General features: G+C 40.1%; 1 protein-coding gene across 2 annotated transcripts; it reads left to right on the forward strand.

Moving 5' to 3' along the window:
* Positions 1 to 43,674: 43,674 nt before the first annotated feature.
* On the forward strand, positions 43,675 to 49,031 carry LOC143219179 (uncharacterized). 2 transcript variants are annotated; one of them, XM_076445077.1, is made up of 4 exons: positions 43,675 to 44,616; positions 44,698 to 44,870; positions 44,955 to 46,294; positions 46,368 to 49,031. In XM_076445077.1, the coding sequence occupies exon 4, from the start codon at positions 48,335 to 48,337 to the stop codon at positions 48,815 to 48,817; it is 483 nt and encodes a 160-aa protein (XP_076301192.1). In that variant the 5' UTR covers positions 43,675 to 44,616; positions 44,698 to 44,870; positions 44,955 to 46,294; positions 46,368 to 48,334; the 3' UTR covers positions 48,818 to 49,031. The 2 variants fall into 2 exon arrangements, with proteins under 2 accessions (XP_076301192.1, XP_076301191.1); XM_076445076.1 differs by having other exon boundaries at positions 44,698 to 46,294.
* The last annotated feature ends 16,346 nt before the right edge of the window (positions 49,032 to 65,377 follow it).

The following is a 65,377-nucleotide window of genomic DNA, read 5'->3' on the forward strand; positions in this document are numbered from 1 at the left end:
AAACCGTCGCCGCGCCGGGGACCGTTTAATTGCAACAAATCGCCGATTAATCATCATAGTTTGCTAGCTCACGGTCCCGGTTCACTGATTTCCACCAGCGGTCTATTCCTTTTCTCCGACACCGAGTGTTAACTGGCATTGCTACGGCCATTACCCAGCCATTTATCGGCCTTCCCTTCCGCTTTCCCCTTGGACTCGCCGTCAAAATATTATTCGGCTACCTCGCTTACGCGCTGGAAACTTTTATATTTACACGTTCGATCGGTGTGTGCCTCGTGCACAGCTGTTTTAGAGCTACACATTTTTCACTGCGTGGGAACATTCGTTTCAGTTCTTTCATGTACAACAAGTTTCAAGTGGCCAATGCGGTAGCTCTTAATTTCCTTTTGATCTAAAAACAATATCAATAATAATCAAATCTAATATCGAAAATTTTAGGCCTATAAACATCAGTAGCGTTATGCCTAAGATCTTCGAAGATATTGTCACAAATAAGTTATACAGTACTGTTTCTCTCTCGATATGTGAACAACACAGAGTTGGGAAAAATGTAATTTCAATTACAGTTACAATTACTTGCCAATTACTGTAATTTGGAATTGCAGAAATACAATTACAATTACATGTAATTGTTTAAAAACAGACAAGAATTTGTAAAATTTGTAATTTGTAATTTGATTAATTTGTAAAATTGCTTTAGTTGTTTAATTGATCGAACCGTTGCGCCGAGATTATAATTCTTGTCTGTTTTTAAACATCATTACGATCGATAACTTTAATAACATTTACATGTAATTGTAATTGGAATTGCAATTACTTGACGAATCACTGTAATTGTAATTGTGGTCCGCAATTACAATTACTGGTTGAGCGAAAGTAATTGCAATTCCAATTCCAATTACATGTAATTGTAACTGTAATTGTTAGTAGCAGTTACAAGACTTACAAGTAATTGTAGCTGGTAGCTGCAATTACTTGTAACTGCTACTAACAATTACAGTTACAATTACATGTCATTGGAATTGGAATTGCAGAAATACAATTACAATTACATGTAATTGGAATTGGAATTGCAATTACTTTCGCTGAACCAGTAATTGTAATTGTGGTCCGCAATTACTTTCTTGAAAATGATCTGAATGAAGATCGAAACGTTGAAAGTTCCAAACTAACGTGCAAATTTTGCTTTTTTCCTATAAACTGATCGAACCGTTGCGCCGAGAACATTTGAATATTATACTGAACATTCCGTTTGGACTTTTCGTAATTAAATTGAATTTAAAAGATTGCATTCTATTAACAAATTTCGGGATCATATCACGAATGTACTTAAAAAATAATACTTTGCAAACCAAATTTTAATGAATTTTATTAAATTCGGCGAAATCGGATATCGCGGACTAAATGAAAAGAAAGCAAGACAGGCTTGGCGCTTGACAAAACTCGCGTATTCAGTAAAAGGCTGTAACTTTTCTTCGAATGTCGAAGATTTCAAAGCTTCGAAATCTTCGACCTTCGAAGGAAAGTTACAGCCCTAATTTCGAATAATGGTTGCCGAATTTCTCGGTGCATAGGGTTAATGTTGCATCAAGATGTAAATCGTTTTAGAAGCAAGGTACAAAAAGTTTGTTTTCGAATCAAAGAGAATAGTGAAATGATGAAGAGGGAGAATTGTTCGCTGCCAATGAGATGCAGTGGAACGCGTTCGAACTGCGTGGCTACGTAATTCGCAACTGCGGAATAGCCTCGTTGGTGCGTGGGATCTTTGAATTCCCGATCGATCGACGGCTCGCATGAGACCGGAAGATCGATCGTATTTAGAACAACGTAATTTGTAAGCGGCGTATCCGGCGTGTCCTTTCCAGTCGTGTAATAAAGTACCGAAAGTCGGTCTCTCGGCGCGCGCTTATCGCGCTGATTCCTTTGGCCGACGACGCAGCGCGGCGCGGCGTCGCGCTGCACTTTCGCCGCCCCCGAAAAAATACAATAAGTTATAGATCTACGAATGACAGACGAGTGGTAGTCGCGTGTAGTGGCTGGCAATGTGGCAATGGCCGCTTGGTGTTCGCCGGCTACTTCGTTAGCGCTCGAGGATGTTAACTGCAAACTGTCGGGCCCCTTGGAAAGTTCGCGCGCGTCCTTTACTATAATACCATAAACATCCTGGTCTTTGTACGCTTAAAGCCCACAAAAAACTAGAAACATTCGCAAACCAAGCACTCTGGAAACGGTTAAAGCAAACGATTTTCGTTAGCCTAAACATGGAACCGTAACTTGCACTTCTCGGATTTTCATGAAACTGAAATACGTTGTGAAGGTCATCATTCTAAACAACGTTTTCCTGTATGTACATATAATAGGACGGTCTCTTTTAGTTTTTAAAATCAACGTAAAAAAGACGTCTTTCATACGTTGCGTTCTGCAGTGGTCGAAATTTCTATAAAGTCATCTTCTTTTTCATAGATATTTTAAAAATATCACCATTTTTGTTGATTTATCGTATCTGGTCTTGTGCCTTGTAGACACTCGGATAGAGGGACTGCGTACTCTAGACCGCTATGTTTACTATTTGCGTTTTTAAAAATTTTTTTCTGTGTGGTGCAGAAGTGTGCGAAGTTTCTATAAAGTCACTTAGTGTTTCTCTGTATTCTGAGCAGAGAACCGCGGAAAACTGCGAATATTCTAAAAGTATTAGTTTTAGAACTCACAGAAATCCTGTTTGTTATAATTTGATTCACGTGTATGAGAATGCCGAGAGGAAAAGTACTAACAAGTGAAGAAAAAGCATCAATCGATGCTTATAAAGATATGGGCTGCTCTAATCGCGCAATTGCTAAGAAAACTTATCGGTCATATACTGTCATTAATAATTATATCAATTTACGTGAAAATTTCGGTAAAAATCATCTTAAAGGTAGTAATAAAAAATAGTCAAAGAGACAACATTCAATATTAACGAGGTCTGCAGCTAAGGAAAGGAAAAATGCAGCAGAATTTCGAGCTGAATTGGAGCTCCCAGTAACAACAAGACGTATGCAACAACTTTGAAATTCTTCTGGACAAAAATACAACGTAAAACAGGCCTTAAAGAAGTACATAAACCGGCCCGTATTGATTTCGCACGGGCACCAAACACAGCGACTTTATAGAAATTTCGGCCACTGTATCTGGGTTCTGACCTAGAGTAATTCCATTCTATACACAATACTTAAATGTACAGTAATTGGTTAGATCCCAACATATAGATCCCAGCAATTTAAAGAATGAATCGTAGCGCAGGGGTTAATAAAAAGAAAATGTTTATCGTAAAACTCGTGTTTGCACGCGTCCAATGAAGGGTACGGTAACTGTACATCGGAATTTGCGACAAAAGTCGAAAGTCTCCGTCTCTCATGCCTTGGCGCGACGCGGCGCGGCGTCCAGCAATGCGAGAGAACCGGACGGAATCATAGCGACACGGAAACGTCGTAAATCAAAGGATTGCAAAGCACGTTTGCCGTTCCCGTTTCGCTCGCGCCTAAAAGCACCCCGTGTGTAACACCATCAATCGTATTTTATTAACACCGACGCGACGCGTCTCTCTTATTGTCGCTCGCGATGTCCTGGAGAAAGTGCGCAGGATATTCTCAACCGCGCTCTCGCGTATTAAGGCACAGTCGACGAAATCGAATGAAATGAAACGAAACGGAAAGAAGAAGAAAAAAAGCACAGCGAAACAGATATACCCGACACAGTGAAATGAAAATGGGAGAGAAGAGGCAACGGAAGAGAGAAAGAGAGAAAACGAGATAACCCCGAAGGTGAGACAACGGCGGCCATTGCACCGTGAAAAGAGGAAGCGAAACAGCACATAAATTAACAAGTTAGACACGTCCGAGGGACGAAAAGTTGAACCATCGCTCGGTTATCGTGATTTTGTTGATACCTCCACCGTTGATTACTGCTTCAACAAATCGACTGTGCGCGCGCGAATGCGCTTTCCACGTATCTTCGCAGCCGCGTGGGAAAATCAAGCAATTATCGGACCGTTTCTATAGCTGGTCTCCTTTAACGAGAGAGATAAGCTGCCCGATATGGAATGCGCGAATTCAAACGATACTCGGTGAAAATTGCGCATTCACACCCGCAGGATGTAGGTTTGTAACGTTTCGATCAGTATCGGATTAGTTACGGGCGCGTTTTTACTTTTCGTTATTTTTTTTTTATGGGACTTTCGCCAATTTATTTGTGGCGTTTGAATCTGATTCAAAATGATAGGTTCTACGTCATCGACTCTCGGCCGCCCTGTACGTTTCAATTATTTCCAGATTGTCGATTCTCGTGGAAAATAAAAATTGTATCAGCTGTATAACAGAAGTAAGGAAGCCTAGACAGCTAGCATTGAAAATATATACATATAAAATTCGATCGTTCGAACGCGAAAGGTGATCGACGACGCGATTCGATGAAATAAAATTTTCACGAAGAAACGGGGAACGATCTCCTCGGCCATAAATTGCGGAATTCACGTTTTCAATCAGGACCACGGTTAAAAACCCACGTTCTCCTGAACAGGGTCAGACAAAACGAAAAAGAAACAATGAATGATTTACAAAGAAGTCGGTTCGACGTGTTCAAGGCTCAAGGCGACCGAACGTTCCGCGCGCAGTATGGAGGAGAAGAATAAAAAGAATAAGAAGGAAGGGGGCACGTTTTAAAAGGTGTTAAATTATAGCGACTCACCCGGTATTTGACGAGGCGTGTACCACCTACGTAAGCGGGACGGAAGGTCAAACACGGCAGCCGGAAAAATCCCGCGAGTCATCGATCCATGCATGACATACGCGACTCCTGGGCTGCCTTTATATTTCTCTCTGCGGGTGATATTCCCCGGCCTTCCATTTGGCAGGATCGGCAGCAAACGATTGCTTCCTGATGAACGGCGCCGAGAGCCGGACAGGCGTCGTGAGGCGTCGCGGAATCGCGTGTCCCAAGCGATGGCTCGTTAATGTGTTTTCCGATTTTTTTTTTCTCTCCACCGGTGGAAACGCGCGAATAAATTCTGCGTTACGTGTTTCGTATCGCTGATACTTGGTTAGGCATGTCCGTCACTTCCTAGAATAATAGAGAAACATTGTTCGAAACGTTCCAACGTCTTCACGTGGAAGCGAAGAACCTCGGTAATTGAATTTATTAATTATATCTGCTACCTTCTTTGAAAACGTGGTTAAACTTCACCTTCGGTAACCAGACATTTGTCCCTTTTCCTTATGCAATCCTGCAGATTTTGACGTGAATCGAAGTTTCGATCCTAGGAGATCTGTGGTTCAAGAGTTATGCGTGTTTAAACTCGCAATTGCTCGCATATTTAGACACATACAGTCTCAAAAGTTGAAATTCGGGGTCGACAAAGGTGTCGACTACACTAGAAAATATCTCTTTTGCATCGAAGTAGTTATTTTATTCGCTAGAAATCTGTAACCTTCGAAACTAAACCATTCGTAACGTTTGAACCACTGATCTCCTAGGATTGAAACTCGGATTTACGCATTTTCTCGGCGAAGTCGACAGAATCGCGTAAGAAACAGGGGGCAAATGTCTGATTACTCGACTGCGGATCTTTATGCAAAATAAAATATGTTTGCACTGATTGCCAGACAAAGGAGCAATTAAAGAATTTAATTCTTCTTTTAATTATCTTATTAAGGTGAAACTAATGCACTGGTGGCCTTAAATCGTTATAATTCCTCCACTGTTTTAAATTGTACGTGCCCATTTTTCCCATAAATGCATAAAATCCGCAGTCTACCGATTACTCAAGGTACAGTCCAGCCAATACAATTATTATCCCACAGAAAGTAAGAAGAGTAAAAATCGAATAGCGCAAGAAGGCCCATCTGAAATTCATGAGTTTTATTTCAATAAAATGCAAATTCTCGGCCATCAGTTCCGAGGTGTACGTTGTTCCAGACTCCAGACCAGGCGTTTAACGATTAATCATGAATGGCGAAGCTTTATTTCAAGATTATATTCGACAATTTGTCGTTCAATGTTTCATGCGCATTTAAATGACAATGTGTCGTCGGACAATGCGCTGGGGAAGGGGATCCACATTCCAGGGAAGGCAAAACGAAAACGAAAAAGAACGAAGGCAAGGCGCACCGGAAATGGGAGTCGCCAATGTGCACGGTTACATAAATTCGTCCGCGGCGTTGCATGCTCGCTCGCGAGAATGCAGACGAGAATGTATCGCTGGCCACACAATCGTGTGGGTGAACCTGTTGAACATAATTGGCGCCCCCGTTATTATTAGCTAATATTATTTTTCGTGGGGTATTATTTATAACCCGGGCTCCGTGAATTTACACGATACGCGCGACAACAGTTTAACTACTAATACAATTCTACGGTCTACATCGACGCGCGCGCTCGCCTTATTACGTGCAAACTGAACTGTAAAACACAGTTGGATCTCGATAAACTTAATAGGAATAACCCTGTTCCACCGTTACGGTCAATTTCACGCGAAGCAGACCTTCCTTTTCAATTATGTTTTCTTACGCCAATGTATCAATTCGTTTAATACAGTTAGCTCGTACACTTAGGATACAGATATACAGTAAGGAGCGAAACTGAACCAATAACCACAAGTTTTGTATAAATCATTATTTATTGCTAGGAATATAGAAGAATAACAAAAAATCAACATTATAATTATTTTTATCATTGTTAGAAGTAGCTTAAGAAATTTTTTTTCAATAATTAATGTCTCCTCGTTTAGCAATGACGACAAAAATAGATTGACTCGGTTTTGCACCACGTTCAATACTTGGCAATATTTAATATATTATTTATTTTTAATATTTCGTCCATAACCCTTGTGCTTGTAAAACTGCACTAATTCGCTTTGGCATACTTTCTACTAATTTTTTGCAATAATCCGGAGATATTTGTTCCCATTGTTCCTGAATTCTATCATACGAATCTGTGATTGAAGTTGGTTGGGAGTCATATGAATCCCCCGAAGTCGTCTTTTTTAGTAAACCCCATAGATTCTCTATGGGGTTGAGGTCGGGGCTTTGTGCAGGCCAATCCAGAACAGAAAATTTTTTAGTACTGAGCCAATTTTTTACACTTTTAGCAGTGTGCTTAGGGTCTCGGTCATGTATGAAAATTACATCTTTTTCTTCAAAAGGCATATTTTCAACAGCATCTATGAGATGATCTTGTAAAATATCCTTGTACATGTACTGATTCATGATGCCATTAATTCGGTACAGTGATCCAACACCAAATGCTGTTAGGCACCCCCAGGACATTAGGGATCCGCCTCCATGCTTTAACGTTTGTTTCACATGTCGTGGTTTAAGCCTTTCATTTTTACGAATCCAGCACCAACACATGCCATCCGAACAAATTCTGTTAATTTTGGTCTCGTCTGACCAAATAACCCGTTCCCAGTCAGTATTTGTCCAGTTTTGATATTTTGTAGCAAATTCCAAACGACGTTTAATATTTTTTTTCCATAACATTGGCTTCTTTATTTTCTTAATGCTTCTAAACTCAGCTCCTTTGAGGGTTCTTCGTGCTGTCCACTGACTTATTTGTATATTCGTATCTTCTTTTAATAATTTTGCAGCCATAATGGAACTTGCTTCACCAGATGTGACAAACCGTATAATCCTTCGTTCATCCTGCGGTGATAATATTTTTGGTCTTCCTCCAACATTTAATAATATACTTGCACAGTATTTTTTTCTTATTCTCTGCACTGTCTCTGCACTGATTGACTAACACTGCAAGTTTTCGCTATCTTACGCGCTGACAAGCCGTCGTTCAAAAGAGAAATGACTTTTTTTACACAATTTGGAGCAATTGACTTCATATTTATTCTTACTTCACTTGCGTGCTTTTCCGTTCGACTGATTGCGAAGAACTGAGTGTTAAGACGTAGACTAATAGTTTGTAAACATACCAAAGTGCTAGATGTAAACATACTACTAGAACATGCCACGTAAACATTTCTTGTAGGGACCGGTGCAAAACCGAGTCAATCTATTTTTGTTGTCATTGCTAAACGAGCAGACATTAATTATTGAAAAAAATTTCTTAAGTTACTTCTAACTATGATAAAAATAATTATAATTTTGATTTTTTGTTATTCTTCTATACTCCTAGCAATAAATAATGATTTATACAAAACTTGTGGTTGTTGGCTCAGTTTCGCTCCTTACTGTGCCTAGATGTCACGATTATTTATACTGTCTGTGAAATCTTGATGATCGATCAAAGGCGATCGTGGATGCTGATGTTATTCGAGATCAATTGGAAACAGATCCGTATTTACCAGCGTGCACGTTGCAACAATGGATATTTACATTGAGCATCAATTATTGAACAGTTCAACGGAAATTGATTTCACGTCGTAACAAAACGAAGACGAGTAATTTGCAACGGATTGAATATATTCCGACGCCGAGCAACAATGTCTTTGCAATCTATACTCGGACATAATTGTATGTACATGCGACTCGTTAAAAGTAGAAATGATTTATCTTGTTTTTTCCAGATACAATATTCTGCATTTCTCGAATAATTACGAGCGATGTCTCGTCGAAAAACAAGAGACAAATTGATTTCTCCAAGTAAAATATTCCTCTCGACGAAAAGAAAGTACATATGTACATCATAAACGTCTGCTCGTATCCTTATTATCTTGTCCTCCCGAACGTTCAACCGCATATAAACTCATCAAGATCTAGTTATTACAATTACATGACCGAAATAACGCCCACGCGCGACAGCCGACACCTCGTACATCGCGATTAAAAAAGAATTAACTGAAAATTATGCAACGTCCCGCCGAGAGAGAGAGACAGAGAGAAAGAGAGGGAGAAGGATAAAGAGAGAAAAAATGCGAGAACACGAGCGCGCACGGCTCTCTCGTTAAAAGAGGAAAGCTGGAAACCCGCGAAAGTGTCGGGGGGACGGCAGTTGGATTTATATTTTGAAGAAGTTCGTGTAACTGTCCGCGAGCAGGGATCGTATAGAAATCGACGGGCACGGCGAAAATGCACGAGTGAGAAATAACGGGAAAACACGTGCGTGAAACACGGCCACGGTATCGATCCGGGCGATCGCAGAGACCGCTACCTTGCCAATTACTTAATCGTGATTCGTACAAAAGCGGCGTCGAAAGGATGGGGCCGATAACGAACGGTTTAGAGTCGCTCGAACGGTAACAAGCGCGACCCCTTATCCTAAATTCGCGGTTCCTGCGCCCCTGATTTTATCCCAAAACCGGCTAACACTGCACCGGCCAAGAATGCACCAATGACAGCCATCCATTCGATGCCACATTACTCGTTTATATCATGATGTACGATTAATTCCTTTGGCGAAGCTGCGCATCAGCAGGAAATCTATATTGTTATGCATAAATATTGTTAATTTTTGTACGCGAAATACAAACTTTTTCCGGGTTCCTATAATCGTTTTACGAACGCTACAATTTTATCGCAACTCCTAATACTTTTTCACTGCATCAACAATCTCTTTCATTGGACTTGAAATTTCCTGTACGACCCCTGCAATTTTTTCGTGAGTTTTAACGGGTTTTTATGTATCCTAATTTTTGACAAGACGGGTAGACGCTGTATTCAAGATGCCTATCGTAAGCCGTCGAAGTGTGAAACCGAAGCCGGCAATTCCCGATCGGTCTGACCGAATACTTTCTGGCCGCCCGAAACTCTAACATTATTATAATGTAGCCGGACACTGGCCACGCGACTTGCGCAAGCCGACACTTCTCTGAAAAAGGAACACGGACGAACCGGCCCCGAGAGAGTTTAATGGGGCCTCATTTTCCTAATCATACGCCTTCGACCGCTTCCGGCGTAATCGTTTCAACCCCCTTTGTTCGCGATGTGTCGCCTCGCCGCGCGTTGCGAAATATGATTTACGCCGTGGTGCCGGCCCGCCATTAGTCCGCGATTTAACCGTGAACCATTAATCTCGTTTCCCGCTCGGTGTGGCCGCTTTAATCTCGCTGCTCGAGAGCTAATATTTGATTATCGGCTTGCACCCGACCGCCGCCGCCGCCGCACCGCGCCGCGCCGTAGCCATTTTCGACGGACCAGCCCCGCGGACACCAAGAGCGAGGACGTCGAGCTTTCCTTTGAGCATGCACGAGCTTTTCATCGTTGTCATCGAAGCGAGTTCTTCACACCGCCTTCGTCGTCGTCTCTGCAACTCAATTAGCCACCGAAGTGCTTCTTGTGAAGTGCTACAGTCTGTTAAAAAAAATCGGACCTGAGGATCCGGCGTAGAACAAGACTTACAGTGGGTGTACAAAGTATTCGTACACCTTTCAAAATCTAACAACTTTTTTATAACTGTACCAAACGACCTGAATTTTTAATAATCAATTAGAAGCATTGGTTGTTTACGAAATGATATGCAAAAAAGATTTTCCAAAAATTATAATTTACAAGGTTACATGCAGAAATAGAAAAGGGAATTTTTAAAACTTTTTTAATTGGGCCGTTAATGAAATTTTAAAATATATGTTTTGTAGATCTATGTTAGTTACACACATGCTTTAAATTTCATCAACATCGATTAACATACACACGAGCCACAAGCGATTACAAATCGTAAAAATCGAAGTTTTACACGAGTTTTGATCAGTTTCTGCTTAAAAATCCACAGAACCGTTCGTCTTTCCATGCGTGTCGTTTTTTCCTGCGTCAACCGATTTCCATAAAATTTTCAGTAGAGGTCTTAAGTAAGCACTTAAATTTTTATTAAGGGCCCAAAGAAAAATGTTTTAAAAAATGCCTTTTTTACTTTTGCATTTATCCTTGTAAATTACAAATTATTTGGACAATCTTTTTCACATAGCATTTCGTAAACCAATGCTTCTAATTGACTATAAAAAATCAGGTCGTTTGGTACAATTATAAAAAAGTTATTAGTTTTTAAAAGGTGTACGAATACTTTGTACATCCGCTGTATGTACTAAAACTAAAGCACGCGAACCTGGCGGAACTTTAAACTCGATTTTCTCAAAAACCAAGCCTCAAAAGAAAAAATGTCATTCCATTTTTTCGACCTATTTTTGCATGTAGTATCACCGCCTGCTCGGTTGTACAACCCGTCCGGCCACGCCCTGCATATTTAATAAAGAGACAAATTTTACGTGAATATATAGAAAATTGGCATCACGAAAGTAGCGCAAATGAGTCAGAGAGAATGAATGTGCAGACCGAATCTCCGTGTATCCCATTACACAACAGATTGTTGCTATTTGCAATTAATAGTACACCGCGCTTGCACAATTGCTAACGCTAGTTCACAGCAGAAATATTTACGATTGCAGAGGTTACTCGCAGGAAAATCTAGACCTCTCGTTGCGAGATTCCCCGAATGAGATGATGCTCTAAATATTTCACGAACACAAATTAGAAAATTCAAGCTAGATCTGCAGAGGGGAATCTTGGTAACTCCCCTCCACAATACAATATAAACAAATGCATATATAATTTAATCTAAATAAGGAAATAATTAATTTTATGTATTCTTAATGGGTGAGATTGATGTGCATAAGGTTTCACTCCAATTTGTTGCAATTCAGGCCGGTTTTGTCCAGTATATCAAAGATACTAATATGTACAAAATATTGTAACAAAATGTACCGTGTTGCTAATGACTAGACTGCGGAAGTTTATGCACGATAAATATGCAGAATGCATATGACATTTATGCACGAACATCATGTAAATGTGCACGAAAAATATGACATTTATGCACGAAAAACATGCAAATATGCACGAAAAATATGCAAATATGCTCGAAACATATGCAAATTTTTCCGATATTAATTATATATTACATTAAGTGTTAGGTACAATATTGAGTATTAACAGACATTTCACAGTCATACTGGAGTATTTCGATTTATTTTCGACAATAAATCGTGAAACTCTGCAATTTTTACCATCTTTAAACGTTTGTTGCTCGTTGCAACGTCGAGAATTTTGACGAAATTTTCAGAATATATTTAATTGACACAGATCCACAACGTATTTTTTAAATTTTCAATATAGGCCCACATAAAAAAGTTAAAAAATCAACTTTTAGTATTTTTTCAACAATTCCGATCAGTTGCAATTTTTCAAAAAATTTCTTTTCACATGCTTTAGTAAACTAATTGCTCTAGCTTCCCAAAAAAGTTCAAATCGTATAGTACAATATTAAAAAAGTTATCGTCTTCTTTATAGAGCGGTCTTAAACTTTTGTCCGCTGCTGTATATTCCTATTGGTTCATTTAATGATAAACCTATATCGTAATATTTGCTTGATCACTATTTTTTCTGTGCATGGAAGTATTAATATGTTGAATTAATTGCGATTTTCTATCGCACTTTAGACTTTTATTGCACACATTTCACAGTAAATACTACTTTCATTATTTTCGTCAATAATGAAATTGGGATCGTCCTCGATCCAGCATTTCATCAGTGAAACCCTACTTTTCCGAACTTTCGGCATTTTAATAATGATCGTACGCACTCTCACAAAATTCGCCTTAGCACTTCGAGTATCAAACTGAACTGTTCGAATTCTAAATACCAACAGCTACATGTGTTCTTACAGCTGATTCAGCAAGCAATATAAGGTCGTAATATCATAACTTGTTGAGGCTTCTTCAGTATTATATCGGCGTATCACTATTATCGACGCTATTCGGTTATGATACGAGTGCTTAATAATAGATTAAATAAATTTAACAAGATAAATGATCCATATGAGCATGAGATATGCATATACACGGTAAATAATATGTTTTGCATATTTCTCTTTGAAAAACATATGCAACAATATATTGCATATGTTTTTCAAGAGAAATATGCAAAACATATGCATTATGCAAAAAGTGCAAAATAAAAAACATATTTTTGAAATCCTCTAATCGCAAAACATATTTCTGTTTAAGTCCCATTGCTTCATCAGATTTCTATATAAATATGCATTTGCATAAACATCCGCAGTCTACAATGACCATTAATGTTGAAGCAACGTTAAATAAACAAATGTATGTATGTATGTTTTTATTTTGCATAAAGATCCGCTGTCTAGTAATGCGTTGATGCTAGAACTGCTGAAAGGTTAAAAATGGTTTGCTCATTCAAACTATTGATCTGACGGAAAAGTTTTCACGAGGAATAAAGAAACCTGAATAATATATTATATATTGAATTGTGTGTGATGCGCAACTAGCAACAATATCTGAACTATTTCTAGATTAGAATTGCACGTCCAGTCTGAGCCGTCAACGCATGTATTTCAGCACGCGTTACCATTTCGTTGAAGTATCCGCCGCGTCGCGCTGTCGAGTCATCGCATTTTCGCTTCTGCCAGTTGACAAACGAATATCCGAGCGTCTCGGAGCCTGTCAAAACTCTCAGGTGGCCAGAACGTATTTCATCCGTCGTCAGCGGATGATTCACGGAGTCTCTGATATGTATACCGGTGAACGATGATTCGCATCCGTTGAACGGCGCGAGCCCAGACACGCGACACCGTTTCGCGAATAATTTTACGGTGATTCCCTTGTTACCCTCTCGCGACGCTGACCCAGAAAACCGACGTCTTCTTGGCGTTAGCTTTTTTCGGATTTATGTCGCTCCAATTTCCAACGATCCGACCGTGTGTCGTTTCTCAATGGCCACTTTGCTCTCCATACGATCACACAGCCACGCATCGTCGGCCTAACACGAGCGTATACCTCCGGTGTCCTTCTGCCAACCACGTGGCGATGTTGGCAGCGAGCGGACGCGACCTTCGCACCACTGACAATGGCAACAAAAATCTCTGAATAATAGCGAGAGCCATCAGAAAAATCAGCGCAACTTTTAAATTGCCCCTACTTGAAATACTACTTCAGAGATGACTTGAAATTTTCATACTTTGCAAACGTATTGTGGTCTCTGATATCGTAACTGGTTACATCGCTACAACGTAAATAAATTTTTATCCAATGAAATGAAATATTTGCTCGGGCCGAGTAATTAAAAGCTAAACACAGTCACTTTTCAATGAAATATTAGAACAATTTCGTATTCAAGAATCTTCGCCGTGATGAGCGAAGAAAATATTTGTCGATCGATCTACTTTCCGAGATGTTACTTTCAAACCGCATCAACGGGATATTAATTCAATTTTCCAGGCCGACCGAACAATCTATAATTCTCCTATATAATAACAATAATTTTTCGCGATCGCTTTCAAGGTGAAATTGATTAAACTCCCCGAGTACATCAAAGTCGAGCTCGGCTCTCGCACGCAATATTAAATTTCTCCTAGCAAACACGCGAAAGGTTAAAATTGCATTGGATAGCGACGCTTGTAAGCGTGTCTGGAAAAATTCGAATCTGCATAAACACCGTCCACCGACACAATACCGAAGCCTGCCGTGGCAGCACGTGATCGGTTAAAAGGGGTTAAAAATTCGATCGAAGAAGAAAGTATCGATCACACGGACGCGTCCCGAATGTCGGGTTTAATTCGCGCACGACCGGCCCCGAGAAGATAAAAATATTAATTACCAAGATTAACTAAGTGGACGGAACACCTGCAGAAAGTAGGGGACCGAGTCTCGTATTCCCCGTGATCGTTTCGCGACTTGCGCTCCGCAGTTCATTAGCACGCCACGCCGCGCTCGTTGCACGCTTGAAATTGATATGCAACGCGGTGCAACGACACCGCCGATGACCAATCGCTTTTGCGGGGAATCGTTCCGCGTCTTCGTACTCGGCCTCCATATTTCCCGATTAATTCCACCCCGACGACATTATAGTCCAGTCGCCAGGTACTTTTACCTGGAAAGTATTCCGAACTTAATGAAATTTTGACACGTCATTTAGGGGTACTCTGGGGTGTCGAATCTCAGTTTTCGACCTCGAGGACTCTGTGCTAACTTGGGAAGGGGGGAAAAAACCACGATTTTTATTACCTTGTTTTGGTTTTTCACCTATTACTCAAAAACTGTGGGTCCTATGAACTTTTGTTTTCCATTTTTGGAAAGAGCATTAAATTTCCTTCAAAAATCTTTTTTTTGACCTAATAGGCACCGAGAGACAGGCGTTCAAAATTTAGGAAATTAAGTGGCAACTGACGAATATAGGGAAAGACAGAGCAAATTACACTGCAAAAATGTTTCCATATAACCGTTGGGTGTATCTTATACAGTTTTTAGCGCTGATTCCGAATCTGGCCTTAATTTTTCTCCTACAATCAGTTTTTGAGAAATTTTAGTTTGAAAAAAAAACACGTTTTTCGACTTCGAACAGATATTATGATGTTATTATAAAAGATATTGTATTATTCTTTACAGCAAAAGATTCTCTAGACTTTCCCGAATCCAGTGATGTGCAATAGTAATACATTATGATTGTTTAAACATGTTTAAACAGTCATTAAAGACGAAGAGGCATCACTTTTCTATACATTTTTGAGGATATTTTTCAATTTATATAAAAAAAATAAGGGTCTAAGGGTCCAGCGGAAAGTCGAATTGCACCACGCGATAGAGCAGACTTTTATCTTGAGAAACCACTCTTTCGACTTTCCAACGTCGACGTTTTTTTCGATCCTGAAAGTCCAGTCGCCAGGTCGAAAAAAGGGCGTCTACCTGGAAAATATTCCGAACTTAATGTAATTTTGACACGTCATTTAGGGGTACTCTGGGGTGTCGAATCTGAATTTCCAACCTCGAGGACCCTGTGCTAACTTGAGGAGCGAGAAAAAACCACGATTCTTATTACCTTCTTTTGGTTTTTCGCCTATTACTCAAAAACTGAAAAAAGAACGACGGCGGGGCCCGATCGGGGATGTTTTTTTTTATTATTAATATCTATATTGCTATTAAACATGACACCAACAAAAATATAAAAAGGCTTGAATCCACTCGGTTGAAGTAAATAAATTGTGCTGTCCTCCCCAGTTAAAAGTGAAAATGTAAGGGGTATCCGTAGTATGAAGATTATATATAGATATGTTGAAAAACTAAAGTTATGAGCCAAAAACTTGCAATTTCCTGCTAAATGTCACAATGCGTGGCTCAAAATGTCATTTTGAGAAACATTTCCTAGTTTTGAACGTCTGTCTCTCGGTGCCTATTGGGTCAAAAAAAAAAAGATTGACCAGTGAAGTTTGAAGGAAATTTAATGCTCTTTCCAAAAATGGGAAACAAAAGTTCATAGGACCCATAGTTTTTGAGTAATAGGCGAAAAACCAAAACAAGGTAATAAAAATCGTGGTTTTTTCCCCCTCCCCAAGTTAGCACAGGGTCCTCGAGGTCGAAAATTAAGATTTGACACCCCAGAGTACCTCTAAATGACGTGTCAAAATTTCGCCGACTGGACTATTATGGAAGGACACAGATTTTTCTACGATTCGTTCGTCGCGATTGGCGAAACCTATACCAAGAAAATAAATATCTCGTTGGAATTCATCTTTCAGAATTGTTACAAAACTTTGTCGTTCCTCGATCATTTCAGAAAATCCAAAGTAAAATGGGATACACTTTGATTTGACTTGAAGCACCAGCACACAAAACAAAATTCCGTCGACTCTCCAGTTCCAGGACGAGCCAAAATCCGCCAACAAATATTTATCTCGGAAAAAAATGGGCGAACAGGTGATCCACTAAATCACAAAAGCTTTCGATCCTGTCCTGACTCTGCCCCGTTAGAAGAGGGGATAAAATCGGATAATTTATCGAAAGATCCACATGGTCGTGTGACGGGGTCAAGATCAGCCAGACAGCTACCGATATTTATTAGGTGAACGCGGTTTTGATATCCTCGTTTGTCATTCAGGCGGGGCCGATCTCGACGCAGGTGCAACCGCGTTGCGGCGTTGTTGAAAAAGGTGCAGCGCCGGTGCAGTCCTAGGCGTTGTGCACATTGCTTCTCTTCTCGGTCGGTATGTGTACTCTCTTACGGTGTCGCGGTCTCGCCATAGATTCAAGGTCAACGCTGATGTATACGAGGATCAGGAGTAGCTCTCGGGAAGAGGTCGTCGCCTCGATCCTGATTAATGGCTTTCACGATCGAGCCTGCGAAACGCTCCGAGGCTTAGTTACGTATCGTCGTCTAAGCTTAAGTGCATTGACTTGAGCGAATAAACTGCTCCGGGTGAACACAGAGTGACAAACAGGCATCTTTTCGAAGAAAAAGCATACGTGTAAGGTTGGTAACAGCGAACGGTGCCGATGCCGCCACCAGAAATAAACGTATCGACAAGTTTCACATTTTATTCCCGGGTATCTTATTCTCTTATTCCCAATCCGGTCTTAAATATTAGGTTGTTCTACAAGTTGTTACGGATAGAGAATATATTCCGTTCGTTTTCTCACAGGAATCTCTTCCAGATCGTCTCTGGCAGGAAGCGTCCTAGATAACCTTTCATATCATAGTTGAACCTTTTGATTTAGGAGCGAGTTCTGGCTTCGATTTCATTAGAAGTGACAAAAATGAGACTCTGGCCCTAAGCCCTAATCTCTAAGCGCGATTAGATTATGAACAGAGTATTCCATTCATTGTATAGGGGTATATAAACCCTTAGATTCTTACTCTCGTGGGTTAGTACTTCGGTAGACACGTATCGCGTCACGTCGTGCTGCATTTCGGAAAGTTAACTTCTAGTGAGATCGGGCTGAAGTACCTTTCAGATCAAAGTTCAACCACATAGATTCCGCTAGTTCGGTTTATAATCTATTAGACAGTGTTGAAGTTGCTTCCGAGTCCCCCGCATTGCCAGTGCGTCAAAACCGAGCATCGTAGTTTAGGTAAATTCCTTCTTTTACATTCTATATCTTTTATTTTCATTCCAATCGCGACACGTACACACTTGTATCACAGAACTTTATAATTAGAATATATTTGTGTTCTTTGGTAATTAGAGCAAATTTATTGAACCTATAATTATTGTCCAAAATCCTTATATAGTAATTGAACGTTCCCACACGATACAACCTTACCGCTCGGGTTGTATCAAGTAGATTATATTAGTTACGAGGCCTACTAACTATCCTAGCGACTTCCTGATTTCGCATCAGGTTCGTTCGCGATTTACCAATTATCCAAATAGAGATTTTTCCTACCTAGTGGCTCCCCAATTTCGCATTGGGTTCGTCCACGAAAACTATACCATCCTAGCGGCTCCCTGATTTCGCATCAGGTTCGTCCGCATCCTAACAGCTTCCTGATTTCGCATCAGGTTCGTTCGCGATTTACCAATTATCCAAATAGAGATTTTTCCTACCTAGTGGCTCCCCAATTTCGCATTGGGTTCGTCCACGAAAACTATACCATCCTAGCGGCTCCCTGATTTCGCATCAGGTTCGTCCGCATCCTAACAGCTTCCTGATTTCGCATCAGGTTCGTCTGTGCTTTTATTCAACCTCCCAGCGGCTCCCCAATTTCGCAATAGGTTCGTCTGCGCTGTTCTACAACCCCCTAGCAGCTCCACGGTTTCGCATCGCGTTCGTCTGCGCGTCCTTCCTAGTGACTCCCCAATTTCGCATTGGGTTCGTTCACGAAGTTTTACCTTCCCAGCAGCTCCCTGATTTCGCATCAGGTTCGTCTGCGTTTGACTCCATTCCTAGAGGCTCCCTGACTTCGCGTCAGGTTCGTCCTCGCTGTCTATATTCCCAGCAGCTCCCTGATTTCGCATCAGGTTCATCCGCATCCTAACAGCTTCCTGATTTCGCATCAGGTTCGTCTGTGCTTTTATCCAACCTCCCAGCGGCTCCCCAATTTCGCAATAGGTTCGTCCGCGCTGTTCTACAACCCCCTAGCAGCTCCCCGGTTTCGCATCGGGTTCGTCTGCGCGTCGTTCCTAGTGACTCCCCAATTTCGCATTGGGTTCGTTCACGAAGTTTCACCTTCCCAGCAGCTCCCTGATTTCGCATCAGGTTCATCCGCATCCTAACAGCTCCCTGATTTCGCATCAGATTCGTCTGTGCTTTTATCCAACCTCCCAGCGGCTCCCCAATTTCGCAATAGGTTCGTCCGCGCTGTTCTACAACCTCCTAGCAGCTCCCCGGTTTCGCATCGGGTTCGTCTGCGCGTCGTTCCTAGTGACTCCCCAATTTCGCATTGGGTTCGTTCACGAAGTTTCACCTTCCCAGCAGCTCCCTGATTTCGCATCAGGTTCATCCGCATCCTAACAGCTCCCTGATTTCGCATCAGGTTCATCCGCATCCTAACAGCTCCCTGATTTCGCATCAGGTTCGTCTGTGCTTTTATCCAACCTCCCAGCGGCTCCCCAATTTCGCAATAGGTTCGTCCGCGCTGTTCTACAACCCCCTAGCAGCTCCACGGTTTCGCATCGCGTTCGTCTGCGCGTCGTTCCTAGTGACTCCCCAATTTCGCATTAGGTTCGTTCACGAAGTTTCACCTTTCTAGCAGCTCCCTGATTTCGCATCAGGTTCGTCTGCGTTTGACTCCATTCCTAGAGGCTCCCTGACTTCGCGTCAGGTTCGTCCTCGCTGTCTATATTCCTAGCGGCTCCCTGACTTCGCATTGGGTTCGTCCGCGTACCTTAACTAACAAATTGATTCGTGCTACTCGCGGCCCTGGCTCGTAACAAAGTTTAACTGCAAACAGCACAATCTTCTATTATACCGTTTATAATATTAAGCCTTATAATTATAATATTAATTCCATATGATTTTTATCTATGAAATTTATCCGAAAATAATATCCGTTAATATTTTATTATTCCTTAAGCTTCCCCTTTCTTAACCATGTAATTGGTTTTCTTAACAACTACTCTGAATCAGCACTGAGCATATTAATCGAGAACCAGCGACAACCTAATATGTTTGTTAAAGGGTGCCTGACGCACACACGCACTCATGTGTTCAAGACTGTGATCATTCGTGTGTCCGAGATTGAGGTGAGCGAGTATAGCGACGTGGTGGGTGTATCTCAGGTTTCTTCTTTCGAGAGGCAGACGATGATACACGGCGATGGTGTAGGTTCGATGAATGAAACGGCGAAAGAAATCGCGAGCCAGAAAATGGAGGGGATCTCGATTCAGGTTGCGATAGGGTGGCGCAGCTTCCTTATCGCGGGGCCCCAGGTGTTGGACATTCGGAAGTCGGCGATCGTAAATCAATACACCGTGCCGGACGACCGTCGTTGGACACGAACCTAAATGAATATTTCGTGCCGACCGCGGCCGGCCGTTCGGGATCCTGATTAATGCGATTCGTGGCACGACCGCGCGGCGTAAACTCGATCCTGATTAATACTGTTTACAGCCTCGCGAGATCCCGAAACCCATTAATCAGGATCGAGTGACGACCTCTCTGTGCTTGCCTGCTTGCCTGCTCGCCCGGGCTACTCCTCTCTCGCGGCCTCTCACGCGGAGCGGGGTGAAAGTGTCCATTAATGTTACTTCTGCGTAAGTGTCCGGTGAATCGCAAGCTTTAAGAGCGAATTCTCCTTCGCGCGAGATTCGCCAGTATCTCGAGATACCTGACCGCAGGGCCGTGCTTTTCAATGGACGCCACCGGCACGGTGCCCGAAGCTAGCATAGATTAGAGGTCCGAGCATTTGATAGATAGGGCTCTGTCAAAATTCGGAGCAACGGCGACACGGCCACTCGGGGCATTTTCTGCGAGAGGTAGATCTTTCTATGATGTCATTCAGCTTGTAGCCATATTCCTCAGGCTATGGGCTCGTTGTCTATCTTGTACACTTTCACCGGTTTCTACACTGAGAAAAAAAAGGTAGTTACTTCAATAACACGCGTGTTATTGTCATTTTTTTACTTCGATCAATATCAATGTATTCTTTTCAATAGTATGAAATTTAGAAGCAAATCCTGATGTATTTGAATTGTCTATCATGAAATGATTGAAAATATTATTCGATTCAATACCCCGTACATTATTATTCGTAATATTTCTTTTTTTCCTTCAATCAGATATATTGTTAAAAAAATTTGAGAAATTTATTGATTTATACTGAAATTGGTTTGAGGCCATATCTTATTTTTTTTGAAAACATTGATGGTCAAGCTATTCGCTTATATGATTGGCGGAAATGAGTTTTGCTATTGAAACTCAATAGTATTAAACATTAAAACAAGTTCATATGATATTGGCACTATTCAATAGTACATCTTATTGAATCAACATATATTTTTTTTTGTTTCGACAGGATTTTTTTCTCAGTGTATCCAAAGTGGATAGAAACGAATCCAAAAAGTCTAGACATGGCTAGAATCATAAATTGCTCTGTGGAGCACTCTCCTGGCTTCGTTGAGCTTGAGAGCAACAAAGCCACGCCCACTGGAATCACTGTACAGAGGGAGCAAGAGATAAACTTATCGAAACGTCACTTCCTCGCGGATTTCGATGAAATTCAAATATGTTATAAATAGACTGCGGACCTTTATGCAAAATAAAAATGTTCTGCATTTATTGTGCGAAGCAAGAATCAAATAAAAATTCATTTCATCCCTTAATGATTTCCGTTACATTGAAAACCAACCAATTTCTTCGCAAATGAACCACTTTTTCGTATACAAATAACAGACGGCCTCTTTTAGTTTGTTTCGGATATTTACGAGGTCTGTTCGAAAAATACGTGGATTGACGTCATAAAACAAAATGTACTTTATTTAGTAGTTACATGTGTGGGTCCCCTACAAAGTACTCTCCTTCCCGGCGCACACACTTATCCCTACGGTGTTACCACTTGTTGAAACAGTCCTGGTACGCTTCTTTTGTAATATCCTTCAGCTCCTTCGTCGCATTTGCCTTAATCTCGGGAATCGTCTAAAATCTTCTTTCTTTCAAGGGTCTTTTGAGTTTGAGAACATGAAAAAGTCGCAAGGAGCAAGGTCAGGTGACTAGGGGGGCGGGGAAGAACAGTGATGAAGTGTTTGGCCAAGAACTGACGAGTTCTGAGGGCTGAATGGCACAAATTTCGCAGCAACGCGGTGCATCTTCAATTTTTCGGTTAAAATCTCGTGACAAGATCCAACTGATATCCCACACTCTTCAGCAAGCTCCCCGATGATCAGACATCGATTTGCCCGCACCAGGGTGTTGATTTTGTCAACGTTTGGGTCGTCAGTTGACGTGGAAGGGCGTCCAGGACGCTCATCGTCTTCAATCGACTGTCGACCATCTTTGAAACGTTCATGCCATTTGAAACATGCCGCACGCTTCATAGCAACATCACCGTAAGCCGTGTTGAGCGTAGCAAAATTTTCACTCGCAGATTTTCCCAGTTTTACACAAAGTTTCACAGCAACTCGTTGCTCATTCATTCTGAAATCCGCCAAACGAAAAAATTGCACTTCGCTAAAAACGCAGTAGCTATTCAACAAATGGAAATATCTGCAATCGGAAAACGGCGTTATAACCAGCTGATATGTACGAACACATCGACTCCAAGCGCATTCCCCCGGAACCAACTGAGTCCGCGCAATTCAAACAGTCCACGTATTTTTTGAACAGACCTCGTACAAAAAAAGAACCGTTAGGTCGATTACAGCGATTTCCGCCATAAACAAAGGGAAAGCTAGAGAGGTGCAGGAGAAATATGAGATTGAAGATTGCTTAGGGTCCACGAAGATCACGATGCGGCACTGTCATACCGCCACGGAATTCTCGTAACATCGGATTTCCAAGTTCGCGGCTTGAACCTCGGTTAATGGTTGAATCATGTCGGACGGCTGGGAACTTTTGAGGAGCGGAGATTTATTTATCGGAATGTGCTGGTACGATCGGCAAGTGTCTCTGGCATCGGTGTTGATTTAACTGTGCGCGGGACGACGGTGATGAAGTGTGTGCCCCCTTCAGGAAACTGGTTTACTATAAGACAATCCGCGTCGTCCATATTCTTCCTGTTACCGAAAGATCTTCTTCGAGTCTCGACAGATTTTCTCGCAGTGATTCTGTACATTCTGACAAGTGACACCAACATTCCGACGTTAATTGCGCATAATGTATTTCTTTCTTTTTTCCAGTGACAAGTGAAATAGCCCAGTTTTGGTCAGACACGAGCAAGATAGGCTGCTGAGCGATGAAATCCATATGTTTCACGAAGAAAAAGAAATTTCCATGGCGATCGACACCGAGTTAGACTGGTGACGAAGATTTCGAGCAGAGTCTGCTAAAGTACGATTGAGAAGAAGAAGAAGAAAAGAAGACAGATCCACGGGATCAGCGCGAGACGATCGGTAACCTGTCCTGGACCGTCCGGATCGTCGTGGAACGATCGGTATCACGACGCGTTGGGATGTCTGCCATTCCGGCGCAATTTTACAGCTGTCCTTCGCGAACGATGGTGTCGGCGGCGCGGCGCGCGGCGTCCCGTCGCGGTCGTTTTCTCGGGCCGTTCGCTTTGCCGCCGTGGCGAATCGATTTCACGAGGTGCGTGCCCGCGAGTCGAACAATGTTGTCTCCGCCGTCTGCGACACGCAAACCGGCCGGGCATTTCGCGCATTTGTCAGTTTTAAAAGGGACAGGGAATTCGGCCCAGACGATCCTCCTCCCCCTCTCTCTTTCTCTCTCTCTCTCTCTCCCTTGTCCGTCCAGCTTCCACGGGTTTCGCCGAGGCTATTTTTAGGCGATCGACTTATTTACGGACAAAGGTCAATGCAACTTTAGGCGAGGCGAAAAAGAATTGATCGCCGTAGTGAGATATTAAACGCAGCCTTTCCTTCGCGGAATCTGACGAGGTTAATCGAACGGGTTAACCGAAGCGACACGTAGAATTGGTGGTTTGCTGGAAGGGTGAAGCTTTAGGGATGATGCACTAGCTGGAGCGGTGATCAAAGCGCAGTTATTCTGGAGAATGAATCAGCCACCTAATTGCAACAATTTGTTAAGGATTACTTTACTTTATAGCACATTTCTACGCGAATCTGCGGGTGCAAGGTATATCTGCATTTTTATCAATACTTTTCACTGTGGACTATTCGTGATCCGTTAGCCAAGAGAAAAATATTTCAGCCCCGCTTCTTATATCTGATACAGTCAATTTTGATTTTCCATCAAGATCTATAGTCTAGTTATCGCAATATGTCTCGTATTCTCCCTGGTGAGTTAGCAAACAATTCAAGAAATCAATGTATCAGCCTCGTCTGATTGAAAGTGTTAGAAAGGAGATCTGAATTGGCTGTTGTTTCTCACAGTGAACGCAGAAGATCGTGCACATAAAGAAGCGCAGGCTAGTTGCAGCTAATCCTACCAGATTGCAACCATAATGTCACAATCTTGTACTGTGTACTTCTACTGTGGATTATTCGTAATCCGTTAGCCAAGAGAAAAATATTTCCGCCCCCGCTTCTAATATTTGATACAGTCAATTTTGATTTTCCATCAAGATCCATAGTCTAGTTATCGCAATATGTCTCGTATTCTCCCTCGTGAGTTAGCAAACAATTCAAGAAATCAATGTACCAGTCTCGTCTGATTGAAAGTGTTAGAAAGGAGATCTGAATTGGCTGTTGTTTCTCACAGTGAACCGCAGAAGATCGTGCGCATAAAGAAGCGCAGGCTAGTTGCAGCTAATCCTACCAGATTGCAACCATAATGTCAAACAATCTTAAGCCTTCGTTGATCTGACAAAAAAGTCGTCCAACGACCCGCGCGAATCAACTCCTCATCTGACTTTTCCAAGGCTGCTCGAGATTTCTCGAGATTACTGTCGGCCGAAAGTGAATTATGTCAGATTCGGCTTGCGAGAGCGGACTCGCGCTGTGGAATCGCTTTTGCTCTCTCGCACAGGACGCACAGGCAACAGAGGCTGGCTTGCCTGTTCTCAGCTGGATATATCCCCTTTCGATAATCCCCTAACGATCGACGGGAGTTTCCCAATGCGAAGTCGGTCGAGCGTGCCCGCGCCGCGCCGCGGCGAAAAGATCGCCGAGGATTTTTGCGCCTCCGCGATTACACGTTGCGAAAACAATGACTGCTCGGACACATCGGTGCCGGGAGAACAATAATCGGTCGCAACGGGCACAGATCGGCGACCGATCGGCTTTCACTGATATCTCTATTCCCCCGTGCCTTATTCTTCGGCCGTTATTACCATACGCTTCGAGCGGAATGACTTTTTCTCGGGAACGAGACGGGTAGCTCGTTACGTTTCGCGTTGTTCCGCGCCGGGCCCCGAGACTCTGTTCCCAACCTCGCCTGGCACCGGTCCGTAACTCACACATTGTCCGATTCTTTATTGTACAGGCCGGTTCATAATTTGTGCCGGCGATTTTTTCCCCGGACCGGATAAAAATCCATTTTTATGCCGGCCGCGTGTCCGGTGAAAGAAATTTCGTTATTAATGTGCCTGGGCAAGAGACTAGCTCGGTTTAGCGTGTCGGCTTTTGTTGCGCGCAGACTGTTCCATAATTTCTGCTGCGAATTTTTATGCCCGAAGCAATTTCTGCCGGCAGATAAAAATTAATTTTTGTATCCTCGACTGTCTTGACTCTGCAGGCTGTTCCATAATTTCTACAATCGATTTTTATAGCCCACGCGATACGTTTGCTCGAAAATAAAAATGATACATACGTATACATCGAGCGAAGCAAATTTGACTTATACGATCCTTCGGAATAAGTCTGGGGTTTATCGATGATATTTTACTATTAGACTTCTGTGTATTTTATTTAATCACATTACGAGATTTGTATTGTTGAAAAATCATTTTATAGTGCAGGACACTTTACCGACACCTGACGGTACAAAATAGATTCCCTACAAAGTGTTCCACGTATTATTAAGTAACCTGTATAGGTCTGGACACGATCCCCTGGCTGTGTGGTACACGTTCAGGATTGTACCGACCCTGGTAGCTGAGAGTGGTTTCGAACTTTCGAAGTTACATTAGTCAATGTGGACGTTCTAGGCGGATGAAGGATTATGATTAAGTGGCTGCTCCCTATTAACGCATTGTTGACCGACCGCGAGAAAGTTGGTGGACCTAATAGGCCCATTCGCGCACAAGATGTAACCATTCTCCGTCGTTATCTCCCAAGGGAACTTCTTGGTGTTCATATGTAACTGCAACAATCGAATCATTATCTAATTACTAGAGTGCCGATTTTTATGCTAAACAAAACTTGTCTGTATTCAGAGTTTCCTAACCCTTGCGATCGGAGCTATTTTAGCTTGAAAATGAAACATTTCTTTCTAGCTAGAACAATTTTCCCCATTCTATACGATTTTTTACATTTTAAATAAAAGATCCCCGCACTAAATCACATGAAATGGATCCTCGGCGAAAATGATTGAAGTTGAAATATGTCGTACCTTTTGGGTCACTGAACAAATGTATGTCAGGCAAAATGTGAAAAAATGAACAGTTTCGTTGTTTCAACCCTTCAAAAGCCTGAGGTCAGACCAGAAAAGATATCACTTTCGGATCAATGCGGTTACCATTATAAAGGAACAATATGAATTTTTAGTGAACAAAATAGTTAAAGAATAATTGTTTATGACAGTATTGTTCAAACAATTTGAAAATGTCATTATTTGCAAGAACTGATTCATAATTTAATGTGGGGAAAAAGGAACAAAATAACTTCAAAATCCTGATTTCAGCAAGTAATGGGAAGAAACCAAATCGTAAAACTTTAAATCATCAATTATCTTTATCAGTTATCTTTGCTGGTCCGACCTCAGGCTTTTAAAGGGTTGAAACAACGAAACTGTCCATTTTTTGACATTTTGCCTGACATACATTTCTTCAGTGACCCAAAAGGTACAACATACATATTTCATATTCATCCATTTTCGCCGAGGATCCATTTCACGTGGATTAGTCCGGGGTTTTTTGTATAATGGCAGAACAATTGTTAGTGGTGACTCTTGGGCGCCACAGTGTGGTCAAAAAGTCAGTCCTAGCGCGAATAAATTAAAAATACCAACTAACGTAAATCTGTTAAAATTTATACTTGTATGATAGTTTGATATGTATATTACAAGAACAAAAGCAAAATTAGTAAATCACATCACCGTATTATTGTTGGCAAGACTGTCAACATTCCAGTAACCACATTTTGTTTTTCTGCGTTAGTCAAAATTGCTACAAATTATAACCTCAAAATATCGAGTTCTTTCTTGAAGTGTGCATAAATTGTGTTAGTATCTTGTTATATACGATATTAGCGGTATGGCTGTAACTGGAAATGGTAGGTTTACGTTTCCTTCACACACTTTATGATATATTTTATGAACAGATACTTTTTAAGAAAAATTATTAGAATGTCGTAAGTTTCACAAAATTTGCACGCATTTGCTCGCGTTGCGAAGTATTTAATTTGAAAGCTTACTTCATCTCCATAAACGGCAAAGAGAAAACGCGATCCCCCGCAATCCCATTATCATTTTATTTGAATATTTTAGTAAACGTATCTACGATCACCCGCTTAGAGTTTTTCGAAGAATGGTTCAAATTGAAGAATTTGAAACGAAAGGATTGCGTTAGTGGATTACTAGAGGCTATTTTTACCGGAAGGAATGTGAGCGGACACAATATTGAAGGAATTTTAGAGAACTTTATCAAAAATATTGAGAAACGTTGGAAAATAGGCAATATAATTATAAAGATAGATTTCTGTGAAAATAAGACTTGGTTAGAATCGACCATAGTATTCCCCTTTAATGAGATTGACATTCACGAACTTGAACCCGCAAGAGTTGGAAGACCATTAAAAAATTTTAATGAATGTAGTATTAGATTAATAATCATTATATTAATAAATAAGTAGTCAGTATTGTAAATTATGTTTCATTTACTTTACTCAAATATTTACTTTACATTTACTTTACTCAAATAATTTTTACACAAAATGTCAGTTTCTTCCTCGCACAATAATTAATTCGCACTAGAACTGACTTCCAGACCACTGTGCGCCAGTCAAAATCGCCATAGCATTGTTTGAAACAGTTTCTAAATTCTTAAACTCTTCTGTATTCGAAAAAATTGCTAAAAATCCAAATGTACCAGAAAACAGGTACAGTTTCGTGCGAATAGTGTACAAAAGATTACATAGAAAAAAAGGAGGGTTAAAAGGGTTTTATTCATTTATTTTTCGCGAATCGTTCGAGCGTCCGTACTTTCGCTTTCCCTTCCAGTGTGAGGTTCTTCGCGCGAAATCTTGGCGAAAACATCCAGGAGAGGTTGGTTCCGAGAAGACGGGAATTTCGTCTGGCCGACAAAAGATTCTTCCCCGGCTAACGCAGACCGGTAGACGTATCGGCGACTTTGAGGGTGGCAGTTTAATTTCGCTTGGGCGGTTGTAAAACCGTAGCCGGCTTGTATTGCAGCCGAGCCCCTTGAACGAAGAAAGGTCATCGCGGGGATACATCTTGCCAACGGGAACGTGAATGTGTCTGGTCTGGTAGTTAACCGGCGGCTCGCAAACTTGGCAGTTTCATTCTGGTCCGGGCTCGTGGGGCTTCGACGAGGGTTGATCTGCGACACGGTGGCTTCACGCCATCATCGCGCTGATGATATTGCACCACCGCCGAAAGGGAACTCGTTCCAACCAGTTGAGCTCACTCTCTTTCGGGACTTCTTCAACGCGTTCAACATGCCAAGCACCCTGACGAATCTTACCAAATCGAAGAAGAATATTTGCGGGGGTGGCTCAACTACCCAAATACAGTAAGGAGCGAAACTGAACCAATAACCACAAGTTTTGTACAAATCATTATTTATTGCTAGGAATATAGAAGAATAACAAACAACCAACATTATAATTATTTTTATCATAGTTAGAAGTAACTTAAGAAATTTTTTTCAATAATTAATGTCTCCTCGTTTAGCAATGACAACAAAAATAGATTGACTCGGTTTTGCACCACGTCCAATACTTGGCAATATTTAATATATTATTTATTTTTAATATTTCGTCCACAACCCTTGTGCTTGTAAAACTGCGGTAATTCGCTTTGGCATACTTTCTACTAATTTTTTGCAATAGTCCGGAGATATTTGTTCCCACTGTTCTTGAATTCTATCATACGAATCTGTGATTGAAGTTGGTTGGGAGTCACATGAATCCCCCGAAGTCGTCTTTTTAGTAAACCCCATAGATTCTCTATGGGGTTGAGGTCGGGGCTCTGTGCAGGCCAATCCAGAACAGAAAATTTTTTAGTACTGAGCCAATTTTTTACACTTTTAGCAGTGTGCTTAGGGTCTCGGTCATGCATGAAAATTCTAACTGTGATAAAAATAATTATAATGTTGGTTTTTTGTTATTCTTCTATATTCCTAGCAATAAATAATGATTTATACAAAACTTGTGGTTATTGGTTCAGTTTCGCTCCTTACTATATGTAGTTTGTGCTCGGGAATTTTTTTGTAACGTGAAAAATTCACTTTATTCTCCGTTTTATTTCAGAACAGACTGTTCAAACATGGCAGAGTTATTCACTGTTTCAGTGGCGTGTCGGTGGACGTGCTTTGAATATGAAATCGAGAACGTTTCTTTTCACATCATACAGTAAACTAATTGCTCTGGCTTCGCGAGAAAGTTCAAATCGTATAGTTGAATGTTTAAAAAGAGTTACGGTTTTGTTCAGACCGTTCAAACATTAATGTGTGAGAAATAATGATAAAGATTCAAAAGTAAAAGTTTTCTACATGAATTGCAACAATCTGGAGATAAATAACGACATTTTTTCTTAGTAGGTATGTTTACCAAGTCGTAAAATAATGTAACATTTTTGCCATAAATGCGTAAAATCTAGCACATAACAGATCATTCGCTAACATTACCATGGGGAAATGGCGTCTGGAAACAGCGGTAATCTCTCGAATTAGGGACACGATCGTGCGATTCGTGCGTGAGGATCGGGATCGATGAAAAGAAAACACTCGATCCGGAGAGGAAGGTGTTCACGGTAGGCAATCGTTTAGAAATCCGCCGGAACATGACCACGCCAACAATGGAACATTGTACGCTAATGTCGCGCGCGGACATAATTACGCCCGAGATATCGAGATACCCTGCTTCATGCGTGGGTGAAAATCGTGTCATTAGTCAGTCGGTACAGCAACGCCATTAGACACGGTCCGTTAATTGCAGAAAACCGACACACAGCGCTTTGACAGTGTCCGCGGATGATCCAGTTGGATTACCCGACGATCCTCGCGGATACCTAGATCGTGCGAGATTAAAGCGCCTACCGGCCCGTTTCCGCGTCTTATAGATCATGCGCTTTTGTTGCTGTTCTCGTGCTGCGCGACTCGTGAGATTAGGCCTCTAATTTACCGTCCCCAGCATTAGTCAACATTTAAGTGCCACTATCAGGAAACGGTTCTGTCAGCGGAACCGTTCGTCTTCTTAAATTGGCTCGATGTTTCTCGGTAAATCAATTTTTTCATAGATCCTGTCGCTTGAATGGCTTGTTACGTTTTATTTTAAAAATTTTTTCATGAATCCTGTCGCTCGAATGGCTTGTTACGTTTTATTTTAAAAATTTGTTCATGAATCCTGTCGCTTGAATGGCTTGTTACGTTTTATTTTAAAAATTTGTTCATGAATCCTGTCGCTCGAATGGCTTGTTACGTTTTATTTTAAAGCTTGTTCGTTATGATTAGACTGCGGATTTTATGCATTTATGACAAAAATGGGTACATACAATCTAAACCAGTGGGTATATAAAAAATATTTAAGGGCAATCAACGTGTGTTAGTTTTGGCTTAATAGGATAATTAAAAGAAAAATACAATTTTTATTTCGCTCCTGTGTCCTGCAATCAATGCAAACATTTTTTATTTTGCATAAAGATCCGCAGTCCAGTTACGATATATGTTTACAAAGGTTTGTTGATTTTGAAATTGAGCTTGAACCGAGTCGGAGCAATTTATCATTTCGCGACAACATAATAAAATATATTTAATTTTATATTTAATCTTCGTGCATCTATCTTCGTGCAAGAATTTTCAAAAATTGTTAGAACGTAAAGAAGTACGAAGACTACTACCATCGAAAATAAGATTTTACACGATTCCACTTTCTCTTAAAATTTCTATACAAATATCTCTCTACAAAAATCTAATAAAAGTAAAACAATAAAATCAAGGTGGAAGCTGGTATCCTTTAATTACCATTAAAGCTTCAAATATATTGTATGTGTACACATATACAATTGGATCAAGAAGAAAATCCTTGATGATCTCCACGGTCCAGCTCGAGTCGCACGAAACTCAGCAGACATTTCCCGGTCGATAAATTTTCTGTGGGCGAGTGGGAGTGAATATTTCATCGGGAAATAATATATCTCCCCGGCCAGTGAAATATCAAATCTTTTTCCGACAGGTGTACGGCTGCTTAAACAGATGTTTCGCGTGATAAATCACTGGGGCCAGGAACTAATCGCCACGGTTCCAGACGGATGGAAGTTCGAAGGCTGGCAAACTGGGGATTAAATTTAAACACGAGAGAGCAGGGCCTCCGATTGTCGAGCACGTGTGTTATATCACTCGGATTCCGCGGAGTCGTGTCCCGGCCGTGCTGAACCATTAACTTTTAACCCATTTCCATGAATCATCGGCACCATGCGTCTCTGCCGCGGCGTCTGCCAAGAATTTAGCAAGCTAACGCTCTTCTCTGGCCCCGACGGAGCTCCCTCAAAATTTGCGTCTCTAACTTAATTTCTCGCGGAGAATCGCGGATTCCTGAATCGACCGAAACAGTACCCCTGTAAACCCCGGGTCGAAATCCCGTGGATCCCGGCTGTAAATCATCCGGACTGGATTAGATCGTTCCAGCGGGCTCGTGAAAAGTTAAGCCGAACAGTAAATAAATAATGCGGGACCAGCTAAATAAGATGGCCGACGGGGAAAGCCGATGAGGGATACTCGGAGAATAAATTTTATGCGATTGCTTGATTAACGATAAACGTTTCAACTGTTTTTGTTCTTTTCATCGACATTCTTAACCCTTTGCGCACTCGGAGCTATTTTAACTCGAAAATTAAACATTTCTTCCGACCCAGAATGATTCCGTTGTGCATGACTTATTTCATTTTATGGATATGAAATTAATAAAATAGCCAATTCTACAGGGTCATCCGTTTTTAAACGGCCAAACGTTAACCAGCTGTAGAGGACCGCAAATGGAACAATTTTTACCGCTATCACTTTTTTTGTTTCGGCCTTTATTTCCAGATAATTGCAAAAAACCATCATTTTTTGAGTTTACATAAAATTAAATATCTCAGGACTCCAATGATGAATCTTGATGGTTTTTCCTTTGTTTAGTTTAAAATAAGTAGGGGCATCTTTTCTATTGAATAAACTTTTTTGTATGACCTTCGGATCATGGTTTTTTTGGCGTGGGGCACACCGTGGAGCCTGAAAGAAATAAGTTGGAAAGTGGCGGTGTGCCCCACGCCAAAAAAACCATGATCCGAAGGTCATACAAAAAAGTTTATCAAATAAAAAAGATGCCCCTACTTATTTTAAACTAAACAAAGGAAAAACCATCAAGATTCATCATTGGAGAGTCCTGAGATATTTAATTTTGTGTAAACTCAAAAAATGATGGCTTTTTGCAATTATCTGGACATCAAGGCCGAAACAAAAAGAGTGATAGGGGTAAAAGTTGTTCCATTTGGGGTCCTCTACAGCTGGTTAACGTTTGGCCGTTTAAAAACGGATGACCCTGTATATTTAAATGTTTAGTAACATTTTTAGTGGTGGCGATTTTTAGCGGCGACTCTGAGTCGCGCTCAGAGTTTTAAATGTTGTACCATTTTTATAAAAAATAACGATTTTAGAGTGACGCGACTACTGCAAACGAATCGGTCGCGAGAAGGTGTTATAAACATTCCAGTGCATTATACTAAATCAATTGCATCAGGGAACACCGCTACACCGTAATATTTCACTGCACCGTACGCCGTACGTTGATAGCATAACGGGACGCGCGTCCATTTGGCGTATTCTTTCGGAAGAAATATGCGAGAGCGAGGAGAAGTCCCCTTCATTTGAATTAGAATGCGCGACAATAATTTCGATCCGGTACCCCCGGTTCGATCTCCATTATCAATATTAAAAACGGGAGATAATCCTCCGGCAATAACAGTTACGTTTGATTAAGCACGTGTTTACACGCAATGAGAGTCATCGCGAAAAATCGAAGAAAAAGGATTGCAGTCTAACGGAGTGAAAAAGAAAGAGAATCAGTTCCGCGGGGAGAGGGGGGGGGAGGATACCATTGAATTTCCTCTGATTTACGTTCGAGATATGAAAAACAGCCGGCAGTAAGTCGTCGTGGCAATTTGCAGGCGAATGTAGGCCAGGCACACCGTACCAAGATTAGGATAATAAATATGGCCGAGGTGAAATCATCCACCGTCCCGCGGCTGACCTTACCGCCATTTCCAGACCACGAAGAAAAGTGGTTCTACATGTTCTCACGATGGCACCCTCCGCGCGTTTTATAGACACAACCTACATTTTACTCGCAGATGCTCGTCTTTCAGTGAGAAAGTCGACGAGCCGAACAGCCCGTGAATTCAGTTTTTCCTTTAATAATAATCTCTGCCCCTCCATTGCTAACCACTCGGAGTTACCCGACAGTCTTTACACGCTGTCTCTGCCATGACAGTCAGAAATCTCACCTGTTTGTCAACACTGGTTATCGATTGAATTTTCAGCGTTTATCACAGAAACGTTGGTATATTCCCATTTAAAAGGAACAAGAAATGTTTATTTTTGTCCCAGTGCTTTGCAATCGATGCAGAAAATATCATTGCATTATCAGTACATTTACAGTCTTCCAAAATCTATAAATTCATAGCTGAAGATTTTTCTTGTTAAATGTTTTCTGTACACTCCTCAAAAGAATTAAGGGATCACTTCTGCGAACCCGAAAAATTGCTCCCACTTTACGCGATCATAACTCCGTCAAAAATTGCCGTATCGATATCGTTAAACAATGGTTTGAAAGTGTGAAACCTCTAGCTTCGGATGCTCTGTTTCAAATTGTTGCTATGTTGGTTTTTTACAAAGTTATAGCGAGATGAAGACAACATTGACGGATAACAAAAATTTTGTGCAACTTTGGAACATCACACGGGGAGCAACAAATTTTTTTGATGAATCGCGTTAATATCATTTGGAAGGGCTATCTTTCCTGTGAAATTTGTGTGGTTGTTGAATATTGTGCGATTTTTTTTATTCGAGTTATTCAACATTGAAGTAAATATGGGCTTTTTAACTTTAACTGGCTCCAGAAAGCGAAAAAATTATCGTAGAATATTGCGCAAAAAAGCAATAGAAAGAGCGTTTCTTTCTCTTAAAGGCAATTCTTTTGTTCTTTCAATTTCATTAACATTTCGATATACCAGGTGTTTCTGAAAATATGCTTAAAAAATATACAATTTCACAATTTATGATCGCGTAAAGTGGGAGCAATTTTTCGGGTTCGCAGAAGTGATCCCTTAATTCTTTTGAGGAGTGTATTATACATACAATACTGATAGCAGTTTGAAAGGCTCTCGAAAAATTGTTTAATTACTCGAATATTTTCTATGAACTGTGCTAGATACATCTGAATGTAACGTATCGCGAGCTTCTAATTCGCTGTTTGAAGGAAGATTAATGAATTTCCAGAGGCGTTCGCCAGGCGCCCGGAGAAATTAGCGTGGAATTCGTGTTCGCTGGTCGAACACGTAACGTTAGATGCCTCGAATAGAGTCATAACTCTGAACTGGCATGAATTGATGTAACACAGCGAATCGAAGCAATCTTCACCGGCCGATAGTAAAAATTAGAAACGCGAGAACGTTAACGTCACCACCGTCGTTCCCTCGGGAGAGAAACGACGCACCGGATCCTCGGATCGGGTTTCGCAGTTAGCGGTCTAGATTCGTGTAAAGATCTGTCAAGCCCCGCGAAACGAATGCTCGCCGGCGAAAATTATGGCAATCTAGATTCCGGGCCTGGTAAACGCTCTCTTTCAAAACCGCTAATTAATTTTCAACACGGTCAAGCAGCGCGCCTCCGCTTTTGCCTCGGCCAGGCCCCTCGCCGTTACTAGCGCCGAGCGAGTAATCGCCATTGCGAACGATTATCTTATCGGTGTATCGCGACGCGTGATAAAAATGTTAACTCGTCCGAGACCGTTTCATCCGGGAGAATGATGATTGAAATTGTCACTTCTTGCATTGCGACGTCTCGCAACTTCATTTACTGGATGGTGACTCTGAGGCGCCACTAAAAATTGCTGTACATTATTGAAAATATTGTTTGCACGATTAATTACGTCGGTATCTAATCAATTACTAAACAAATATTACCGGACTGCGGATTTTATGCATTTATGAGAAAAATGGGTACGTACAATTCGAAGCAGTGGACATGTGCGAAAATATTTAAGGACATCAATGTGAAAAGAAGAATACAATTTTTATTTATTTATATTCTATATATTTGTTTATGCTAGTCTATTTATTACATCCATAAAATTTCAAACATTGCAGGGAATGGAAATATTCTAGCGAGGAAGAGAAATGTTTTATTTTTTCAAGGTAAAATTGCTCCGAGTGCAAACGGTAAAATTTCCAAGGTTCAAACGTTCATGAAAATGCCATTTCAGAAAAATCCGCAAGCTAATTTTATAACCGAGTTTGTTCATTACAAGTGTACTATAAAAACAGACGAATCAATTATGGATTTATTTACTTTGGATAGAAAATAAAGTTGATAGTGGTAACGAATAGGTGACATATTCCGGTCACGTTCCTTTCGCATAAGTATGAGCAGTTAAGTAGTTCGTTGACACACGTCGATGCTCGGATGGCTGTCATATATCTTTGACAATCGTAATAGGAACAGTAGCAATGGAACGGCCGATTAAATGAATTGATAACAGTGTTAATGAGCCGGTGTTACCACAGCCAATTATATAACGGGCTATTAAAACCGTAATAACATGTATACGTCAAGTCGAGTGCCTCTACGTACAATAATACTGCGCCGTTAGCACTGCTGGAAACATTTATGGTGTAACAGCGAAAGAATCAGTTAAAAATATCAATCTCGATGTTATTAACAACCACATATTGATTTGCAAGAAATATATTGGTTACAGGCACAAGATCGTTAACATCGACATAACATAGTATAAGCTTATCTTGAGAAATTACATTTTCTCCGTATAAAATAATCTTTAACAAAGTGGAAGGTACATCGAACAATACAAGGATGAACTTGCACAACTACAGTGGTCGAAATTTCTATAAAGTCATGTTCTTTTTCATAGATATTTTAAAAATATCACCATTTTTGTTGATTTATCGTATCTGGTCTTGTGCCTTGTAGACACTCGGATAGAGGGACTGAGTACTCTAGACCGCTATGTTTACTATTTACGTTTGTTTTAACCACCGCTTTTCAATGATAATTATACGAAGACTTCTTCAAAATGGTTCTAGGGTAACTGCACCAGTGAATAAACGGGCACCAGTAAATGAACGCTCTTGTATATTTCAACAAATTTTAAGCCGCACGGCATACTAGCGATAATGACTCTTGGGCCAATGGAATATATGACTCTTTTTCGTAGCTGTATTCCTATTGGTACAATACAAAGAATATAGTAAGAATATATTGGTACTAGAATATAGTGTTCATCGACTGGTATTTTTTATATTTTTTATTTAACGTTTAATAAAGAAAAATAATAATAATTTCATTTTATTTGTCTTCATTTATTTTTGACAAATTAAGCATAGGGAGCCATTCGGCATATATGAGATTCCTTTAATTCACATATTTTTTTTTTTTAAATAAAATATCTTCCTGAACAATTTCTTAAATGTTCATTCACTGGTGCAGTTACCCTGCGTCTGAAAGTGAACACGTACTATAAAAATGACCGATTTCAATGGTACGTCTGGAATCTGTCAGTGTGGCGGAACGAGGCGAGGGGCCGAAACGGTGTTTAATAAGTGTCGATCCGACGCACGATGACATTTAGCCCCGTGGCCGATGACTACTCGCGGCCGCGGCAACGGGTGAGTGACGATGACACGATACCGCGGGGGATACACTTTCCGAGCTGAACTTTTCGAGCGAGATCTAATCTCGTGGCTCCGAGATAGGGCGTAGGTGGCGAGACAGAGAGCCCAGAGGTTGTATTAATACGACGGGGCTGATCGTATCGCGGTTTTGACTATGCGTAGGTACGTGCCTATAAATTATATAGGGGCGAGAACGAGCACCGCCGCTTTTAATGACAAAGTTCGTGGAACGGGCACAACACCGGGGGAGTTAGGACACGCTAGATGCCTGATAATCTTGCCGGATAAATGATCGGTAATGCAGGTATGGAGCAAGCTATTGATATCTTTCGAATTATGTCTGTCGCACGCTATTTACGTCTCCGGGTGGCTACACTCCTCGAGAAAATGATCTTTCATTTCCAGAAGACTATACAGTGACTCCCATTAATATTCGGACGCTCTAAAAAACGCGATAATCTTTTTAATATTGGACTATACGATTCAAACTGTTTTCGGAAGCTAGAGCACTTAGTTCACTACAGGATGTGAAAATGCTAAAAGATCCATTTTACAACTTTTTTATGTGAGCCTATATTGAAAATTTAAAAAATACGTTTTGTAGATCTGTTTCAATGAAACATATCCTGAAAATTTCGTCAAGATCGGTCGACGTTGCAATGAGCTACAAGCGTTTAAAGATGGTAACAAATTGCAGATTTTCACGATTTTCAACCTATAACACAGCAGTAAATTTAAGAATTCTTACATCTTTCAATGACTGGCATTTTTCCCCGCATCAACCGCTTTCGATGAAACTTTCGCAATGCATATAACCCACACAGATCTACAAAACATATTTTTTAAAATTTCCATATAGGCCCGCATAAGAAAGTTGTAAAATGCAACATTTAGTATTTCCTCAGCAATTCCGGTCAAATACAATTTTTGAAAAAATTTCTCTTTTCACATCCTGTAGTAACGTAATGGCTTTAGCTTTCCAAAAAAGTTCAAATCGCATAGTCCAATATTTGAAAAGTTACGGTGTTTTTAAGAGTGTCCGAATATTAGTGGGAGTCACTGTACGTGTAGAATGTCCGAGTCTAACACTTTCTCCAGTGCTTAATGAATACACGAATGGGAAAATGAATGATTGGAGATTGTTCCTCGGACATTCAACTAACTCGAGCCACATTTTACAATTTATGTAAAATTTTAAAAATTGAATTTCGACCGCTGAAATCGGGCAAATGCCCCACTGTGCGTCGTTCGGAAAAGGTTAAAAGACTGATTAAAAGTTTCCGAAGCGTCGTGCGTCGAATCGAACGAATCTCCGAAAAACCATCGGAATCCACGAAATCCGAACTTTCCCCGACTAGATCCTCGATTTGAACCTCATCCGGAGGAGATTATCATCGCTTCTCCGAACGAACGAGAAAAGTTGAAGGGCCTCTCCTGGTATTCGATGAGGAGGGGAGGTGGCAAAGGAATGGCGTGTCTGACTATGCATCATTCTAATTAGATGTCCGCGTAGCCTCAGCCCGAATTAGGAAAACAATTAGTGGCGTCGGAGCTACAGGCACGAGCAGAGAATTATTCGTTGACGATGGTACGGCGCGATGCCCGCTGGGACTGCATTAATCTCTTTCCAGAAGCGGTACATTCAATTGATACTATCTCACGAATCGTGGCAATAAACAACGAACATGTTCGCGCAATGGACGCCCGGAAAGAAACGATCCTCGTCCAGGACGGTTCTAACTTCGTCCCTCTCGTTCTACATCTTCTTTGTGCTACGCCACTCGCAAAAACTGATTCAATCTAAGGAGATCTGTGTCGTAACGTTGGATCTATTCAAAGTTGATATTTCACGTGAAAAAGCAACAGCGATCTTTTCATCTTTTAATTTGAACTGGCTACTGCAAGTTTGGCACTCGAAATTCACCCTCTTTGCAAGTCAAATTCAACCTTATGCAAATTAATTTCACCCTTTCACAAATCAATTTCGCTTATTTTCGTTTATTACTCAGAAAATGACTACAAAATTGGATGATATATGTAGATTTCTTTGGATACACGCGAACGGTGTCGTTAAGGGAACCATAAGACTCGATACTCGATACTCGATACGCTTCAATAAATACTGTTATTTAAAAAATGGATTAATCAGAAAAGGATCACATCGAATACACGTATCTACACACAGTTCTCATACGTTACAAAGCGGCGCACAGTGTCACGAAATGCCTGTTTTTTGGACAAAATTCAATAACTTTTGTTCTGTTTATGAGATAGAGACATGAAACAAAGTGGGATTTTTCATTTGTATTGAAAGCAATCTGAACATGATATTATTATAAATATAGTAATTTATTTAAACATTGTAAAACGATATTTCTAAACAAAATTTTGTTTTATTGCTGGTTTTCAGTAGATGAATTCTCAGTTCAGTTCTTCCGAAACTGAAACTTCGTTTTAAACTCTTACAACATTCGCCTCCTCGACACACATACACTCTTTCTCTACTATGCCTGCCGCAACTAACTGAAAGTAAGACTATTCGCTCTGGTCTAAACATTCTTTAATCATAATTCGCTTCTATAAACAAATGTGCAGTCATGCTTAATCAAAGCTTACGAGTACATAGTATTTACAATTTTTAAGTATCATTATATCAATATATAAGCTATCAGAATTCGTAAATACCCTCATTTTACTGCGGGAAAATTTACACACTTTAACTCCCTGGGAGAAAATGTGAAACGTGTCTTTAAAATATATAAAAAGTAGATTGACTTTTTTAATCACTTTTTTATAAACAACTACCGGCGAGTAAAACATTTACAGCATTATTCGGAGCGATGACCTGGACAACATATTCAAAACTAAGCGAGATCGGAGGGTGTTACCTTCTTGTCAATAATTGTCAATGATTATGAGGACATTAATTTTTATTTATTTAATCGTATCTGTAATGTATGTAACATCAAAATTCTTTTATTTATTCAATAACCGTAGTCGAATCTCATATTTCTACAAGTGGATATCCGCGTATTCGGCTGCTGACCAGTTCTTGCTACATATTTTGTTAAATAACTCTGTTTTTCGCCAGACTTCGCAATTAAGATTTACATAATATCAAAATATACTATCTTACTGTAATACAACGCAAAAAAATCCCCGAAGTGTTTTGAGGTGTTTGTTTTTTATCCTCTTCTAAAGATTAGGGAAACCAATAAAACTTAATGGTTTCAGTTTTCAGGTTAATTATTAAATAGCGCATAAGTATTACAAAATTTTTTAAGATGAACTATAATTAGCCACCCCTTAGCCATCATTTTCTAAAAAGATTATTTCTTAAAAACGTCTTTTGTTCATAACACAACGTAAACAAGTTGCGCTATGAACTGATGTACTATGTATTTCATCTTCCAAATTTTCGCTTACAGATTCGCTTGTAATTAATTTCCTACTGAATTTTTTGAGTTTTTTTTTTAATTTTGACATAGTATGAACATAGTTTGCAATCGATATGAAGCAGTGACTTTATTCCGATTTTTGTCAATGGCTCGTGACACTGTGCGGCGATCCGAGAGCGAAGATTTGTCCTATTCGAAGGGACAAGCGAGACATTTGAAATGATCAGGTTACGTTCGCTCGGTGCAAACGCGTTCGGCGCAGTCGTTTTAATTACACGATTTTCGTTCCGCTCGGAGGGGTTGAAACGTGCCGCGGCCCGCTCATTGAAAAGTCACTGTCGGAACCGATCGACTCTCGTTCGAGATCACCGACAAGGCCGTTCGATTTCCCGCGTCGATCATTCCCCCTGATGCGTGTCCGCCGCGCCGCACAGTGGTTTAAACGGGCGATTTAGCTGGACAAAACCCAAAAAATGGAAATCCAGCAGGAAAATTTCCCGCTTCGGTAAATGAGAGGTAAGGTACCAGGTAAGATGAACCACTGCTGGTATTCCCTTTTTATCACCCCATAATAAAATATACCCCCACGAACAACTCATTTTTCAACTTCGTATTTCTTCATCGTCGTTCGACACCTCACTATTAGTATATCTCGTTGTGAACATCTAGTAGTGGAAATATTTGTGGAATTTTTCATTCTATGATGGATACCAGCATGAACCAAAAGGACAAAACTCAAATAAAACTTAAATATATTGTTTATTTGCTGAAAAATGAAAGTACACTTCAAACGTATATAACATTCAAACTTTGACAGTCTCGCAAAAAAAACCTTTAAATACCTTTAGGATGGAACATGTTGGAACATCTTTATAGAAGTCTAGAGTGTCCGAAAAAATCAATTTCATTTGCACGAACTTGCACGTTTGAATTTGAGACAGTTTTTAGTAATTCAATGTCGATATATTTCGAATCATCTCTATGATTCTCTTCTACGTAAGCCACGAATGACAAAAAGATATCAAAACATGATTGGAGTAAAAGTGATATCGTATTTTTGGGCCCCTAAAATTTATGCAAACAATTTTGAAAATGATTTTTTTTAGAAAAAAAATTTTTTCGATTAAAGAAGCCGACCAATTAAGAGACAACAGGCGATAGTAGAATAATAATAGAATGATGCAAAAGTAGTTCTGTCAGCTTTTCGACGCAAATGCCCAATTGTCACCACGATGTTTTGAACATTTCGGATAATCTGGCAAGAAGATGTTTCCAACAAAAGTTAATCGATACTCGGTCATCTATAAATCCCAATAAAAAAATTTTACAAAAATTTTTCTTTTTAATAAAAAAATATGTTTATGTTAATTTTTTAAACACCACTAAGTATTTTTTATTACATATTGTTGTAGCTGGTGTCAAGACGAATCCAATGACCTACTTAACTACGGCTTTAAGTCTTAAAATAATGCTAGAATAATTTTGTCCAGCTAAATCGCCTGTTTAGACCACTGTGCGCCGTCGTCGGTGCTGTTACACGCGGAATATTGTCGACCGTTCGTTTCCGCAGGTGTAACGATCGAAGTAGTGTCTATCGAAGGGAGGCAATTTCATGGTCGCCGGAAAGTAACGAAGAAAGGCGAGGAAACGGTGAAAGTACCGATGCTTCGGTTACACCGAAAGATTAGACATCCTTGGCTACGCTAATCACGAAGTTTCGGATTACCTCGAGGACATTTAAGGAACGCGGGCCCCGTGTGATCGGTATCCGGATATCCGGATATATCCCTGCCGGATATCACGTCGATGAAACTTGATTCGTTTCGCCGACGGCCGTTCCCCTTTTACCGAGCATTGTGTTCCCTTACTTTTATGTTGTGTAATGACGGAGGAAAATAATCGAGAGACTTTCCCAGAGTTTCGACCAAATCAAGTGCTCGCCCTCCGGCCATTTTACGCGCGACCGCCATTGTTGCCCGGATGCCCCACTATATCCGATCATAGTCTTTCATCTTTCATCTGGCTCCAGCCCAAGTGGGCTGCGATAGTCCTCGAAAGAGTTGATCTTGTCGAGCCATTAAAAACCATTCACTTTGGATAAGATATTATTTATATAATGTATAAGACGATTCAAGTAAGCACCATTAAAATCAACTGTTGAATAAATAATTTCAATATTAAATTGAATAGCTTAAATTACAAAATCATGCTAGAGAGAGAGAGAGTGCAGCATAAATTTCTTAGGTTTTGTTCAGACTTGTGCAGAATAATTGAATTACTCCAGAATTATAATTACAAAGTAATTGAATTACATGGTAATTCAATTATATTGCAATTTATAATTCAGATCTTCATTCAATTAAATTACAATGTAATTCGTAATTGCAATGGAGCACAATTATAAAATACATTGTAATTGAATTATGAAAAATGAAGTAATAGGCAAGAAGAGGTTGAAAAATCCATGTAAAGGATTACACCTATCGTCCGATTACACCACTAAATACAGTTGAAATTATATCGTGTTTGGTACCATTTTGCTTTAGAAAAATGCCACAAATATGTTGGCGAAAGTTCCATAAGATAATAATGAAAAATAAAGAAGATTAAATATTTTGGTGTGACATTGTGAATAAAAATGATGTCACTGCGGGAATACTGTCCGTGCAGTACACGGCTGTTCGACAGTAAACCCGCGGTTACTCTGTATATGAAAGAAAAATATAAAAATATATCGCAAATTCTTCCAAGTTCTGGGCTATAATTTGGAAAGCTGTATTTTTATTATATTATATTTCATTTATATTGTATTTCAATTATATTGTATTTCAATTATATTATATTTCAAGTGTATTGTGTATTTCAATTATACTGTAATTCAATTATAAATTGCATTTCACTTATATTGTATTTCAATTACATTGTATTTCAATTACATTGTGTTTCAATTATATTGTATTTCAAGTATATTGTGTATTTCAATTATACTGTAGTTCAATTATAAATTGCATTTCAATTATATTGTATTTCAATTACATTGTATTTCAATTACATTGTGTTTCAATTATATTGTATTTCAATTACAAATCTGATTAAAATACTTAGTAATTGAATTAGCACAACTCTGGTTTCGTTCTTATAAGATTAATAATCCTACGTCTATCTTTGATCACGATTACTCCACAACATTAAACATAGTCAGCCTAGAAAAACAATGTCTGCTCGCAGAAGAGTATCCGACCACAGAGCTTTATTTTTTTAATTTAATTAATAACCATATAGATTGTCCCTCTCTCCTTATGCAAATCAATTTTTACGCACCTGAACGTGCTTCGAGATCTCGAGCAGGTTTTCAAACCCTTAAAGCCAGATCTGCCTATGGATTAATTAATCTAATAAATCGCATTATTGCAGACTCTAACACTCTGTATAATCGTATTGATTTTTTCATTGGGTCTTTGCACGTGTTTAAAAGACAATTGCGCAGAATTATTGGATAATGCCATATATAGTTAGTACCATTAGTTTTTAGTTTTTGTGCATGTGCCTTATATGTTATTATACGAGTAGTCCTTTATTGTTTTCTATTTTAAACATTTATGTAAGAGGGCTCCGTTTATAAAAAATAATAATAATAAAAATATTGAGAATTTGGGTAGCAGATTAATCACGCGTTAGGGGTAGCTTCCCCTTTAGAGAAAAGTGTCAGACCAAATGATGTGCTCGTACCACGCAAACCGCCTTCCGCTCTATTTAACTAATCGATTAGGCGAGGTATGCAGCACGGGTACGAAAAGGTTCAGTCGTTTTCATCCCCTTAGACCGTTCCCACGTTCGTCTCGTGTGTATTAATATCATTTTCAAATATCAGCTTGCTATTTTTCATGATGAATCGTGACTTTAGGAAGATCTATGTAGAAACTTTGTGAAAAAATGTCTACATATATTGACACGTTAACCTAATACTGTCTTTCTTGAAGGCAGGTGTGACTTCATTTACTACTGTTCCAATTGCGGTTTTACTGAGAAATCGATTCTCGCATACAATGCAGTGTATATCGTTCTTGTTTGGGATATTTCTAATCCTCGGTCGTAGTGAAATCGAAGTCGAGGGAATCAATTACTGTGCACGCTACTCGATCAATCAAAAATTTCTGTGTAATTATTCTCTCTACGAAATTCTGCTTGCTCATTCAATTATATTCAATTTCATACTTTCTACTTACTTCTAATTTCCAGTAACAAATGTATTCCTCGTCAACGTTTCTGATCGCTGCCTGATTTTCTGTGAAACAGTGTTGAGAACATTTTGTGTGGATAACACATCACTCAATAAGTCCCCGGTCCGACACATATATGGCAACATTGTTGACAGACCCACGTGATTTCCGGGTAGTACTAACCTTCAAACAGTACGTGTCAAAATTTCATGGCATTCTGACCATTAGTTTAGAGATTGCAGTCGTTTTAGTGACTCCAGTTTTGTAATTTTCAAGACAATGGATAGAAAGGAATTTCGTGTGTTGATTAAACACTGTTTTTTGATGGGGAAAAATACTGCTGAAGCCAAACAGTGGCTTGATAAGCATTATGGGGACTCTGCACCAGGGAAACCAACTATTATTGACTGGAATGCTGAATTTAAACGCGGTCGTACAAGCACCGATGATGCTGAACGCTCTGGTCGCCCAAAATCGGCAGTTCTTCCGGAAAACATAAAAAATGTCCACAAAATAGTTTTAAAAGACCGTAAAATGAAGTTGCGTGAGATAGCTGACACCTTGAAGATATCAGAAGGCAGTGTCTTTACAATTTTACATGAAAATTTGGCCATGCGCAAGTTGCTTTCGAAGTGGGTGCCGCGTTTGCTCACACCGGACCAGAAACAACAACGCGTCGACGATTCAGAGCGCGATGAAAACAACGGTTAAATTGGACGAATTACGCTCTGAATTGCTTTCCTACCCACCGTACTCTCCAGATTTGGCCCCCAGCGACTACTGGCTTTTTGCAGACATGAAAAAGATGCTCCAGGGAAAGAAATTTGGCTGAAATGAAGAAGTGATTGCCGAAACTGAGGCTTATTTTGAGAGCAAAGACAAACCGTTTTACATAAAGGGCATCGAGAAGTTAGAGGAGCGTTGGAATGAATGCGTCACTCTCGAAGGAGAGTATGTTGATGAATAAAGTGGAATTTCTAAAAAACAAATTTGTTTTTCTTAGTTAGACCGGAGACTTTATGAGTGATGAATGAGAAAGAAACACACAACGGAGCGTTTTGTTGGGTCAGTCGTTTGTTGATTATCGTTTGTTTAACATCTGATATGTTTCGTTAAATATATGGTTCGTTGAACATCGACAATTCCATCCACTGCTTGAACATAATTTACTTGGTGTTCCAAGTTCAGCCGGTTTCCACGATGCGATATTTCCACGGTAGATCGGAAGCCGATCGGTAGCGCCTCGAGGCGCCTTTTCACGCGCGCGAGCACACGCACCAACGCACGCACGCACAAAGCATATCGGTCGGCAGTTAGGCACGCGTGCAACACGAGCAACGAGATAATGGGGCGTAACCGAAGCGGCAGTGCCTTGCGGTGAAAGTTAGCGCCGTGACGTTAATTGAGGAGCGCCTTAGCGTTGCGGAATTAGGAGCCGAGCAGTGGAGGTCCCAGGCACCCGGCGCCTAACCGCTCGAAACCGCTCGCGGACGGAAACCATGGTAAAAACCGAGCCCGACTCTTAGCCGTACCAATGATGGCCAATTAGAGCCCGGCTAAAAGTTACATAGTTACCGAGATTTTTCCCTACGTCGACTGTGTTACCGCCACGAAATGTGAGAATTGTAATTATACATTATCGCCCGAGATGCTAGACTACGGCGTTTATGTAAACTCTCATTTTCATAGGTTCTTTTACGAAAACCAGTGTGTCAACGGACAAAAAATCCACCCGGCAATTAAGAGGTTTATTAAGTTGCAGCGCGGATAGAAAGTTTGTTAGCCGATGCAAATCATTCAATGTATACATTCATATTTTATGCCTTTCGTTATTTTCTAGACTTCTAAATTGTTTGAACCGACATTATCGAGGACGTAAACCTGCATTATAAATAAATACAATCTCGTCATTTTTTATAAGTATCATATAGGGGAAGTCGGGGTATTGTGAGCCACTGGGAATCGTGAGCCAGCGCCATCTGTGTTTTACTGGTAAATAATGACAGCTGCGAACAACTGTTTTTGAGTTGTCTTATAATAAGGTAACATTTCCACGATCAGTTGAAGTACTCACCCGCATCATTACTTTGCTCTGTTAGCAGATACAAATTCGCTGCGCTCGAAGTATTATTTTCATTTCGTGTTTGGTCTATTATTGTTACATTTTTCTCTGTGGATCTAAGCTGGTAACTGTGTTTATAATACTCGTGTGACTTCAAGCTTTCGAAATAAATAAAGAAATTTGAATTAGGTGAGGTTTGTGTTTTATTTGTGGCCAAGTTGTAAAAATAAGGGTTCGGGGAATTGTGAGCCACTCGGTTTTTGACATTTAACGAGCTAACCTCACGTGTTTGATGTTTCTCAATGATTGTTTATGCAATATTCGAGCACGATATAAATTTTTTGGCAATATCTAATAGATAATTTATCTGATTCAGTTCTTTTAGTTACGATGCCACGTTATTATGCCAAAAATGACCATTCGCACGATTTTGACAATATTTTGGAGGCAATAAGGCATGTGAAAATTCATAATGCATCGGTCAGGCAAGCTGCCACCGCACATAAAATTTCGAGGGCCACTTTGGGACGATATATCGCCAAATTTGCTAACAAAAAGAAAAAAGAAGAAAGTTCGTGCCAAATCCAAGACACCGCAGAAAAAAACAACCGTCTCCACTCGATACGGATCAGGAAGAGGACGTTGATTTCTGCATAATTTGCATGGAAAATATGCCGAAAAAGATGAACCGCCAAAACACCATTCATTGCAACGTCCGCGATCGTGCCATTCACCTGGAATGCGCCGGAATGGCCGCAAGAAATTGGACTTGTGAGCTTTGCATTTCAGATTAATTGTGGTTATTTTTAACTTTTTTTCTTATTGTTAAAAAATTATTTTGTCATTCAGACACATGAATAAACATTTCATAACAGAAATTGTAATTTTTATTTGATTTTGAAAGTGGCTCACGATTCCCCGAGATTTTCCAAATTCAAGAAAATGCAAATTTTTTGTAATAGTCTTAAAATCATCTAATTTGCAGATATTCGATTAAACTATTGTTTCTAAAAGAAAGGTAAATCTTCATACTACAACATTTAGCGTTGAAATTAATTTAATAGCAGTCTTTTGGCAATAAAAAAAAGTGGCTCACAATACCCCGACTTCCCCTACTATAAAATGCGTATCTATAGTTTATTTGTGTTCAATTGAAAATGTACGATGTCATGTACGACATTATCATAAATGCTTCTCCAGGCACAAAATCTGTAACGATCTGTAACACGAAGCCTAGGAAACACGTGTCCTCACCATGCATCGAAGTCTCCGCGTGCTTACTATAGCCAGACTTCTTCCCAGCCAGAAGAAGAAGAAAAAGAAGTATCATCTAGTAGGTTAATCCTAATTTCTTCGACAAAATTCGGGACAATTGTTCGAATTTGCGAAAAGTTGTTCGGTGTTAAATGCACTGATTTAATCCGTTCGTCGGATATTCTTGTGCACGCGTAACGAAAAATCCGGGTCCGATCGACACGGTGCGGTGCCGTGATTGGTTATATCGAAGGTACACCATCACGTGGAAAGTTTCGAGAGAAATCCCATCGCCAGTGTTCCGGGAAACCGTAAATAGAGATTAGCCGGGCAAGAAGCGATGCTCTTAAGAGGAGATTACGCAGAGTTGGTCTACCAACGGCCAACGGGGCACAGTAAGATTTGCCCTGGCGGCGCGGCGCTCGGGATGCTTTTTGGCTGTTGCTTGACAGCCACCATAAATTGGCACTTTCACGGTAATGAACCCGCACCCGGAAGAGGAACAAAACCGAGTTCACGTCGAGACAGCGGCCATAGCGAATCTACGGCGTTTGTCAAGCTCGGAGAGCAGACGGCCGACGCGACGCGACGTTCGGTGATAACACGTTACAATCGGTCGCGAAAGGAATTCTCTTCGAAGCTGCCCGATAAAAATCCTGTTCTCCTTTCGAGGCCGTGGTCGCGTTTTATAAATGCGGCGCGCACCGGTTTCAACCCCGTTCCGTCGATGCGACTCGACCGTAAGCGATTCGAGAGTTCGATGATTGAACGCGACGCGAGCAGCCGCGCCGCGTCGCGTCGGGGGGAACATCTGGACAGATAAGCGTGCGAAGTCCCATGGAAATCGGCAAATTGCTATTTCGAATAGGCTGTTCTCTCCTTAACTTCATTACTTTGCTGCGGATCTTTATGCATTTGTGGTTTGTAAAAATCTTCAAGAAATACTAGAGCATCACGTTGGACAGGATTTAGTTGGATTTTTATTTATTTCGGATCTATACAAATGCTATTGCCAATGAAAATAGGATTTGATTCAATCCCACTTTCTTCAAAGACTAACCTTTCATTTCATAGTGTACTTGTGGAATAATCTGGTTTATTTGAAATTTTATTGTTTAAAAAATAGTAAATCTAAAATAGTAAAAATTGTTTTTTGCTACTTTTTAGCTGGGCCGATAACGAAAATTTAAAAGATATGTTTGGTCAACTCGTATAAATTATACACGCTCTGAAAATTTCATTGAAATTGGTTAATTGGTTTACGAGTTATAAATGATCAAAAGTGGTAAAAAGACCGAAAATCTTCGCCGAAAACTTTTGATCGTTTATAACTCGTAAAGCAATTAACCAATTGCAATGAAATTTTCGGAGCGAATATAATTTATACAAGTTGACCAAACACATCTTTTAAATTTTCGTTATCGGCCCAGCTAAAAAGTAGCAAAAAACAATTTTTCCTATTCTTTTTCGCAATTCCGACCAAATGCATTTTTTCAAAATATTTTTTAGACGTCATTCACTAAACTAATTCTTCTAGCCTTACAGAGAAATTGAAGTCGTTTGGTCCATCCATAAAAAAGTTATTCTGATTTGAAGTGTGTTGAATCAGTTATGCTCCTTACTGTATGTTACTGTTCAAGCGTTTGAAATTGTTTATTTCATTATCCAAAGCTGAATTATGGATGTTTCTCTCATTGTTTTCATTATTCATACTTGTATTATTCAATCGTTCAATGGTCTTTTTCATTTAGCTACTTCCTAGAATCGACAAAAATTGAATAGTTTCATCATCCTCGAACCAGTATTATAATTACAGGAAAAGGTTTAACCGTTTCAATCGTCGAGATAATTTTTTTCTGGATAATTAAAGCTTAACAAGGTACGATTCGACATCGATGCATATTCATCATCGGAAGCAAAACGAGAAATGTCCCATTATTTCTCCAGAAGCATACGTCTCAATCCATCATCGAGACCCGAACAAAAAGATGTCTCTCTCAAAGACATTAACACCTATCACTGGCCGTTGCTACGAGAAGAAAAAAAAAGGAAAAGTAGCAAAAGCAGCCGGCAGAAGCTTATCGCCTAACACGAGGACCGAAATTCTACGATCCTTCGAAGCGACGAGATAGGAGGATCGACAGGTTGAATATATTAATTCGAGATTGTCAGACCGTTCGACTCGAGAGAAGAAAATGGTCAACCGAAGCGTGTCGATTCCAGATAGCAGATGAGACAAGCGGATTCATTAATAATTCCACGTGCTTCGCGGTAATCAAGAAGTATGTGTTCGAGTTTTTATCAATTTCGCCACTGCTCAGATTCGTCCAGACTTACGGATCTACATACAGTGACTGCCACTAATATTCCGACACTCTTAAAAACACCGTAACTTTTCAAATATTGGACTATGCGATTTGAACTTTTTTTGGAAAGCTAGAGCAATTAGTTTACTACAGGATGTGAAAAGAAATTTTTTCAAAAATTGCATTTGACCGGAATTGCAGAGGAAATACTAAATGTTGCATTTTACAACTTTTTTATGCGGGCCTATATTGTAATTTGGAAAAATATGTTTTGTAGATCTGTGTGGGTTATATGCATTGCGAAAGTTTCATCGGTTGATGCGGGGAAAAATGACAGTCATTGAGAGATGTAAGAATTCTTAGATTTACTGCTGTTATAGGCCGAAAATCGTGAAAATCTGCAATTTGTTACCATCTTTAAACGCTTGTAGCTCATTGCAACGTCGACCGATTTTGACGAAATTTTCAGGATATGATTAATTGAAACTGATCTACAAAACGTATTTTTTAAATTTACAATAGAGGCCCACATAAAAAAGTTGTAAGATGGATCTTTTAGCATGTTCTCTACAATTCCGACCAATTGCAATTTTCGAAAAAATTTCTTTTCGCATCCTGTAGTGAACTAAGTGCTCTAGCTTCCGAAAAAAGTTTGAATCGTATAGTCCAATATTAAAAAGATTATCGCGTTTTTTAGAGCGTCCGAATATTAATGGAAGTCACTGTATAATACCTCGTAGAATACTTAAATGTTTAGCAATTGATTATAGACAGCAACATATTTAATAATGTAAACAATATTTTGAATAATATACAGTAATTTTCAATGGCAACTCTGAGTCACCACTCGAGTGCTACAAGGATTAATAAATTCTATAAAGCCTTTATCGCAATATTACGAAGCAGGGTGTTAACAAGATCCCTTGTTGTTGCAAACACAGATCTTGTGTTTGCACTTGCATTATCAATTTCAAAAAACCTTTGTTCATTCGGCGATTGCTATACAGTTGATAATACTAAAAAAAATATTAAAAGTTATATAGAAAATATGTGTTCAAGGTTTCATCTGAATTTTCATTATGTATAGATAATGTTTATATATTGAAGTTTATATTTAGATTGTTTTACTTCCACATATTTGATTGCGAAATAATAGCCGGTGACATGAGACAGCCTCCGTGTAAAATTGCCGGTGAACAATCTGCGCTAAATTAATATTTTAAGGGAGTTTTCCAGGGGAGAACAACACCCTGTCTGAAAAGATTTCCGTCGCGATCAGAGCGATTAATCGTCGTCGCGAATCCTTGCGTCATCGGAAACACGCGAGGTTACAAGAAACGTACACAGAATCGAAGAAGGTGGAGGAGGAAAGCTGTCCCCTCCCTCTATCACGATTTATTTGAGCGTTGCCAGTGCTACATGCACCCTTGTCGCGAACACTCGCTCGAACCATGGACTTTCACATTCTGCCAGTGCCGCGCACGAAGCCCATAAATTCTTATTAGCGATTAGCCCATCCGAAATGTAATAACGATGCCCCGGCGTGCCACTGGATGTATCATTAGCCGATGATAGACGACGCGTTGCGCAATTAACAATTACCGGCGCATGCTGGAACCCCGGAATGAGCCTCCCCGGGGGTAAATGCAAATTAAAGGATTACGCCGGCAACCGAACACCGAATCCCATCGCTGAAAAGCTCCTGATTCACCTACTCGCGTCGTTGTTCATCGGCCAGCATACTGCAAACACTTTCTACAAATTGAATTTCAGTTTGCGGCGCGTCAAACAATTTTACCGACGCGATAATACGTCAAACAAATGATCGTCTGCAAAGTAAACTCTCGTACAATGCGATTAAAATTAGTTACGGCTTTGTAATAAACAATCTTTTTTTGATATGTACTGTACTATATTACTTTACATTCTCACTGTATATGTACTTAGAATAATTTAACAGTTAGTTAACACATAGTTAGTTCGTCATTTCTGTCAATCTTTTGATGATTTCCAATTTCTCCTATCTATTTTTAATAGACTGATGATTAGACTGCGGATCTTTATGCATAATGAACATTGTCTGCATCGATTGCAAGAAATAGAAACCAGATTCAGTGTTATTTGAATAGAGGAGAAATTATACGTACAATATATTGGCATTTTCAATTTTTTCAAATCTCCAACAATGTCGAATTTCATTTACTCAATTTTTCTATAAATCCATAAAGATCCGCAGTTTACGCAGTATTAATTGCACGATACAGAAGCTGCTGTTAACATTAATTTATGACGTTAATTTATGATTAGTTCAGAATAGACTAGAATACCTGCCGATACCCAACCCTCTAGGCCCTAGGCGAATGGGTTTCACGCGGACAAGAGGCCAGAATTAATTAAATTACTATTATCCATTAAACATACATCCTTAATGACGCAACAAGCTCGCGCATAGAACAACCGACACTCGCGATTCCCGTCTAAACCATTTTCCTCTCGTAGTTTCGAAAGACACGCGCGATAGAACAAGTCCACGAGTTCGCGATCAATTCGCATCAAACACGCATAATTACTAACCGCACGGGGTACGGATTGATTGCGTTACACACGTCATCAAAGGCGGCCGCCGCTGCGAACAACAAATCCGCGCTTTCGTAACATCGACGCCCACTTTTTCCCCGCAGATCATTTTTTCCAGTCATTCAGGCGACGGTGACTGCGCGATCCATTCAGATCAGACGCCGCGTGTTGCAAACATGTGTCGTGTATGCAACGCGCGAGGGGAGTGTGATTTTTTGATAATTAATATACGAGGTAATCTTAGGTCGGTGGGAAACAGTGATAGTCGTTTGACTAGCTTTTTCTCTTTTCTTTTTCTCGTAAGATGTAGTGGTCTGGAATTATGCATCGAGACTGCGACTAATTTCTTTATTGCGAGGTGTAGACGGATGTTTATTTAGGAAGATACGTACCGAGAGAGAAATATTTCAATCAAATGGAACATCACATGAAAATTACACTCCGGGACGCGAAAAGATAGCACACTTTGAAATTAATGTAATCTCTGTGTATTAAGCATTAGAAATTCCATTTCTTTTTATACACATATTTTTAGTGCGTCTTTCTCAACATATATGAATGAAGTGAAACAAAGCTTCGTTAACTTATCTATTTTTATCGAATAAAGTAGAATTATTAACGAAATATAGAGGTACAAAATGATAACACACCTAACGAGAAAAACTTGAAAAATAACGGAATTAATCGATAAAAATCAATGCTCAATATTTTGTAGTCTCCTTTTACAGCTAACGACTTTAATCATTCGGTTTGGTAAATATTTATATAAGACAAAGGATAATGTTAAGGACTTTCTAGGAGAATAACCAAGTTTGTGTTGCTCTAAAAGAAAGAGGTTATAATTGACATATGATGTATATACAATATTTACAAATATACAAAATGATTTATTATTTACCTAAAAGAAAGAGAAACGACTATTAAAGTCTATTCTCCTCAATTCCTCCTAGGTCTATTATTTTATTTTGTTTTATTTGTCACTTTAGTCTTTTCACACACGTGTTTACTTACGTCACCTCTCTATGTATTGATTTCACTCGTTGAGCATCGATATATATATCGATTAAAGGGCGCGCTGGCTAATTAAGCGCGGCTGTTTTGATTTAAAGAAAGTGTCCTTTCTTTAAATTTATACAATTTTTTAATACTGTTTTGGCTAATATCCTCCCATTCGTCCGGAATGCACTATTTTAGATCGTTAATATTTTGGAATTGTCTGCTATTTTCGTGCTATTTTAGCGCGAGAGCATAAAATTAATTGACACGTTACTTGATTTTCTGTGTATTGGTCTTGCCGCGTCTCGTGTCGCTGGCGAGTGAAGTCGATTGTCAAAGAGCACCGGAAAGGTGCATATTAACTTCGATAAAAAGTAACAGCTCGGCATTAACGCGGCGAATAAACACGATTCCAGTGAAACTCCGGCGATCGAACAAGTACCCCGCCGTTTTCAAGCGGGGATTGTCAATCAATTCGGCTTGCGAACGCGAACGGAACGTTCTCTAACAAGAAACGTCCGAAAACACAACGGTTCCGTCCTCATTTCCCTTATTTCACGCGGCGCGAGCGAATGGCGGGAGGCTCGGTTAAACGATTCTCTCTTTCTGCGAAGAAAAAAATCCACCCGGAGTTGCGCGCAGCTCGATCAATTATAAACTTTCACTGATCAGTTGATCACCCATCAAAAAAATCACACACTGTACACCGTGTTTCCGAGGCACGGCCGTGAAGAGAAACGATCCGCGTGCTCTCCTTTTACTCTTCATCCCCCCCGGGGAGTGGATCTTTTTCCGCAGAAATTCCATGGTGAACAGGCACCGTAACGGGGGGGACGGGTGGGGAGGTGAGGGCAGGGTGATCCGAAAGAGCCTCGCAAACCCGTGATAAGCAGTCATTTCGGGGTTCGGGACGTCTTTTCGCTCCAGCGGTGCGTTAAAGAACGACATTTTGCATCGGGACGCATTGAGATATCGAGCGATTCGATTTCTCCCCTCTTCGTGTCCTCCGACTTTCGGTTAGAACGGTTTAATCGATCGGAAGTGATCGATGATCCACGAGCGGCGGCTGCCGCGCCGTCTTTCGATCCGTCCCGTCGTTCCACAGGTGGCACTGGTCTTCGCGAAATCCCTGAATTCAGGGAAAAGCGCAAGAATGCGTGAACTTCAATTTCACAATGGGTCATTCCATGCCGAATCGATCACTTTTTGCAGGCACCATCGCCGATTTTGTTCAAACTGAAATATGTTGTAGTCCATGCGACATTAGGGGGGATTTAAGTCACCATTTTGCCGGTTTCGAATATTTTTAGAAATGGCAGGCCTTCAAAGTTTTCAATTTTTGCCCATTTCGGCGAAAACGGACCTCACTTACGAATTTTTATCTCAAGAACGGTTTGTCCGATTGAGCCTTTGTTTTATTCGGAAAGGATTGGGCTATTAGAAAATAATTTTTTCAACCTCGACAATCAACTTTATAATGTCGAAAAATTTAAACAAATTCTTCTTTTGCGTTTTTTTCGATGATGCGGCGGAGTGATTTAAATTTTGAAAAAAATATGGTTATATTCCTTGAAGTTCCCCCTTTAAAATGGGCCCTGGAACAAGATGGTATCTTTAAAATTGGCGTTACAATGAGCTGGTAAATAATAGTAATAGTAATTAACCTATCCATAGCCTGACATTTCCACATTGTCCAGTTCAAGTTTCTCTCATGCCAATACCTTTTGCGATTTAAAAGTTATGGTTCACGATTTTCCAAAAAAATAAAAATAAAAAATATCTTCGACACGCTTGTGATGCGTTTTTACCTATTCGGTAATTTTTGTATATGTTGATTGCAACAAGATTTCTCGAATTTATATGTTACGTATTTCATAAAACGTTACAATGTGTGAAACATAAATATAAAAAATGCATATTTAGAAAGTAAAAAATAGCTGGTAAGATTATATTTAAAGAAAATTTGTTTTTATCAAAAATATGAATGAAAATTAATAAAAAATTATTGTTTAACAAATGCAAAAAATATTTAATTACCTATAGCTAAAAATGAGTATTTTTTAAATATTTTTAGTGAAAATTTCATTGCAATATCTCTACTGGTTCAAAAATTATAACAAAATGGCACACGATTTTCCAATCCAGACCACTCTGCGCCGGTCGAAAGACCGGTTCCAGATTCTTATTTTCACAACTATTGAAATGATGAAGATGCTTTCGTGGTAAACGAATAAATGAAGATGTTTAAAAAGAGAATTAGGGAAAATTACTCGTTTTGATCATTAACCCGGCGTTGGTAAGGTGGGAAAATGTATCGTAAGGTGGGGTCTCACAGACCCACCGAAATAATATATTGTAATTATAGAAATAAATACCTCTTTTTCATAATTATAAGATTAGGTATTGGTTAAGAGGCTTACAATTTATCAGAGTAAAAACGCAGATCCACGAAATTGAATTTTTATTATTCAAAAATACTTAACTAATGAAACATCTTTACAAAATGTTACAATTAATCTAAACTCTCTGGGTTCTGTAAGACCCCACCTAACTGACAACATATAGGTACACCATGATAACGGGACCACACACTACTTTGGTAACACGTGAAAAATTATTACGAAATTACGAAGCTACCAGGAAAACAGTAAAAGATCGTCGAACAAAATAGAAAATATTTTATTGATTGAAGCTCTCATTGCTTGAATAAAAAAATTGGCTTTTGTGTTTCACCTTGAAATACCGAATGTACTTTCTTGCCAGTCCAATAGTTCGAGAGAAGAGGACCTCTAATCGATAGGAACAATTCCCTGTCCTTTCGTTGGGTGCAGCCGACCGTTCAACATGTTTGCGTTCGATATACATATGCATATTATAGGAGGCGCGCGACCACACACTACTTTGGTAACACGTGAAAAATTATTACGAAATTACGAAGCTACCAGGAAAACAGTAAAAGATCGTCGAACAAAATAGAAAATATTTTATTGATTGAAGCTCTCATTGTTTGAATAAAAAAATTGACTTTTGTGTTTCACCTTGAAATACCGAATGTACTTTCTTGCCAGTCCAATAGTTCGAGAGAAGAGGACCTCTAATCGATAGGAACAATTCCCTGTCCTTTCGTTGGGTGCAGCCGACCGTTTAACATGTTTGCGTTCGATATACATATGCATATTATAGGAGACGCGCGACCACACGGTGGGGAGTGGGGGGGGGGGTCAGAACAGATATACGCGTGTCCGCGGTAATTACGGGTTGCGGTAATTGTTAATTAAAATAGCGTGCCGCGATCGAACGTCACGGGAATACAGGTTCCGCGACGGGGCACCGGCCGTTGTGCAAGCGCGAACGAAACCGAGAGGCGAACTCAAAGTTTCCCTTTCGCTTCTCTCGAAGACTCTCCAGGAAACGATCCGTGGGATGCTCGTCTGAAAAAGCTCGGCAAAATGTTATTTTTCTTGTCGAAAATTAGTCGCGCACGTCCAACTCTTCTTTTCTTTCATACGAAAAATAGTTCCGAAGTATTTCTCGATGTTTAGATAGCGATGACTTTGTTGGAATAAACTGTACATCAATGATTCTGGTCTCGTTTTAAAGCTTCGGCTTCTACTCTTATCACGCATCATTCATTTTCGCCTAAGACGTCGCACGACGCACAGAGCGGTATTTGGCCGATCTAGCTGACCAAAAGTCCATTTCCCAAACTTACCCCAGGTAAAAAATGACAGTCTATTGGGAAAGCCTGGTAGTCCCACGGAAAACCCCCATTGTTTATTGGTCCTCACCGTACAAGTTAACTGCAATGGTTAGTCGGCAATCATACGTTGTCTCGAGTGTCCGTTTAGAACTGTTCGTAGTGCGAAAGAAGTATTCTCAGAGTTCGTGACATTTTTAAGTTGTGTACTGAAAATCAATACTTGACTATGGATTCGGTAATAGCAGGTAATAACCTTTATTTTTATAGATAAATTGTAAGTCATTACTTGTTAATTACATGTATTATTAATAGTTAAAAACGTGTCCTTACTTTTACATTTTTTAGTGAAATGCATTTACATTCGATGTATTTTGTCATACTGTACGGTTCGATATGGTTTTCTTGTTTTATAGTAGTGAAAGTATACCGTATGTGCTTTCTAAAAAATATTAATTTACGCACCACCTCGGACCAACTTTTTATTTATAAGTATTTAAAGTCCAAAAGTGCAAAAAGTGATTATTTTACACGTAACAATATTTTCTGTTGTGTCAGGGCCATCTGACATTATTAGGATAACTCGTAAAGAGATATTTGATGTGATGAAGTCGCAAAATGACTTAGACATTAATGGGAAGCTGGAGTTTGCCGAAAATTACTTGATGACATTGGACTCCTATAGTGAAGCAGACATGAATACAATAAAGCGTAAATTAAAAAAATGTTTGGGACAAAAGTTGAACAGTGTTCAGACATCTACAAACTTGGACATATAAAATTTCGAAAATATTTTCTTACGACAACTAATCAAGGTCACTTTGATTTTTTTAATTGTTAAAATGTATTTTTTATGTCATAATGCTGTAGCTGATCTTAAGACGAATTCAACTATGTATAATATTATGACCTTGAGACCATAAATAACGTTGCAATAGTTTCGGCCAGCTAGATCGGCCAAATACCGCTCTGTGGCGACGTGACGGATGGAAGACTAAAGACATGTTTTCTCTCGAAAATGCTACCGATTGAAGGGTCTGTGAAAAGATTGAAAAGTTTTCTTCGTGAAAAATCTCCCGTAGATTCGAAGATCAAAGTTTTGTCTTCTCTTTACAATGACATAGAGAAAAACTTGATGTACGATTTTTTTTTAGTTGTTTTTATTAAGGTTTAAGCGAAAGGTGTGCGTTCAACGAAGAAAACTCGAGAAGTGGTTAGTCGATTTGTCTGAACGGCTGATTTGATCAGTAGACCCACATAGCACCGTCATCGAGGCCGTCGATTTCGCTAATCGAGCTCTCGCGTATTGCGAATTCATCGTTGTTTCCCGTCCGCCATTAATTTTCGGGCGTCGTCGCCGGGACAGCGGCGCGGTTGTTCGATTAATAGAGAAAGTTGTCGTTCGCGAATGTGTCCCGAAGAAAAAACAAGGAGCCGGTCGTCCGATCCTTTGTTTAAAAGCTTTCGCGGCGATGAATGGTCCTATTCAGTCCGGAGTCGGTTCGTCACCGAGGATAATAAACCCTTGATGGCTCGGCGTAGAAAGAGAAAACCGTTGATCCTCTCAGCCGACGCGATTAATCGATCAGCGATTTCGTTAATTGCGACAGCATTGTATTTCCTGTAATTACTTTCACCGTGTCGCGGCGGGATCGGGAGGGGAATTAAGATTCCTCACCTTAATTATTTAATTTGCTCGAGGAAAGAGCTCGTTACGGTTTTTATTCGCGGACCATAATGACGAACGTGACGGCCTCCTTCTAATTGCTCGTGCGCGTTTCAACCACTTTATCAAACTTGTTCTCGCATCGAAGGACATCTCTCGAAAAATCAACTCGTTTTCACCCGCGATTTTTCATTATTTTCGAGAAAATCTGAAATGCATTCCGAGCGTGTAATCGTGTTTGCGGGAAAACATAAATTCGAGGGAAAGTGACGAAGAAATGGAAATTTTCCCTGGAAACTTGAAGACCCAATTGTTTCTAAAAAAAAAGGTTGGACTATTAATTTATTAATAGAGTGCGTTTAAAAACAAGAATCTCTAGTCGAACACACGTTGCAAAATCTAAATAAATAGAGCCTCGCCATTTTTACACGCTAAAACACACACATTTGAATCGCTTTTAGTGCTCGATAGGTCTGGTGTTAATTCGCAGTGGTGTGGAATAACCAGCTTCTTAACGAGCAGTATCATTCTGTTTATTTGCTCTGAAATTGAACAGAATCAGTATGAGATAGAAAACATTTTCCTCCGTCTCTGATCCTTAAATACCCTCCGAAACGGCCTTAAAAATATTGTTATTAAAAACAACCACCTGCGGAACCAACGAAGGAGCAGGGTAAAGAGTGACTTCGGAGCTCGAGCAGCAGTCCAATAATAACAATAACGCAGTTTTCATTAGGCGTCACGAGCGTGTACAGATTACGCTAATAAATACCCGAGTTTATATAAGAGATCGTGCGAACGATCGCGGCGAGGCGCGAAGAGAGGCACGCAACTATTACAGCTAAATCACCGTGCAGATAGAGGAGAAAGGGGGACGATTACCGCTACAAATTATTTCTATTATGCTAGTCCGCGATTATCTAAATCTATTTGACGAGAGAACGAAGGAGGCAACAACGTAAACAGAAACCGTTCGCACGCAACGGTGCGTTGCATCTCATTTGGAGACATCGACTGGCTCGGGGCCAACATCGGCTCGCATGCCAAAACGCCGAAAATCACGGTTCACGTTCCATTACCGTTCCATTAGCGTAATTTGCGAGCGGTCCGGCGACGTAACGCGGCATTCCTAACGCGGACACGAACGCGCCGCTATGGAAATTTAGGGGAATCGAGTGCGAACCGTGTAAATTGAACTGCGGATTCTTGAGGCTCTGCGAAAACCGGCTGACGCATCCACCCGAGAAACCGCTCGTAAAAATGCGAGACATTGTTCCGCGCGACAAAATGGCCGCAGACCACGCTGAGGAACGTTATGCAAATATACGAATCTTTAGGCGAAATATAAACATTTCAACAACACAAGCCGAATACGAGAAACTTCCGTTCTTCGGTGTTATACGTCTAATCATCTTTCGCTGCGCGAAATGCGATAGTTGCTCGCAAGAAAATCTGGAAATAGCACAAATCCGTTCCGATCGCCGTTCGTCGAGATGTTTGTCGAAATGTTCGTCGAAATGCGCGGTTCGCCGAACAAATACGAATGTGACGCGTTTCTTTTTCAATCAATTCAAATTTCACTCGCTTGTAATCAATATTTGAGTATTCAAATAAATGTAGCAGTACAAAGAATATAAATTTTCTTTTCTCTGCTACGAGACAGTTTTGGGGATAGAGATGTTTTCTAATCACTGTAACGGCAAAGAAAATATTACGGCAAGTGGTTAATAGATTTATTACTATGATTGTTCATAATTGCGCTTAAGATAGAGTTTAATAAACGATTATTTCAAACAATTCTTTTAACCGACCGCAGGTCTTAATCAGTTGGGGGGATCTATTAACGACAAACGGACTAACAAAATTAGTAGTACTGTTGTATTCCGGATACTCAATATAAGTATATTTATTAAGTACAATTTCTAAACGAAATACGAACTACGGACGTAATACAAAAGATCTTAGTAGTCTAGACAAGACTCGGTAAGAGACTGATCGGAAGCGAATGAAGACTGAGAAAAGAATGCTCGCGAGAGGAAGAAATCAGCAGGAGATATAGGTTTTGGGTTCTGTAAAGTGGGGGTTGTTTTAGGTATAATGGTCAGTAAGGGATGAATCATGGGGATGAGGTTCAAAGATGAGTAATGGTAGATGGAATGTCGAACTGAAGATACAGAGACGAACTGAAACGTTTAGATTACATGAGTGATTACTAATGCTAGAGAGAATCTTATCGTTGGTATACAACAGTACATACCAGTTTTTTTCGTTAGGAGAGAGGATGAAATGTCGTAGAATTTATAGAAAATTTTCGTCCACTTGGGAAAAGCCATAGGGGAGACGTGGAAGCGAGATTACTCGAGTTGCGAGAAGAAACGTGGGTGATGTGCATATGTTAGGTTGCGATGGCGGTAGCGTGGCGTTTCCACGACGCGAGGGGAATATTGAGAGAATGACAAAAAAACGGAAAGAGGGATAGATGATCGGATGGATAGATAAGGAGAGGGAGAAAGAGAGAGGCGAGATAACTGGCGCCAGTGCTAATAATTTCATGGTAGCCGTTGCGAAGGCATGCGCGCGCGGCCTCCTAATCGCTTCTATCGTTTAATCGCTCGAACGTACGATCGACGGACACAACTATACTTTAGTATACGGTCGCGGGCAGCAGGAAACACTTCGAACTTCGTTTTCCTTCCATATTCGTTGAGATTTCCGACGATCTTTACTATATTCCCGAACAAATTTTCCCCGTAAATAACACATCACTCATAAAGTCTCCGGTCTAACTAAGAAAAACAAATTTTTTTTTTAGAAATTCCACTTTATTCATCAACATACTCTCCTTCAAGAGTGATGCAGTAGTCATTCCAACGCTCCTCTAACATTTCGATGCCCTTTATGTAAAACGATTTGTCTTTGCTCTCAAAATAAGCCTCAGTTTCGGCAATCACTTCTTCATTTCAGCCAAATTTCTTTCCCTGGAGCATCTTTTTCATGTCTGCAAAAAGCCAGTAGCCGCTGGGGGCCAAATCTGGAGAGTACGGTGGGTAGGGAAGCAATTCAAAGCGTAATTCGTCCAATTTAACCATTATTTTCATCGCGCTCTGAATCCTCGACGCGTTGTTGTTTCTGGTCCGGTGTGAGCAAACGCGGCACCCACTTCGAAAGCAACTTGCGCATGCCCAAATTTTCATGTAAAATTGTAAAGACACTGCCTTCTGATATCTTCAAGGTGTTAGCTATCTCACGCAACTTCATTTTACGGTCTTTTAAAACTATTTTGTGGACATTTTTTATGTTTTCCGGAAGAACTGTCGATTTTGGGCGATCAGAGCGTTCAGCAACATCGGTGCTTGTACGACCGCGTTTAAATTCAGCATACCAGTCACTAATAGTTGATTTCCCTGGTGCAGAATCCCCATAATGCTTATCAAGCCACTGTTTGGCTTCAACAGTATTTTTCCCCATCAAAAAACAGTGTTTAATCAACACACGAAATTCCTTTCTGTCCATTGTCTTGAAAATTACAAAACTGGAGTCACTAAAACGACTGCAACCTCTAAACTAATGGTCAGAATGCCATGAAATTTTGACACGTACTGTTGGAAGGTTAGTACTAACCGGAAATCACGTGGGTCTGTCAACAATGTTGCCATACATGTGTCAGACCGGGGACATATTGAGTGATGTGTGATGACAGTTTGACCGTAGGTTTAGTGTTAATAATCTGAATTATCACGTTCAAGGGAGAGTTGTCGAAATAAATAAATAAATATTTTCTGGATAATAATCGAACGATTCTGCGTGCACCTAACCAGATTCCAAAGAGAACCAAAGAGAAAAAAAGAGAACAATCAGATAATGGAGGAGGCTGAAGCTAGGGATGCTCTGGTCATTATAAAAGTGCCTAAGGCCAAGTTAGGCAGGGATACGTTCGTGTTTATCCCATCTGCGGAGATGGCTACGCCAATGGGGCCGCTCTCGTCTTTTCCATCGCCGCGAGATCGTGTGCCGCTTGTGCTGGTGGATACGATGTGTCCACGTGTACCTTGTACTTACGTTGTTAGAAAAGACGGTACCACTCGTTGAGTGGCAAGAGCAATGGTAACAGAAGCAAGACGAGTTCTCTCTCTCCCTCTCTCTCTTTTTCTCTCTTCCTTTTGTATGTATGTACGTACGTATGTATGCACGCGGTTCCGTTAAAATTCTTGCGCCGCGTGTCGTCGCCGGTGATTGCGCCTTAATGCCTATCCTTTCAGGCGCGAACTGTAACCGGCAATCTCGCCGAACAATGTCCCCCTAAATTAACCATTATCTCGTCCGACGGTTTCGGACGATCCTTTTTATTTACTCTCCCTCGGACACAATCGTTAAATATCCTTGCGATACCCGTGATGAATTGTCTCGCGATTCTTCATTTCGAACACCTACTCCGCAACGAAAAACGAAACGGATTGCCGCGCTGGTAATTGGGTTGCAGGCTTACAGGGTGCTCGAGAAGTAACCGTGCGAATTTCATGCATTCGGAAGAATTAATCAAGTATTCGTACTGTTATGCGGTATCATCCTTCCCGATAAGATTCCAAACTAACATTATCTTCGCCCTTTTGCCCAAAGCTGACTCAAATGTTTGGCTGGACTAAGAACGGCAGAGTTACATGTCCGGTGACACATTTGAGTGTAGACCAAAGGTCCTCGTAAAGAATCTATATAAGGAACCCTCTCATTTAGCGGGACTCACTTTCGAGCCGTCAGTTATTTTGAAAAGACGTATACTTTCTGTAAGCGCGATTTCCTGTGAACAATCTGTTGGTGTGGCCTACTCGATAAACTTCAAGTTATAAAGAAGAAAAAGGATTATTTCTCGAGGGAACCCCATCCTTTCCTTCTTCACGGCATAACAGTACACCTTTTAAATATGAATAACTCTATCGAAATTCGACCCAACAACTTGAGCTTTTGTTAGAGATTCGAAAGATTAGTTTAATAGCTAATGTGTAAATCATTTTTGTTTTAAATTATTATCGATTTATTGAGATTTTTATACTTTCCATCTGTGCCTGTAATTTTATTGCCTACTAGCTTTTGCCCGCGGCTTCGCTCGCACAGAAAACCGTTTAATGCCCTCGGAAATTGATATTGTTTCTCCATAAAACCTTTTCACCCCCCATTCAACCCTATAGAGTTTTAATTTTATGTCATGCCGCCATCTTAGATTTCAAAACCCCTTTTCACCCCCTTAGGAGATCAATTTTTTTAAATGACGAAACAGGTGTTTGATTAATTATATCAAAGAGCATTAAGACCAAGTTTCAAGCAAATCCGACCACGAACAAAATATTCCTCATACAAACGTTGAGGGGTTCACACCCTCGGGAGTTGAATTTTTTGAAATGCCGAAACAGGTGTTTCATTAATTATATCAAAGAGCATTAAGACCACGTATGAAGTAAATCCGACCATGAACAAAATATTCCTTATACAAACGTTGCAACCCCTTTTCACCCCCTTGGAGGTTGAATTTCGAAATATCCTTTCTTATCCCTTGTATAGATCATAAAGGAAACCTCTGTGCAAAATTTCAGCTTTCTAGGTCCAAGGGTTTAGCCTGAGCGTTAATCGGTGAGTGAGTGAGTCAGGATTGTCTTTTTATATACATATAAAGATTTTACAGGTTACTCGAATTGTTAGGAGACAAAGTTAATTTCTGCGTTTTATTTCATTAAATTGAACGTAGACGATGGTTCGATGAAATTGTTTAGGTTGCTGGAATGGCACTATTGTTAAGCATTTAATCAAAATGATGAAATACTCTTAGAAAATTTGCAAAGAGATTGATCACCGAACGCTGAATGCGAATGACAGCTCGTCGCTGCGCGCTGGTCCACTCAGCAGGCGACTCGATATTATTCAATATCTTACGCATTAAAGAGGCTACATTAAAATCGTAAACGCGACTCAATAAAAAGGCAGGTGGTAATTAAAAGACCGGTGTCGATGTGGAACCAGCCGGGAGAGAGGGAGAGAGGCAGCAGCGGAGCGTTAAGAATTTACGCAGGACGATTGATTTATCGTCGCCCGCCCGTAACAAGGATATTACGTGAAGCTCTCGCATGAATCACGAAACCGAATCAGAAAAAC

The sequence above is a fragment of the Lasioglossum baleicum genome, unplaced genomic scaffold (assembly GCF_051020765.1).
Source record: "Lasioglossum baleicum unplaced genomic scaffold, iyLasBale1 scaffold0021, whole genome shotgun sequence".
In the NCBI taxonomy this organism is placed as follows: domain Eukaryota; kingdom Metazoa; phylum Arthropoda; class Insecta; order Hymenoptera; family Halictidae; genus Lasioglossum; species Lasioglossum baleicum.

Excerpts from the sequence above, each read along its gene's own strand:
- LOC143219179 (XM_076445076.1), top strand. The coding sequence starts at position 48,335 with ATGCTCTTAAGAGGAGATTACGCAGAGTTGGTCTACCAACGGCCAACG.